Raw genomic sequence first — 63,919 nt, forward strand, 5'->3', positions numbered from 1 at the left:
TTGCCTTAATAAATGATGTCCACTTTAGTAATTTCACTAAATTGCCAGTCCTGTTCAGACTGCTTAGGCAGTAGTATGGGACTCCAATTTCCAGGTTCCTTTAGCAAACAATCGTTACTTGAATTTTTACTGGAACTCATTCCAGAACAATCCACTTTTGTTAATCTTGCTCTGCAGAGCTAATAACTGCTAATGAAAAGCAGCCAAATATCCAGAATTCAGCAGCAACAGTATTGAGGTGATCCTGCCAGCCTTCATCCTAAAGTTATGAACTCACAGGAGAACAAAGTGTAGCTGCAAAGACTCTCCTCCTGGCAAGAGGGGAGGGGTTGTGGGCGGGACCCGAAGCCCGCCTCAGGCAGGGGGTGTTAAGCCCCCTGCCACCCACTCACCTGGCTGGCACACCACGCCCACAGGTGAGCGCCCAACCGGGCAGCTCGGAGGGGGTGTGGTTGGCAGCTTAACTTGCTGCTGTGCCAGCCACGTGGCCTCATTGTCCGCCTGCCCGTCGCGAGTCACCCACCCTCCACTCCCTTAAGAGCTCAGGGTCTCAGCTTTCTTTTGGCCTTGCTATGGACCTTAGGTTGGTCGCCCTAGTTGTCCGGGGGGCCTGGTAGGAATTTTTCCATTTGGCATTAGGCTTTGTGGTTTTTTCGCCTACCTCGTACCAACCGTCACAACTTTTGTGGTATTGGTGAGTAGGTGAGGCACTGGAATGTGTTTGTGGTGTGTGGAAGGGCTAGATGTGGCCATCACCTACGCCTTCAATTTTGGGTATTCCGTTAAAGGAATCCGGCGGTCATGGATCCTGTCCGATGCCTGTGTGGCGGGGGGTCATGGCACGACCCTCGGTGACATCAGGGGAGAGCTTATAGTTGGATTAGCATCAACAGGCTCCACCTACTGGTGAATAAACCCCCCTTTTAGGCTCACCCCTCTCCGAGTGGGTGGAGTCAACTGCCGTGATCCAATGCCTAAGCCAATACCTTTTCACTTGCTGTAATCAATAAAGTTGTGCCCTTTCCTTGCCCGTTAACCTTATCTTACGTGTCCTGTGTCTTCATTCCACTAAGTGGGGGTCGGGTCCTCGAACCACAACCAAATCAGTTTTTCCACCTTTTCAAAAAATTCTGTAACCCACTCTGGGACCTTAAGGTGAAGGACGGGGATTTTTTAAAAAGAATATTTCCTCCCAACCCTTGAGAGAGACATCTGAAGAAATAAGCTGCTCGTTTTTTTCACAAATCCCTTTCTAGAAAGAAAAATGGATATGCTGCTCCCGTTGCAGGTGCATGGTGTTCTGCATAAATTTAGACAGCATTGAGTTCAGTATTGTGCACTCTTGCTGAATGACAGCCTACAAATAGACACTTTATTAAATGATATGACACTAGTCTTGGTGTGTATTAAAAGTCATGCCAGGAGCTACCTTGATATATCAACACTGAGGCTCTGCATCTCAGCACAGTTGTGCAGTACGTACTCTTATTCTTTTGATGCCTGCACGGGTGACTTGCTGACAGTCATATAATTCAATTCTTTCTAAGTTGTGGCAATTTTCAAGATGTTCTAGGGTCACGTCTGTGATTAGAAGGCAGTTGTCCAATTCGAGTACTTGGAGTCTTTCATGTCCACATGTGCTGCTGCTCAGATGCAGAATCCCATCATCCGTGATCAGTTCACAGTGGGACAAGCTCTGTAACAAAGATGAGAAATGCAATGTTTCATTAATGCATATTTCTGTAACGGGTCAAATCCATCTCCTCTCATTTAGGAAAAGGAATTTTTTTCTGAGATGGGTGACTCAACTTATTCAGTTGGAGACAGGGCTTACAGAAATGTTTATTTCCCCCAAATTTTGACCTGCTTCAACTGAAGAAAGCAGAATTATCCATGGCTCTTGAGAAACTTTCTGTAGATGAAGTGAAATAGAAAGGCTAAACAAAACAGGATTTTCTACCCTTTTTGCAAGTAAAATGAACAAGTAAATAAAGTGCAAGTAAAATAAACAAGTAAATAAACAGGAACTTACCAATGCTTGCAGTTTAGGGCAATGAATGGAAAGTTGTATCAACGTGTTATCTGTTATCTAGAAAGAAATTATATAGAGAACAGTGTCAAATTCAGGGATAGGCAAAAATACATATCGGGTAGTTTTTGTAGTCCGAAAGTTTTTCTGGACACAGAAGAGCGTCATCTTTTAATGATATTTTTACTAGATCTGATGCAAAGGCCTTGTACAAATAGGTCTCACCAGAACACATTCTTCTAGGTCCATCTTTTCTAGTTCATGGCAATTCTAAAAGTGAGAAAAAAAGCATTCTACCATTAAAAACAAGGCTTAACTGAGAACTTAAGATTTTAGAAACTTCCAGTATGTCGTGTATACTTTATGACATGTCAGGGGCTGACTAGATGAGGAAAAAAGCACAGAGGAACCAGACACACTCCAGAGGGGAAGAGCTGGGAGGTACTAGACTGAGAGTTTGGAGGACAAGGAAAAAGGGGCAACAAGCAGGTGCCCCAGCACAAAGCAAAGACAGTGACTCCTGCCAAGCCACCTCAACAATGTTTCTGCTGCCAGCCTGCCAGCTCCTCCCGATCCCAGAGCACATAACAAAGCAGAGAGCCAAGCAGAGAAATAAGGTACCTTGGGGCTGACACAAGAGAGGGGCAGCATGACACAGAGTGAATGGAGTGAAGTGGGAGGTGCAAGACAGTCTGAGCAACGGCTTGCTATGGGGGAGTACACTGCTGGAGTTTCCGTGTTTTTTTCTGTTCTGATTTCTTAATAAAACAACTAACTGCAAGTTAGCTGGTGTTGCTTTCTCTCTCTCTCTCACTGCTCTGCAAAGCGTGCTATGTGTCAGCTCCCTTGACAATACACGACTCATATGTACTGAATATGAATAACTGGGGTTTGTTTTTCCTCTTATCCAAAACAGGCTAAATACTCAGTGGGTGGAGATACAGTGAAGCAACCCTCCTTAATCTGGAAAATGTATATTAATTTTGCAATCAGTTTTTTTGAGAACTGAAAACAAGGGAACTTGACCCTCATGCATAGCTGGGCAAAAGCAAGGTCACAACCAATTCAAGGGTTACCTAGTCAAACTCCCTGAAACAGACAGATTTCCTCCTTATATCTTTGCACATGCAGATACGTACTTGTGTAAGATACTTTTTTTAAAATGTGTGGTCAATGTGGTACAAGGGCTAGAGGTGTGTCTGGCTGTGTGAAATGGAGTTACAATATCCATCCATTTTTGAAACTTAATCTACCTCAAAGGGTTGTGAGGCTAAAAGTTCTACTATAAGATACTTAGAGGAAGTATGGGATAAAAAGTTAAATAATATTAACCTTACCTACCCGTGCTAGAAGTGCAAAACCAGCATCAGTGAGATGGGAACACCTTGCAGCCTCCAGAATCCTGAAAAATAAACATTTCTGCAGTTGAGAATAATCAGGAAGAAATCCTTGTGATGACACCAGGAACCTAGCATGTGATTCTATGCAATGGAAACAGGAATAAATAATACATCTACTATCCTAGATTATTTTATTATCTCTGTTGGCAATGAGACTACAAATTTCAAGTTCTGCAACATGACTAAAATTCTGTTTCTATGGATGATACATTATAAGAACTGAAAATCTCCTTGATTGAGACCTGAAAACATTTTAGTCGAGTTGGGGGGGGGGGGATGAAGAAGGCTGAAGTCTGTGACAGCTGTCGTGGATGTGGATGGACAGAGGTCATTATTAACATTCTCTCATCATTACCAACATTCGGCCACACCTTCTTGATCACATTCACAGTTTTGATGACCTGGAATTGACTATTTCTTGGAATTCCAAATTGTTGAAGGCCTGAAGCAACCCAGGGCTATAAGCCAGGTGAAGTGTCTCCATCCATTTTTGTTCCTTTCAAGCAACGAACCATCCTTCATGCCATATGTACAGTCATACCTCGTGTTGCGTTAGGTTCATGTTGTGTCTTTTCAGCTTGCGAACACGGCAAACCCGGAAGTGTATACCTCCGGGTTTTGCCGCACACGCAGAAGCATTCTGCGAGCTTTACGCAGGCACAGAAGCTCTCTATCGTGCTCTGCACTTGCGCAGAAGCGCCGCTCCAGTTGCGGACATTTCAGGGTGCGAACGGCACCGCAGAACGGATCGTGTCTGTAACTAGAGGTACCACTGTACTTAGGAGGACCAGATTAGGAGACCCAGTTTCAAATTCCTATTCAGACAAGTAGTTCAGTGGGTGGACCTGGGTCCATCTCTCTTCTCTCTATCTGATCTACCTTAAAGGGTTGTTGAGAGAATAAAGGGCAGGTGAACCCTGAGCTCCTTGGGAAAAGGGTAGGATACAGATCTAAAAATACAGCTTGGGTGTACACAATTACTTTCTGACAGGCTGCCTCCTGATAGTGTTTGCTGTCCGACAGCACATCACAATAATGCTATACCCGTTCGCATCCTGTGTAGAATACGACTGCGCGGGTCGCGATTCGCTGCTTCTGTGCAAGCGCATGATGTCATTTTGAGCGTCTGTGCGAGCGGCGAAAACCGAAAGTAACGCATTCCATTACTTCTGGGTCGCCGTGGAGCGTAACCTGGAAATGCTCAACCTGAAGCATATTTAACCCGAGGTATGACTGTACTACATTGTAGTGTGCCATTTGTACTAACCTTGTGCTAGCTTTTTGGATGCAACCAATTCAGACCATCTAAGTTTGTGATATATTAACTAGCATTGGAAGAATACTGATGGGATGCAATGAATATTATGTAGTTTAAGCTTGCTGCTTTTTAATTTAGGTAGTCAGCAAACAGAATTATCTTTTTCTCTCCCTAAATGGGAAATAGGCTGCTCATTCACTTTCCATCTCACATATACCAACTGTTCTGTTTCTGAATCAGCATCATTCAAAACTATATACACATCACTGATCTCTTATGCTATTGCTAAAGGTTCTATTGTTACAAGAATAGCTTGGTTCCAGTTTATAGAAAGGCTAGAATACATCTAGGGTAACTTCAAGGAATCCCAAATAGCCTGGAAGAAGTTGTTCATTGTGGTGGCGGCAATGTTTCCTAGTGATTAGTCTGTTTTTATAACAGAACAACCCTCTTTACCTTGTTATGGATGTGTTTTGGAACTCGATTTTACACTGATGATGTGCTGAAGAAAGAGGGTTTAGAAAAGGAACTTTGGCTTTCACCCAGCATGTTACGTTTGTTGATCCATCCCTTGAAGTAGTTTAAAATTAACAATTTTAAAAACTGAAAAAAGCAGCAGGAAAAGAAGAAAAGTGCAGCCATAACCATCAGGAAATAAAAATTGCAAAACAAAATATAAAATGCACCAACCTTTCTATATTCACCTTAAGGGAAATAATGCAGAAATACATTGCAAAGAAAAATTCACCTCCACAAACAGACCCTAAGAAGAAGTGGGAGGGGAACAATATCAGGAAGAGGGAGATGCACAATAAACAGAATTGCCAATAAGTATCATTTTTATTTTAAGACTAGCAAGTATCTGAAATTATGTGGGCAGGAGGGAGAGAGAAGGGCCTCCAAATGGAGTGGGGTCAGCAGCGGAGCATATACCTGTGCTGTCCAGGGAGGGCGTGCTCCCGAGGAGGGCATGGCACAGAGGGTGCCCTCCCAGGTGTGGGATAGCTGCTTGGGTGCCCGGAGTGGCGCACGCGCCCTCCCGCCGGGAGCGGAGCGAGCCGCCCATGGGGGCAGAGCAAACCACCCATGGCGACCATTCAGTGCGCCGCCCACACACGACTCCCAAGCCTCCCCCAAGCTGTCAAAGCGAAGGGGGAAGTGGGGAATGCTGCCGGCAAAGCTCCCCCCTTACCCCAATGGCTCAGGGTGAGCTCGGGAGTTGTGGGTGGGTGGCGTGCCGAATGTCACCCCCCCCCCAGTGAGGGCACCCAGGGTGGTCCACCACCCCCTTCCTACACCCGAGTGGGGTGGGAAATGCATCTGTGTGTGCACCCTGCAGTCTCATTTAATGCAGAGACTCCTATTCTCTGCCAGGAATGGGAAGTAGGCTTTACCTGCAAGTATACCCATACTGATTAATGTATGACATTCTTTTTTTGAGGGTGGGGGCGGGGTTAGATGCCTGCACCAACAGACACTGCTGGACTCATGAGCATAACCAACACCACTGCTACTCATCTTATTTTCTGTTCCCGATTTTGGAAGGTGTGTTATTTTTCCAACTTTTTAAAAATTATTAGCTTATCCTATAAGATTAAGTGGAATCTATCTTCCCATGCTATAATTCTAGGAGAAAAGCTGTTCCTCCAACCATGCAGCTTGGTTCTCTTTCCACCTTGTCCCTAGTGATGTATAAACAAGGTTTTGCTTGCCCATCCTCCTATTTGTATGAATGTCTGGGGGAAATGCACAATTACACATTCCAGGCAAAATATACAAAGAAAGCAGAGAAAGATGAGGGAAGGGTTAAAGATAAACCGCTACTTGCATATTGTGGTCTAATCAGCAATTCCACACTTTTTTCAAATGGGTGGCTCTGTTAGTCTATTGCAGCAAAACAACAAAGTTTTGTGGCACCTTCAAGGCCAGCAGATTTATTGTAGCATGAGCTTTTGCAGACTACAGTCTACCTTTGGCACATTTAAGTTAACACTGAAAAGTATTATATCTAATCAGGTCTCAGAAATTTATCTGTAATCCAGGATTACATTTTCAGTTAGTTTTCAGGAATATGCAAATTTCAATATATATGACTTTAAAAATACTAAAATCACACAGGGGAGGATCCTAGCCATACTTACTTGGAAATAAGTCCTGTGGAACTTACTTAGGAACATAGACAGTTGCCTTCCATTGGGTCAGGTCCACCTAGCTCACTGACTCGCAGAACTTCTCCAAGGTTTCAGACAGGAGTTTTTCGCAGCACCACCTGGAGATGGCAGGGGTTGAATCTGGGCCCTTCCCCATTTTCCTGTTTTGCTTTTCGATAAATACGCATTGGACTGCATCATAGTTGTCACTGAAAACTATTAGGCACCTGCTAGTCTGATGACGATGAATGCAACTTCAAAGCAGAGGGAGACAACCACCACTCAGTAATGTGTGAACTGAATAGTACTCACTTCAGTCTTGGACAGTTCAGACCAAGTGCTACGAGGGAAGCATCTGTAAGGTTTGTACAACCAGAAACACAAAGCGACTGGAGTTGGTGACATCCTCTACAGATACCTGCTATGCCTTCATCCGATATTTGCTGTAACAAAGAACAGTGGAAAGTTCTGTCATCTGAAGTTAGGCAATTTCTCTTAAGGTGTATCAAGTTTACACAATTAAATAACAAATGTTAACAATAACAATTCTCATGCAATTTGTTCCATACTGTTTATTTTCACTACAAGGGCATGCTAGTCAACATTTTTATAGATTCCGCTCTATGGTCATCTGGAAAGGAGTTTCCTCAAACACAGTGCTTTATCTTGCAGTTTGGTGCACTATTTCAAAGACTGATTTCCTTTCAACCTTGATAATGTGCATTTTGCTGAAGGAAGCAAGTATACTAGCAGCCAAAAAGAAAAGAAAGAGAAACTTGCATGCAAACATGCCGAACGATAATTATGTCAAGAAATCACTATTACAGTCAAACCTCGGTTCTTGAACGGGTCCGTTTTCAAACGTTTCGGCTCCCAAACGCCAAAAACCTGGAAGTAACTGCTCCGGTTTTCAAACGATTTTTGGAAGCCGAAGGTGCTGCACGGCTTCCATTTTGAATTTCCCTATTGCATTGAGGCTTCCGCTTTCAGTTTTCGGTTGTCGAACATTTAAGTCTAACAGTCTTCTGGAATGGATTACGTTTGACAGCCGAGGTTTGACTATAGTTCATGATTTTAGAAAAGCAAGAAAAAGGCTGGGAAACAATGGGAGGCCACTGATGAGACTTTTTTGTGAGCTACTATAGAGAAGGGGAAATGTGAATCACCTGGCCCCCACTCCACATCTCCTCATTTTTTAAATCCATCAGCAATCATGCTGGGTGATTGATTGATTGATTGATTGATTGATTCATTGATTCATTGATTGATTGAGATCCAGCACTGAGGGCCTTCTGGCGATTCCCTCATTGCGAGAAGTGAGGTCACAGGGAACCAGACAGAGGGCCTTCTCGGTAGTGGCACCCACCCTGTGGAACACCCTCCCTTCAGATATGAAGGAAATAAGCAGCTATCCTATCTTTAAAAGACATCTGAAGACAGCCCTGTTTAGGGAAGTTTTTAATATTTAATGCTGTCTTGTTTTTAACACTTGATTCGGAGCCGCCCAGAGTGGCTGGGGAGACTCAGCCAGATGGGCGGGGTATAGATAAAAAATTATTATTATTATTAATTATTATTATTGATCCCTTTCTTTCCTGCTAGCTGGGAACTGCTGTGGAGCTCCTAGCAATGGCGTGGCACAAGTTGTTAGGCGTTATCACTGCTTTGGTGGGAGACTGAAGGTTAATTGTTATGATGTGCCCTTTTGTGTGTGTTGGCTATAATGGATCCATGACTGAGTTGTTTGGCTGAGCACCTGCTACCATCTTCATCTAGGTGTCTAGGGAAAAGAAATCTTGCAGGAACCATGGTAGGACAGCCTCTCTCGGTGATAGAGCTGAGAGACAGGCATAGCTGGAAGAGGGAACACCAAGATTACAGGTACTTGAGGACTGTGTCCCTCGCCAAATTCAAATAATTATTGACTACTGATTGTGCTGGCTCGAGTTCATGGTTCATCATCCAAACGGCCACAAGTTCCCTACCTTTGGCATGTCATGTGCACCAAATTCCTGACCTTGGAATTGATTATTTGCCCCTTCTTTGATATGCCCTAATAACTTTAGGCTCCTATTTTTGATATCTTCTTTTATAAAGTGGCACTTTATAAAAGAAAATGGAACAACCAGGACAAACTGAACATTAGCTGTATGACAATATTTTCAAAATTCTGAATGCATGGCAGAAGCTTGTTTGGTACATGCGTATTCTCAATATTAAACTGTGAAGCCTAGCATTAAATTTTCTCAAAACAGATCCCAGAACGGATTAAGTTCGAGAACCAAGGTACCACTGTAGTTTTCATTCAAGGAGAATGACCTTTTCCATCTAATCACAGAAGCTACAAAGTGCAAAGAGAAGTACTTACCATGCATGACTGCAAGTTTAAGATAACCAGTTCATGGCAATGAGTCTCAATGTGGTGAAGCGCCTCATCTACCAGCTGAATTAATGGAGAGAAAATAAATTGGCAGAAGAAGTGGACATAAGCAGTATGGCATGGCAAAATATCAAGTCAATAAATGAATACTGCTTTATTATTTAAAACAAAAACAAAAAATTTGTCAGATACCCCAATATAAAACTAACTCTTATGGGTTCAACTTGGTACCTTAGCAGGTTTGTACCTGTGTGCATCCTCTAAGAAATAGTGCTTTTAGTCCGTTGCACCCTTTCACCAGTGCTTCAATGCCATCTTTTGTAATCTGATCACACCAGGAAAGATTCAAGAGTTCCAGATTTTGGCATCCCTCACTGCAACAAGAAAGAAAACAAAGCACTGTGTTTGAGTAGTTATTATAGCAGCAGAGCCAAATTAAATTCTTCTTAACAAATATTAAAGGTAACTGCCAGCCACCACAGCACAAAACCTTGAGGGAAAGGCCACACACAGTCATAAAGATTTAAACACCAGAAATACTAGTAATAGGCAGCACCAGTCGATTTCCAGATATGAAATTAAATCATTTCAATGTAAGTTGAATAATAAAAAGCTTTACCTTAAACTTCTCAAAGAGTTGTTTGTGATGGAAATACAAGATGTCAGATCCAGATGTTTTAGCCTGGGGCAAAATTTGCTAAGGCTAAAGCAAGTGCTGCAAAGGAAGAGAGGCACTAAAAATGAATTGAACTCATTTTTTAAAAAAATAAAATCAGTTTTCCCATCCGACACCATTGGCTTACCTATCAGTAATTTTTGTGCATCCGTTAAGGTTCAAATGTTCAATGTTTCTACAGTTCTGTGCAAATGTTCTGCAAAAGCAATAAAATTAAAAAGCCCAAATAAGTAGAGCACATTTTTATGTACTAATGCACTCTCCCATCAGGCACTTAACATTTACAATACATCAAAAACACAGTTGGCTGTGTTTGAGATAATATTCAGGTTCTGTCAGAGCTTTCAGACTAAAAAACTATTTGCAACTTATTAATCTCATATCCATTCCTTTAATTATTATGCCATCATGTGAAGGAGGAAGTGTCTCTGCACAGCTGTTCTGGAATTCCCCAAACAATTAAAGTAAAATGTTAATTACGGTAAGAATTTCTGAATTATTTTAAATGACTTACAGTTTGATCCTATGATGACTGGAGAGAAAGGGACTTAAAATGCACATGACCAGGTTTTTAACATCCCATTCACAACCTTGTTGCCAGACAGTTCTAATAGCAGTGTTAGAAACTGAGATATGAAAGCTAGGAGCTAAATTGCACCTTCAACCTAGGTTATGGGTGCAACAACGGAATGTCTTTTTTTTTATAACAAGAGTACAAAACTGTAAATAAATGAACTGCAGCTAAATTATGATGTTCATTTTTCACATGTTCTAGTTTCCCCTGCCTACCCCCCTAATATTCTTAAGAGGGTTTCTTCTCCAGTCTTCAGAGAGTAGCTGAAAGTGGGAAGGGAGAAAATAGTCTTTTCCTTCCACTCTGCAGTTTTAATCTGAACTCTTAGGTGCAGTATTGCGCCCAGAAGCTCAGAAACTGCTAATGAAATTCCTTGTCACAAAAGGCACCTAGAACATTGGGAGTTTCCAACACTGTCTTAACAGGTGCTGCACTGATGGGGTCTGGCAGGCCCTACACCACTGAGACACTGGCATTCAAAAGTTGTACAACCCTACATTCTTTCCAGTGATGGTACCGCAGGTGAGGAAAATGAGTTTTGATAGCTTCTAGCCAGGAACTACAGGTTTATGGTACCTTTTGTCACTGTCACAAAACCAGCTAGCCAGGAAATGTGAGTAACAGGTCAGTGGCTGCAAGATGTAATGCTTGTGACAGAATAGCTACTTATAGGGATACTGTAGGCAATGCACCTCTCACTGTCTAGATTGTTCCAGTCAGCAATGGCAGACTCCCTTCCCCCTTTGACTAACCAATTCTGGGTTCAGAGCTCAGCTGCACTGGCATTTTCATCAGTATCGTTGTACTCATGATCCAGAGTTGGTCAATGTGGTACTGTGTATTCTACTCAAACACTTGTTGCAGCCTCCACCTTTCCATCATGGTTGATACTGAAAACTGTAATGCAATTTAAAAAGAGCAACTTTTAAAATATTACTTACTTTAAAGAAGTATCTCCAACCCCAAGACAGCCTCTCAGACTCAGTTGTCTCAGGAACCCACCACATCTTTTGGAAATATTTTCTAAGACCCGGCCCTTAAACAGATGAAACAAATATCAACTTCATATCTAACCAGATGCCTTTCAAGAGGAGCTCCATGCCAGGAAGAATAATGTCTAAAACAGACAAAAACAAAACAAAAAAATGTTTTTATTGCTGAAGACCTCAAGCCAACTGTATTTAAATGAACTGCCAGGGATACTGGAAAGAGCCATATGTGGACATGGCAAAATGATCACTTTTAGCATACACAGATTTCTTCAAAAATGAATATAAATAAATAAAACTTACATGGTGGTAGAAATCTCACACCACATAAGTATCTAGGCTCCAGTATTGGAAATGCTTAACTAAAGTATAAAGAACCTGCTAAATCAGGGCCAATTTAAACCACAACCTTTCCTCTTTGCCAGGACGGAAATGCCCCATTCTAGATTTCTATAGGTCTGAAGTTTAGTTCTTTGTTAACCTAACTGAAACATAACAACCTGGAATCAGGACAGTACGTGCAGGATTGAGATCAATGTTAGGAAGTGCTTTCTGTTGCAACAATTGAGATACCACACAAAAACATTTAAAACTCAGTGTATAATAATGATCCAATATGTCCATCTATCTCCCATAACAGCAGAGTGCATCATGATGCAGGTCATGAATTCAAGCAGTACCCAACTTCAAGCCAGAGGGTGCTAAAGAATTTAAAGATCTTAAAAAGGGTTGGCCTCTCTAAGAATCTAATGTTATCCACAATGGGATGGAGCCTAAGAGAGGTAGTATGAGGGCAGAGGCTATAGAAAGGCTCAATATGGGCTCAACATTTGTCAGAGCAAGCCACTCATGCAGAGCTATCTGTGGTCCTGCTAGTTCTGATCTGCCTTGCCCTGGGGGATCCAGCCCCAGACCAGAACAGGACATTGTTAGGCTTCGTGTCTCTCTCTCTCTCTCTCTCTCTCTCTCTCTCTCTCTCTGACTGGTGCAAAGAGGAAAAAGATGAACTATAGCAACAATGATGGTGGCAGTCCTAGGCTTCAGTGGTATATGGAAAAACATTTCTTACAAAAAGTTTCATTGATTTCTGTTAAGAAAATACAACAGAAAAGTTTGCAATATTTGTTTTAAGAAAATAATAATAATAATAATAATAATAATAATAATAATAATAATAATAATTGAATGCCTTAAAAGAATTATGAAGAGGAGACAGTGAAAGCTCAAGGCATTGTGTAATCCCCTCACCTGGTAAAACCTGTAAATTATTTTTCAACCTTTTGAGAAAGCTGCCTGGCCACCATTTGTTTTATGTATAGAAAAGCAGTATTTCATTATTATCCCTTACTTTATTTGCAATGTAACAAAGTAAGAAAATGAAACCAGACACAGTGCAATCAGTGGGCAAGAGGTCAGATGAGGTTTTAGTTGCTTGTTGCTCTAAAAAAAAAGATAATTAAAAGCAATTAACTACTTTCAAATCAAAGTTCAACCAATAATGCTAGATAAAAATGTAAAATTAAATCAAATCTGTACTTCAAAGTTTCAGTTTTACATTGTTTTTATGATAGTGAAAAACGTTAAGTGTTACGAACCTCGACATCTGTCTGAAAGTTAAAAAGGTCTATCCTTTGCCAGTTACTCCCATCCAGGGCCAACACATTCCAAGACTGAAATAAACAAAGAACACATATATGCTTGCTATATATGCGCAACATAATAACCAATGTCTTTTCAAAACATCACTCACAAAACATATTATGAAAGCATGAAGAATTCAGAACTAGGATTTTTCCATGTTTAAAATGGTCCTTAGTTGAGGGAAACTACTTTTTAAGCAATATTTTAAGGCCCAGTTTCTTGAGAGATAAATATCCTGTAAGAGTGCAAGAATATTACCTAAATGCAAAGTTAGATGAAATAATACTTACTTGGTATGATAAAGTAGCTAGGAGTGCAACTTGTGAACCAATTTATAATTTCACCTCAGTTATGAACTCACTAGGAAGCCTTAAACAAACCTCTATTCTGTTTAGCTTAAACTACAATATGGAGCTAATACACACAAGCCATTTTGCAGGGCTGTTAAACAATGTGACCCTATACACTGTATCAGCTGCAGTGTGGAAGTGTGTCACATCAAGCTGATTGCCATTTTTTTTTTTACCTTAGGAGAATTAGTATTCTCCCTCTGTTGAAGAGACTGAAGCCTCTCAAGCAGCAAAGTGGCACACCCTGAAAATCAGCAACAAATCCTCTCTCTTTTTTGCAATTATTTACTCATCTTTCCTCCAAATGCACCAGCCTCCCCCAACAATACTCCTAGGAAATCCCAAAGCCATTTTTCTCTTTCTCCCCAGGGCAGCTAGAACAGAATAGGAAGGTGTGTCTAGTATTGAAATGGTAATGGAGCAGTCTCTAGGTTTAACCCTCACCAGGTGGCAGGAGAGGGGAAAAACAAGGACAACTTATTTCCAGGTTTGTAGCAAGTAAAACAAAAACAAAACCACCACTCTGTGCTTTCTCCTTCCAGCACAAAAGCAGGCACCAAGGCTGCAACCAAGTTGCAAGGCTGTGCATGGTTATGACTTTCTCCTGCTGCCCTCCTCAGGTCCAAGTGTTGCAGGCTGCTCAGGGAGGTCATGGCAACCATGAGCCATTCGATCAGGATGCATGTCTGTCGTGTCCCTACACCATCCTCCCGGAGCGGCCTTGCAAAGCTCAGATCCAGGGATGGTGGCACAAGGAGGTGGCTGCAGGGTGGGGGCTGGGCACACACACACCCGTCCCGGGAGGCTTGCATACACGCTCCACTTCTGGAGAGCATCTCTAGTTTGCTAGTAAAACTGAATTGCCGTGTTGCAAAATAATGCATGTCTAAAAAGTGTGTCACCAACATGAAAAGCTTGGAAAGCACTGCTATCCATGTGCACTCAGAAATAACCCCAAGTTCAATGGGGCTTAGTCCCAGGCAAGTGGATACAGGATTGCAGCTTTCATAAATGCTTATTATTATTATTATTATTATTATTATTATTATTATTCTACCACCACATCAATTGTTTCCCCATCTATACATGTTAGAACTAAGCTGAAATGTAAGGAATATGGTTCATAAACTATGGTTTGGTGTTACAGTGGTACCTCGGGTTACATACACTTCAGGTTACAGACTCCGCTAACCCAGAAATAGTGCTTCAGGTTAAGAACTCTGCTTCAGGATGAGAACAGAAATCATGCTCCGGCGGCGCAGCAGCAGGAGGAGGCCCCATTAGCTAAAGTGGTACTTCAGGTTAAGAACAGTTTCATTTAAGTAAGGACCTCCGGAACAAATTAAATACTTAACCCAAGGTACCACTGTACTGAATAAGCCTCAGGCTCATCACCTCCCCTTGCTCCTCCACTGATGCAAGGAGGCGGCTAGAAAACTTTGCTTCCATTTTCAGTTAATTACAGTTTAGCATTATGTTTTAAATAAACGGCTGTGGATATTTACTACAGTTTACCAAAGCAAACAAACTTCATATTGTGGCTTTTAAAGTTTGTTTGCTTCAATAAACCATTGCCATCACTAACCACAGTTCAGGATTCAGGCATCACACTAAAAAATGGTTAACTGAAAAAGGATCCAAACTCCCCCTCATGGTAAAAGAGGAAGAAGGACCATTCAAGCTTTGCAAGCACACTCTTTTTTCTGCTATACAGTGAAAACAGTGAGATTCCAAAGACAATTAATGTAAGTGTACATTATACATTCATTTTTTTACTTGGAGAAGAAATGAAATTACAAAGCAAATACCTAGCAGTACCTTAGAAACTTGTGCGCATCGACACAAGGTAATTACATCCAAGAAGGAAAATATTCTATAAGAAAGTAAAAAAGAAAGAAGTAAAACTGTTCTTCAACAATCCATTCTAACTTACTCCTGTAAACATATTAACTCAAGTTAAAAACATATAGATCAGTCAGATCAGGGTAGTATTTGAAAGCTGCCAACCAAAGATGTTTCAAAGGCAGTTATAAGAACTTTTCTCACATATAGTCTAAGCGCATACAATTTCACAGCTTGAAGAATGTTACAGCAAGGTGTAACACAGGGGTAGTCAACCTTTTTATACCTACCTCCCACTAATGCATCTTTCTTGATAGTAAAATTTCCTTACCACCCACCAGTGCTTGATGGAGGGATTCAGCTTGTGCCGTAGAACCCCCTACCACCCACCTAGAATCCTGAAATGCCCACTAGCGACCAGGTAGGGACCAGGTTGACAACCCCTGGTGTATCATATACCTGCAATATATATATTTATTCCATACAATTCTAGATAAGTTACTAGATAAACTCTCTTTGAGACCTTTCTGTTCCCATCAATCTAAGGGTAAGAAAACTATAATTAGGAAATAGCCTACTACTGTTATGTAACTCAGGACCCTTCTGCCTAACTATGCTGTTCTGTGTGATTAAGAAGAAAATCAAAGTCTCAGCTGCCACACCCAGTGCACAAAGTTAAGCCACACAGAAGAGTCTAGAAGTCCCATTTGATTGTATCAAGCAAAGGAGAGGAACAGAACTTTTTTATTGTCACTGCTACCTGTAAATGCAAACCAAAAAGCAATTTAGCTCAGGAGAGGTTTATGGTGGATAGTTGATTTTAACTTTGGAAAGAGTTAAGAGAACATTATATCTGCAGCAGCTCATACACTCAACATGAAACTCATATTTCATGCCTATATTTTATCTGCTACAGGGGTAATAGCAGAACAATGGTGTATGGAGGATGAAAGAAGCCCCTTCTTCCACTGCTCTCATCAAAATTGCAACTTTCCCCCCTCTCCACTGATGCTTTAAAATTTAAAAGGGCAAAGTATGGGGGAAGTGAGCAAAGAGATAATGGAAATCCAGCATCAACTCCAAGTGGACACGAGTAGTCAATTCTCTGTTAGTTTTTATGCAAATTCCCTCCCATTCCCATGCCATAATAAAAAAATATCCTGTATTTACCAACGTTTCTAAAGCTTGATTTTTTCACAGAAAATTCCAAATTGACAACAATGAAAAAGCTATTGTTTCCTAGCTGCATTGGTAACGCGCTTTTAAAAAGCTATCCTCAAACTACATACTGAAACATTTTTGCAACAAATGAAGTTAAAACTAGGCATGTATAAGTTTTTATAAAACTTAGATTTGAAACAAATGAAATCCATTTTATAAGCAATAATCAGATTAAAACTATAAACTTCTAATGTAGAATTACCTTAAAAGGAGTTCTTTTGGTAACTTTCTGTTAATAAGAGCTTCATCATCATTTGAGAGTGCCTAAAAAGAAAGAGAAAGAAACCACAGTATTTTGAATGACTGTTCCTTTAGATCAGTGGTTTCCAACCTTTTTTTGGCCATGCCCCACCTAAGCATCTCTAAAATCCTGATGCCCCTCCTGTGATATGTAATTCTTATTCAAAAAGTGAACTATTCACATGGAGGAAGCCTAAAAGGCCATTAAAAGGTAAAGGTCCAGTCGTGACTGACTCTGGGGTTGCGGCGCTCATCTCGCTTTATTGGCCGAGAGAGCCGGCACACAGCTTCCGGATCATGCGGCCAGCATGACTAAGCCACTTCTGGTAAACCAGAGCAGCACACGCAAACGCCGTTTACCTTCCCGCCAGAGCGGTACCTATTTATCTACTTGCACTTTGACGTGCTTTCGAGCTGCTAGGTTGGCAGGAGCAGGGACTGAGCAACGGGAGCTCACCCTGTCGCGGGGATTCAAACCGCCGACCTTCTGATCGGCAAGTCCTAGGCTCTGTGGTTTAACCCACAGCGCCACCCGTGTCCCTTAAAAGGCCATTAACTTGGTCTAACTCATTCTTGCCCCCCCAATCAAATCGCCCCCCTGTGGGGTGTGTGCCCCATGTTGGGAACCACGGCTTTAGATCATGATGCCCTACAGATTCAGTTGTACTCTAATTTTCATTAATCCAATGGCTGATTGTCAGAGATGACAGAAGCTGTATGCCAACAATATCTGAAAGGCACCACACTGGCTATTTCTGCTTTAGGCGAGCCATGTATTTTTTTTCCTAATGGGAAATCAACAAGACCATTTCAAGCAGAGTTGAAATGAATAACTTTGAGATCAAGAAAAAAATAGATATAAATATGGAACAAACATATGTTAGTCAGTTCGTAAGTTTATTGTTTTAGCCAAAGGCTGTGACAAACTTGTAGAAATAATAATAAAACAATACAGAACATCCATAATATATAATCCAACATATATGATATAAAAGAGAGAAGATACCAGAGACACCACCAAGTCTAAATCTAGCTTAATTTCAGATTAAACCTCCGAGTCACCAAAACAATTTATAGTGATTTTATCTGACTCATTTTTCCTGATCTTTTTTGTATCCAGTGCATAAATGGCCGCTCTCTGTGTTACGAAGCTTTTATTGCCATTCAAAAGAATTGAAACATTTCTGCTGGCGAACACCTGCTTGCTTCTGAGAATGAAGGTTTCAAAAAAGGGTTTTCTTGGGTCTCTATATAAAGGATAGGCTAACAGATAATGAGTGATGTCTTCCACCTAAGGCTGACCACAAATACAAAGCCAATCTGCATATGGAACCTGTGGTGGCCATCACTTGGAAACACAGCTCAATAAGGATATTTTCAAGGAAACTGGTGAGAGTTTGGTCAAATAACTAGCTCTAAAATGCTGTTCTCAGGTGTGGGGGGAAATTTGGTGTTCCTAATTAGTTGCAGGTCCCTTCTGGATTCTAACCAGAAGAGCCAATCCCTAAATTGACACTTATTCAATGTCAATGCAGAGCTCAGTTCTGGAAAATAGTAATAGTCTAAAACAAATTGACAAGCAGCTTTTTATATTTAATTGGGAAGCAGCTATCAGGTTCAGAAGGCCACCTCCATATTACCTGGGTTGCCACCACCAAAGTCCACATTGGGTTCCTTTGTAATCTTTGTGCTGATAAAATAAAGTATCAACTTTTAAGTTTCATAGCTAAATTTAAATGTGTTCTCCCTTTTGCAGCAGTGGAAGCATGAACACTGCTATAAAATATAAATATCGTAGCACAAGCATTTGTGAAATTATGCTATTAGCCAATTCCACCCCCACCCCCACCCCCACCCCCTGGATACAATTCCCTATTATACACAATGCATTTAATCCTCTTAAAGTAGTAATGTTTAGGGTCTGTTTGTTTTTAAAGGATTCCACATATTTATTCCCCCCCCCCCCGCCCCAATGGCAGTTTTTGAGAGGGTGTCAACTGGGAAAAGTCTAGAAATTCCCTAACTTTAAAATATTCATTTTAACAAACTAATGGAGGTCTATATATGTGAAAGCTTGAAAATCACATCAATTGCACTGATTGCTTTGATTCAAAATTGCTGAGTAATTCAACAGCTTCATTACTGTGAATATACTCCAGAAGGTTGGTTGTGCTACTCTACTATAGCAAACAAAGATTAACAAATGTATCGTGACAAACATTTCTGGGCTAGAGATAGTCAAAGTCATTTATGCCATGTCCCTGAAAGATTATGCTGCAACAAATTTGAATTTTTAGTGTTTTATGGTTTCTGGTATTAGCACAATTTCCTCCAAAAATTACCCAAGCTACATAATTTATTTTAAAATTTAAGACAGGGTTAAATGGCACTGAAAAACGCTTCTTAAATTACTTATAATTACTTCAAGTTATGAAGACAGGAGTGTTCTATGATATGAATTCCCTGGCATTTTTAAGTCAATTTTTTAAAAGCTGAGGGCTACAGTACAAAACCTGGATCTGTGTCCATTTCACAAGCAGAGAAAGAAAATTGACAAAACATCTGCAGCAAGGCTTCTCCTCTCTCCACTTTCCCAAGGGGGACTGGCTATAACACTGTGTTGGCTTACAGGAAGATCACAGACTTGAGAGTGGTTGGAAAGGATTGCAGAATACTGCTTTACATATCGAACAGCTTACAGCTAGAATAATAGAAAGAAAAGAGCAATTCTAACCAATGTTGCCTGGAAAACTGTTCAGAGGGTAACTATTAGAAGAAAACAAGCCTAGTTTCCCAAATGATTAACCTCAGCATAAAGATGATCTAACCCCTGAATTTTTTTAAGATAACCTGCTGTATAATAGAGATTTTTCTTCCAGTTACACTATTCCTTTCTAGTTTTATATCATCAGTGATATTCATATGGAGAAGGGCAGATAGTTTAACACCAAAGGGGGTGTACAAGTGAGGGGAGTGAAATCTCCTTCCCACTTTGCTTCCCCATATGCCATTGCTTCCTCTTCTCTTCTCAGGCTCTCAATATTTTCAGCAAAGCAGCACGACTGGAGTTAAAAATGCCCTAGTTCATAGACTATTCATTTTTCCCACTTAGCACTGAAGTGATCACACATGTCTGATTCATTTGTGTAAAAAGTGAGTAGCTATGGTTTAAATTTATCAAAACGGTTATGTGGGTAAGGCAAGCTGAAGCCCCAAATCCATTATCTCAGCAACTTTATATAATGTCCCTGTATATTCCCAAAATAAAACCTTCCACATATTAACCATTAAGGACTATTTGGTCAGCTTTAAAGGGGCCAAGTAGGATTTTTACCTTTTTTTTTTACTTGTCAGATTGACTGTTGGTCAGGGTCCATGATCTACTTCAGTCTATCTGGGCTTTGTGGAGTGGGGTGGGGGTAAAGTTAGTTCTGGTCAGGGAATGAACTAGACTAAGCACACCAAGACATCACTGTGGCCAAGGACTGCCCCAAATCATTCTCTCAAAGCTTACCAGCATGAGGGAAAGTGAAAAGAGTATTAACAGTCTTATTGCTCTCAAAGGCTTAACACCTTAAATGCCACAATGCTCCAGGAGCCTCTTCAACATCCACAAAGGTGTTGGCAGACAAGATAATGGATCAGGCTGCTAGGAGCATTTTCTAGGAGCCATTGTGAGGACAAACAAGCAAAGATGCCAACAGACAATACACTTGACTGTTCAGGGCTACATAGTTGTTGCAGGTATGCTAAAAAAAAGTCCCAGTTTCACTCCATATCTGCCTCATGTCTTCAATCCAGTTTGGGGTTGGAGTCAAACAAGACTCCTACAAACAAACAAAAATACAGATCACTCCAAGCTGTTTTTTGCCCTCAGTTGAATATATGTAAAGTGGTACCTCTGGTTGCAGACCGGGATCCGTTCGAGAGGTCCAGCTGGATCCCAAGGTTTTCGCAACTGGAGACTGCTTCTGCGCACACGCACTCAGCGATAGAGTGAGTCTGCGCATGCGTGCATGGCAAAAACCCAGAAATATACTTCTGGGTTTGCCGCTTACGTATCCCGAAGTTTACATAACCAGAGGGATATGTAAGCAGAAGTACGACTGTATATATATATATATACCTGCATTTTTCCTACACAGGGTAAAATAGCAGCTTGCCAGTTGTGAGATGTAGACGGGAAAATGTGGGTGGAAAGAATCTTATCTATCCCCTACAGCAGGGGTCTTCAAACTAAGGTCCGCAGGCCAGATCTGGCCCAATAGGGTCATGAATCTAGGCCGGCCGGCCAGGACAAAGCCTGCTCAGTCTCCTCCTCCTCCCCCATCTCAGCGAGAGGCTGGGTCTCCCTCGCTCCCTCCCCACCTAGGGAAGCCTAGTTTATGTTGACTAAAATCGTTCTTCATTTTAAATATTGTATTTTTTCCCCTGTTTTTTGTGCACTACTAATAAAATATGTGCAGTGTGCATGGGACAGTGAATCGGCTCCCTGTTTAAAAAAGTTTGAGGACCCCTGCCCTACAGGCTACACAGAAAAAGCATTTTGGTTCCTGAAATTCATTCCAATTGTGCAGATGAAACATAATTAATATAATTCTACAAGGTGTAGTATTAGTGTGAGAAAGCAGTCATGATCCAATGATCCCCAAGCACGAACCTCCAGATGGTGATGTTAGGCACCACCCTGGCCCCCAGGAATCTTTACTTGGTCTCAAGTGGCCGATAGTCAGGTCAGGTGCAAAATTTCAAACACTGCACACAACATTAATTTAATATGCTTATAGTAACTGACAGGTACTTTAGTTATACCGCAGCCAGTTTTGATCAGTGAAGAAATTTGGTAGAATATTGTCAGCATTATCTTTTCTCTTTATACGTTAAACTTTTTTTTCAACAACAAAAAAAAGTAAGGAGCCTGGAATACCCTACAGTCTATACAGTGGTACCTCGGGTTAAGTACTTAATTCATTCCGGAGGTCCGTTCTTAACCTGAAACTGTTCTTAACCTGAAACACCACTTTAGCTAATGGGGCCTCCTGCTGCTGCCGCACCGCCGGAGCACAATTTCTGTTCTTATCCTGAAGCAAAGTTCTTAACCTGAAGCACTATTTCTGGGTTAGTGGAGTGTGTAACCTGAAGCGTATGTAACCTGAAGCGTATGTAACCCGGGGTACCACTGTATCTACTCTCCTGTCCCCGCCTCCCACTTCAACAGCACAACTGCATCTTTTCAAGCATTTTATTGCTCTGGTTCAGTTAGCTTTCAGGGCTTAGGATGCATTCAAGATGCAACAAGGCAAGACAGCAGTTCCATATAAAACAAGAATAACAGTAACCCTCATGTGTTTCTCCACATAAAATTGCTTTTTCATATTTTTCTCCTCATGGGAGAAGTTTACTATGTTAAAATGGCAGGTTTTAAAAAATATTTAAGGGTGAAGTGCAGAGGCATCTGCTCCCTTCTCCCACGCACTGCACTTAAAAACTTTTCCATCCCACTTCCTTATGGGGATTTGACAGTATGCATGATTCTGCACATGGATCTGCTGCTGACACGAGTTTGCTTAAATGTGGGTAATGCTTAATCAAAGATATAAATAGGCAACTATGCTAAAAAAGGAGCAAGAGCTGATTCTAGCTTCCTAATGAGTGTGCCTGTATGAGGTTTTGTAAGTTTATATTCAATGTAAAAAACAAACAAACCAGGTTGATTTAAAGATGACAAAAACCAATAACAATAAACAACCAACCAAGAATGCCTGCACAAAAATAATTTTGGGGGGAAATAGATCTTGCCAGATAGCAAAAAAGACAAGAGAGTAAGTATCAAGTGAACCTCTTTGGGGAGAAGGTTCTTCATGGGCTAATAGCCGTAAATAAATAAAATAAATTGTGAAGGTTCTAAAGGGAAGGGGATCACATCCTAGAAGGTCACTGCCATCTGCCTCACTTTGGATGAAAGGCACTCAAAGATTTCCAAATATTTTCAGTGTACAGGCAGGCTCCTGTTGGAGCAAGTGCTCCCTTAAGTTTCCAAATACCAAACCCTGTATCACTAGAAGCAAGCACCAGCATTTTGAATTGTACTCAGAAGCAGGCCAGGAGCAGGGAAGGCTGCTAAAGAACTGGAGATATGTGTTCGCACTGACTGCTCCCAGCCTAGCAGCAAATACCCAATACCCATGCTATCCATTAACCAGCCTTTTTATTGGCATCTCATAAAATGATTACTCAAGAAACAGGTGACTTAAATAGGGAGGCTCTCTCTCTTTTACTAATCTCATTTATAAAGTCCACAGCCTCTGGACCATTCTTTGAAAATTGAAAGATTACTGAAGTCAGAGTTCAGGAAATGTTTATCTTTTCTTCCAATGTTGGAAAAGACCATTTATAACTGCAGTAACATCTGCATTTTATTTAAATGCATGAACTTGAGGCAATATCAGAATGAAGTTTCCAGTGAACTGCTTCATCGCAAGTAAATAACAACGGGAATGTTGCATGCTTTATCAGACATGGGGTGACAATACTTGCAGCAGACCAAAAATGAGTGAAGAAAGCCAGCAGCTACAAACATTCAAACCGCTTCTCCACATAATACAAACTGTTTTGATTTCCAGCTGTACTTCAGATACAGTATCTATTCTGAACAAGAACAAAAAGTTTTATTTGATGCTGCTGTCTGCTGCGCAATAAACGTCCACACATGCACACAAGGTTTGTGGAAAACATACAGAAAGGTGCAGGAAACTACTCTCCTGAAGTGCCAAACTCAAAAAAACAAGGTTGGTTAGTCAACGAAAGCCATCTTACAATTTCCTTTGCAGATGCATCTACCACACTCCACCCAGGAGCGGAAAAAAGGAGGGGGGTTCATCTCTTGTCCCCCGAGATCTTCCATTTCCTTTCCCCCAACTCCTCCCTACAGAAAACAGGCGCCAACTCCTAGGGGCAGAGGCTCTTTCGTGCCCCCTCCCTCCCTATAAAATATTTGATCCCCCCCTCCCCAATTGGGCATTGCCATTCAAATGGTGCGGGTGCACCTCGTCATGCGATCGATAATGCAGGGCGGGGCTTCCTCGAATATTGTATTCCAGTTGGCACCCCTGCTACCAAGCCTGAGACACAGGGTGCCGGGCGGTGCCTGCCACCCCGCCCTCTCCCAGCTGCCCGTTCACACGTGCGTGCACGCGCCGCCGCCGCCACACAGCGACGCTGCCCCGAAGCTCGCGTTTCGCCTCTGCGCCTCCACAAGCACCATTTTTCCTGCCGGGTCCCTGCGGACGTCCCCACCCGTCCCCCTCCATCTTAACGCGCATCGTGCGGAGCCGTTGCCGCCCTGCAACGCTTGTGCCGTGAGGAGGGGAGGACGACGCCCGGTCCTCTCCCCCTGCAGGAATCCCAGCCGCCCTCCCCCGTCACGGACACCGTCTCCACAATGCCGCTTTCGAGCCCTTCGCAGCCCCGCGACCCCAAAGAGGAGCCGCCCTGCCGCGCCCCTCCCTCACCGCCGCCTTCCCCGCAGCCTCAGACCCCACCCTACCTATAGCCATAGCTGTGTATCTCTACCTATCTCCGCCCATATCGAATCTCCACATAACGGCCCGCCTGCTTTCCCGCGCGCGAGGGGCAGGCGGCGGTTAAACGGCCCGTCCGACGGGAGTGGGGGGGGGGAAGAGAGGTGAGGAGAGACTAAAACGACCCACCATTGTGAGGCAATAGCGGGCCGCCGGTTGTCCCGGTGACGAAGGAGCCGCTCGAGAGGCCGGCCGACCGACCAACCAGCTGAAGCGGCGGCGGGACCTGCGCTCTGCTCTCGCGCGCCGCCCAGCGAGCGAGCGAGCGAGGCGGGGAGGGAAGCCGAGTGAGAGGCGGCGGCCGCCCTGAGGCGCGCGAGAGCGAGGAGCAGGAGGGGCCTTCGCGGATTGGGGGAGCCGGCGGCACGTGACTCTCCGCCGGCGCGAGCCGCTCGAAGTGGGCGGGGCTTGCATGAGCTGCAGGGCAGCGGGGGTTGGGGAGCAGAAAGCGGCGCTTCGCTTAGCTACCTGTTCCCGGATGTTGAGCCCTAAGGGGCGCTTGGTACCGTTAACGGAATGCGAATCCAGAACTTTCCTGGAACGCTACACTTCGGAACGCGGGGGGGGGGGAGCCGGTGACATGTCCGAATGTTCCCTGTAAAGACGACGCGCGGGGAGGGGGAAATTATGCGGACCAGCATTCTGCCCCTCATGCGCTGTTTTCCTTAGGGAAGCGTAGGGGGGGAAAGCCCTCCCTCGGTCTTGCCGTCCGTTGCAATGGGGCCGGCCCCACCCGCGAAGCAAAGTGAGGCGGCCCCCTCTCAGGCAGGAGAGGCAGCAGGCCTGGCCTCCAAGGAATGCCTTGGCCGCTTCTGAAGGAGCAGCTGCAGAGCGCTCCTTGGAGGCTGGATCTGTCGTCGCCCCAACAGCTCCGCCCCAGTCAGGCCGCCTCTTGTTCTTTACGTAGACCGTTCACCCATTATTATCATCATCATCATCACAATTCTTGTTTATTATTATCATCATTCTTTATTTTTATTATTACCATTATCACTATGATTACTACTACTACTACTACTACTACTACTACTACTATTATTATTATTACATTTATTTATATTAAATTTGTATACCACCTTTCATCCCAGGACACTTCACAACAGAATCATGCAAAACGAGAAGACAAAGTACCATGCAAAACCTATCACTCTCACCCACCAAAACACATTTAAATAGCCTTAGAATGTGAATCAGCCCAAGCCAGACTTACCTGGTTATTCCCGTTGTAGATCTGGAAGGTTTTCCATGAGGAGATGCACAAGGAGATCCTCACTCTTGCCCTAAAACGGGTCGGCAAGGTTTAGCTTGCCTGGGCCAGTTCACTCCAGCGGAGATCCCTCCATGGGCCAGATTGTGCGTGCGCGCAATTTCGGGCGTCTGCGCATTTGCAGACAACGATTTTTGGCACCATGGAAGCGAGTCCCCGCGCCGCACTGCACTGGTTTAGCACAGCTCATGGGGACTTACTGAGCAGACGGCTTGGTTCGGGGGCAGCTTGTGGGCCAGTTAAACGACCCCCATGGGTTGCTTGTGGCCCATGGGCCTTAGGTTGCCTACCCCTGCCCTAAAAGGACATATCTTTTCTGCCTCAAAGCGGTGTTTGGAGAGTGCCATTTGAAGCAAAGACATGTCTGAGGTGCTCAGCCTTTCCAATTGTTGCTTCTTCTTTTTAACTGCAGCATCAAACCACACAGCCTGTTTTATTCCTACAGAGTCCTCGAGTTCCGAAACAACTCCAGATGTTTTGCAGCATGCCTGCTGGGGCAAATCTCAACACGGTATTGAATTATCCCAACCCTCACACCCCTGCCTGTACTTCATCATGTTGCAGTTCCAAATCCAGAACAAGAAATTTTAATGGTCATGTCATTCATTCTTAACAATAATGCCACACAGAACCCCCCTTTGTGTTGAGCCAGAATAAAGGTAAGTAACAGAGGGCACCCTCCCCTCTCTCAGTGGTTCATGCATATGTATGGGTGTCTGCATGCATGTGCACGGTTGCAAGGGGTGTGGTTTTATTGTGTGTGCATGTAGCATATTCATCTCTGTACCTTTGGTTGTGGGTGTTTGTGCGGTTGCAGGGATGGGTGTGCGGTTGTAGGACGGGTGGTCAACACAACAATTTCTCAGGTTTCCAAATGCACTCACATTCTCCAAAGTATGGCAATCCCTGGTTTCATCACTGTAGAGTACTGTCATATTCCACAACTAAAGGAATAAGCATTGTACATTTGTTGTTGTTTAGTCGTGTCCAACTCTTCTTGAATCCATGGACCAGAGCACGCCAGGCACTCCTGTCTTCCACTGCCTCCTGCAGTTTGGTCAAACTCATGCTGGTAGCTTCGAGAACACTGTCCAACCATCTCGTACTCTGTCGTCCCCTTCTCCTTGTGCCCCCCATCTTTCCCAACATCAGGGTCTTTTCCAGCGAGTCTTCTCTTCTCATGAGGTGGCCAAAGTATTGCAGCCTCAGCTTCAGGATCTGTCTTTCCAGTGAGCACTCAGGGCTGATTTCCTTCAGAATGGATAGGTTTGATCTTCTTGCAGTCCATGGGACTCTCAAGAGTCTCCTCCAGTAACATAATTTAAAAGCATAAATTCTTTGGTGATCAGCCTTCTTTATGGTCCACCTCTCACTTCCATACATCACTACTGGGAAAACCATAGCTTTAACTATACGGACCTTTGTCAGCAAGGTGATGTCTCTGCTTTTTAAGATGCTGTCTAGGTTTGTCATTGCTTTTCTCCCAAGAAGCAGGCGTCTTTTAATTTTGTGACTGCTGTCATCATCTGCAGTGATCATGGAGCCCAAGAAAGTAAAATCTCTCACTGCCTCCATTTCTTCCCCTTCATGGATCACTGCCTTGTCGTGGCGAAGGGGCTTGAATAACTCAGAGAAGCTATGAGCTATGCTGTGCAGGGCCACCCGAGACGGACAGGTCATAGTGGAGAGTTTTGACCAAATGTGATCCACCTGGAGCAGGAACTGACAAGCCACTCCCGTATCCCTGCCAAGAAAACTCCATGGACAAAAACGACATATAAAAGCATTGTACATAGCAACCACTAGATGGCTTCCTCTGCAAACGTCGACATACTGGCAAAATTCTACTTTCAAAATTTAAACTGCATGCATAGCTTATGATTATGCTTAATTTTACTGAAGTTTTGACAAGCAACTGCATTTAGCAGATAACTGTTTATTGTGGGCCTAGTTCCCCTCATGTATGTGTTTTTACAGCATCCACACAACAGTTGTTAGCATCAAAATATCAGCCCTTATTTTCTTCCCACTTAATCCAGATTCACTCTTTACTCAGATAATTTTTTCATCACATTGCCATACATCTGGGTTTTCTCTGACATTTTGCCATTTCGGCAAAATACCCCCAACACCATTTTTACACCCCAAAACCAGGACATGTCAGGAATTTTCCTGACATATGGCAAACCTAGTTTTGACTATACTCAATTTTGCTTTATGAGCTATTCCCAGAATGTCAGTTGAGAGTCACCTGTGCAGCAAATCTAAACAATAATCAAAACACAAAAACTGAAAGACAGGAACTGAAAGGTAGCAAGAATTTAAAATCCAGGAAAAAACAATCACCAGGATTGTGCTTGTTGCTAAAAATGTCTGAGGAAATAGATAGATCTTTGCCTGGAACTGAAAGGACAACAATATAGATATCAGCAGGATCTCCCTTGGGGAAATAACTGTATTCTGATGTTGGGGCCCCACCACTGAAAAGGCTCTCTCCTTTATCTTTTTCTATCTTTTACAAAGGAATGCTTTTTAGCACACTAGCAAGAAACCATTACCTGGCTGTGATTTGTCCTACTTCACTTTCCTACTTACCAGCATAGAGCTGTAAAGCTAGCTGTTATGTAGGATCCACAATATTATGTCACAGTGTATTTTCAGCCCTAACAGAAGTGTTCCTATTCCTATTTCAGCCAACCTGAAAAAGGAATCTAAAACTTACAGAGGGGGAAAGTTTCAGAAGAGGGAAAAAGAAAAATTACACTTTCCCCCCTTGCAACCCCCTGAAACCTTCCCCCACTGTGCTATAAATTCAAATTCTGTATTTCTTTCCTCTGTCCTCCATTTGTCCAATTTCCCTCAATTGACTATTTTTGTTATAATGAGTGGAAACCTGCATTTTTATGTTGATATAAATGTCTGGTTGTTAGTTCAAAAGGGGAAATTAGTTCTCCTTCATTTACACATAGTTGTTGTTTCCTAGAAGTCTGTCTTTTTTTGGCTACTAGGAAAAAGCAGAAAGAAATATTCAAAAAGTGAAATAAACTAGATTTTTATTTAATATTTTACTCCTGCCTTTCTGTCAGCTGCAATAACACAGAGAGAAGCAACCAGTAAGTCACATGGGTAAAACCAGACAGAAACAACTGCTGTACCTATTACTGCTGTGTGTGAGAGAGGCTGGAAAGACTTCAACATGTCCAAAAATTATTATAATAACAAAAGAACAAGCTATGAAACCAGAACTGTAGTTTTAAAAACTCTACCTTCCTTGTACAAAGGATTATTTTTCATCAGAATACATGTTGTGTAATTTATACCTTCATTAATTGCAACAATAAAGTCAAAACCTCAACTTCTTGATTAAAAAAAAATTCAGTAGTCCCATAATAATTCAATGGACAGTTTTTCACTGTGATGCAGTAACAACTGCCACTCCATTCCGCTGAATGGTTTGTCTAGAAATTGCTCAATTTTACATAACTATTCTCCTTTTAAAAGTGCATATGTGAAATAAATTATACTAGGGAATGCAGCTGTCAAATATTTATTTAGCATTTTAGTTCTTGAAAATCTCTTGCCAATCAGATAAAATTCATTTTCAATTCTTTTCCCCTGACATCATACTCCTAGTGTGCAAATTCTAGACACAGAAGTAACAACTATGTTGATGTTGGCTTGTTGTGAAAATACGCAGGAATTTTAATATACATTTTAATGTATTCCAAAAGTCAGATTAACCACGGCTTAGTTTTGCCCTTAACAGAAAGTACTCGGTGTATTATGCTATTTATAATTCAAGCTAAGTCTGAATGTTGGCTAATCTCAAGAGCTTTGAATAATAATAGGGGCAGGGAATGAGATCCAGCAAGTGGGCCAATATTTATTTTGAATGAATGAAATACTGTAGATCATTTATAAAAAATCTCTCACGAGGTGTTATGTAATGAAGATCTGCCATTCTACAGAACAGCCCTGTCTTCAGAGAAAGAAAAACCTCCCTGAGATGCCAGCCATAGTTTGCTGGTGGTCCCAAATTGTCCCAGTATGACCAAAACCAAGACCATCTTTTACCTGCCCGAATTGACAGGTACAGCGATCAGTGGCTTTTGGTATCAGCCTAATAAAAATCCGTTTCCAAAGATCTTTCTACACCTCAAAGTCAGCAGTTGTGTTCTGTCTCAGACCTGGATGTTTATTCTTACATTAAGCAGTGTATAAATTTTATAAATCAATAACCCCCCCCCCCCGCAGCTGGAAATGTAATCCTTTGGGAGGGGATCTGATAGTCCAGCACTTGTGCGTTTCAGACTTGATCCACAGTTCCCAGCCTCAGATACAGGTCCAGAGAAAGACCAGTTCACACTGCCCTTTGCATTACTCTCAGTATACACAAGTACAGTGGTACCTCGGGTTAAGTACTTAATTCGTTCCGGAGGTCCGTTCTTAACCTGAAACTGTTCTTAACCTGAAGCACCACTTTAGCTAATGGGGCCTCCTGCTGCCACTGCACCACCGGAGCACGATTTCTGTTCTCATCCTGAAACAAAGTTCTTAACCCGAGGTAATATTTCTGGATTAGCGGAGTCTGTAACCTGAAGTGTATGTAACCTGAAGCGTATGTAACCCGAAGTACCACTGTAGGACCTTTGTCTCTAAGAAACGCTGCAGGAACACCCTGAACAGAAGATTATGAACACAACTGCTTCACATCACTGTGTTATTGGACCAGAACTGTCAGTTTCAAGACCAGCCACTTTACAGGCTAATGGCTGAGCTATTAAGTGCTCAAGTACACCATGCTGTGTCAATATACCTGGGAGTGAGAGCCACCAAATACAACTGGGATTACTTCCAATGAAAACTACATAGGATTGAGATGCAAGTCTGCAGTCTTGGAGTAAGAACAATTGTGCTGTTAATGTCCACGTTGCTATGCCATCATTTCCTCTATTTCACATCTGGTTGGGACTTGTTCTAAATGGGTTTGCGTTTGAGCTTTACAAACCCGAAGCACATGCGATAAGACAAAAGTTAGAATGAATACAACATTATATATGTATATGCGTAAATGAAATAAACGGAGTGAGCTTTCTGATAACATGCTGTGGTACACAGGGCAAACAAAATGGAAGTGGCAAACAATATATAGGAGCAATTAGAAACTTGTTTAAATATGAAAACTAATGTTCATATTATTCCATTGGCTGCAATCCTATACATGGGGCAAATCCCATTGAACTCAATGGAACATATTTGTGGGTAGACATAGTTCATTAGTTTCACGGTGGAATACTATCCGGCAGGAAAAGTTTCATACTAGGATGAAGCAGATCCAAAATGTAATCTTTTATTAGGATATACAGGTATTTTTTACAGCATATAAAAGAAAATAAACGTCAAGGAGCTGGTTTCATAGTAAATTAAAAGTCTTTGGTGTTGGCAATATTGAAAAGTATTCTTCAAAGCTCACACACACTTTACATTTTCTTTAAAAAAAAACATTTTAAATATGTCTAGCTTTTGGTGAGGCGTTCCAGACAGTCTTTGCTTTATTTTCTTGGGGCTAGCCAGTGGTCTTTCATTGAAGTGTGACTTTTTACTGATGACATTGCATTGCTGTGATTTATATGAGGTCATGATCTGTCCCATGATGCGCTTGACCTTACATAACAGTTATCAGAAAGCCATCCTGCCCCGGCATCGATAGGACCACAACACAACCACCAATGTTTGCCATGCCACCCACAAACAGCACATATGCCCTTTTTTATTATGCCTTTTTTTAAAAAAAGCCAGTTCCCCAGATTTTCTGGTAGCTCTGCATGTTATGGCTTTTCATTTAATTGGGTGAAAACACTGCATAAATAAAATAAAAAGTTCCCTGCAGCTACCAGACTGTTCTGACTGCCAGACGTTTTAAAAAAGCTTGCCTGCATCCCCTTGCTATAGGTTCATAATTCAGATCCGATAAACAAAGACACCTTTCATTCCCCCCCCCCAACTCTGTCCTCTAACTTCAGAGGCAGGGGGGATGTGGAGGGGAAGATTAGAAGCTTCGGTAGAGCTGCAAACAATTTCATATCCCAGTGTACGGTAGGTGCATAATAAATTCGTACAATAAATGTACAGTGTTAGGAGAGTTTTCACCTGGACTCCATATTCCTTAGGACTGGGGTAAGGTGACTTCACTCTTAAGTGGTCTCTTTCCACCCACCCTCCTTGAACCCTTGATGTATTTTAAATTAATAAAGTAAGAGAGCATACTTAACACTTCTTAAAAGTTAAGACATAACTAAAATTTGTCAGAGGATCCAGAGCGTGCATTCTTGCTTAAGAACTGAAGAAGTGCCTTGATGGATGAAGTCAAGGTTGACCCGCTCCTGTAATCTGTGCAAATTTCCCAGAAAACAGCAGGAAAGCCAACAAGTTGTTGCAGTAAAGGTAAAGGTACCCCTGACCATTAGGTCCAATCGCGGATGACTCTGGGGTTGTGGCACTCATCTCACTTTACTGGCCGAGGGAGCCGGCGTTTGTCCGCAGACAGCTTCCGGGTCATGTGGCCAGCATGACTAAGCCGCTTCTGGCAAACCAGAGCAGCGCACAGAAACGCCATTTACCTTCCCGCCAGAGTGGTACCTATTTATCTACTTGCATTTTGACATGCTTTCAAACTGCTAGGAGGGCAGGAGCAGGGACCGAACAACAGGAGCTCACCCCGTCGCGGGGATTTGAACCGCCAACCTTCTCATCAGCAAGCCCTAGGCTCTGTGGTTTAGACCACAGCGCCACCCATGCCCCAAGATGTTGCAGGGCTCTAGGTAAATGTTTCACTGTCTTTGGCTATTGCAATTCCATTTACATTAGATTTACTGATCAGAAATACAACCACTTGCTCACCAAGACCAGTAGCCGACTTCTGTGAAAGTGGATCTAGATATCATTTTTCCCCCCTGAATACCAGAGCAGGGAAACACCCCTAAAATGTAATAATTGCAGTGCAGTTGTGTATTGTGGTCAATCACACATATTTTGCTTGATACTTCTATGCACATAACCCCAAAATATTTGGCAAAGTATTTTATTTCAAGTTGTGTTTGGTGCATGTTGGTTGAGCAATGTGGGGATGCTGTCAGTGTAAACTGTTAATCAAGCATTCTGAAATGATCAGTCAGAAACTATGAATAAGTGTCTCAATTTGCAATCAGTATGTGTCCAATATGTATTTTATACATAGTAAGGACGCTGAAATCCACCTGTTCTTAATTCTAAGCCACTTGGAGCAGGCTGTAGTTCAGCACTAAAGGAACAACAGTCTGTACATGCTCAGAAGTACCTTTATCTAACCTTACTTCACATCTGTCCTATAATATATGATCATTTACTGATGTGAGATCAATGAGGACGTGAAACAATCCATTTCTGTGCTACATTACTGAATGCCTTTTCCAAGGAGATCCATCAAGAGACATTCCTCTGTGAAAAGATGAAAGCTAATATTTTCTTTGGGGCTGCTTTTCCCTTAAGAGATCATTTTGGGTTCAGATATAACATCGCTGGGGGGGAAATGCAACCCAAAGAGGTGAACCTCCCAAGATGCTGAAAAGTAGGTTTGTGATCATCATTAGAGAGCAAACTCTGGTTTGTACAAACCATAGTTTGCTGGGATTAGACAAAAAAATGGTTTGTTGCAGCTGGTCTGTGGGAAAAGCCATCAATATATAGTATTTTCTAGGAAACTACAGGATAAATACTCTTGTGCACCACACTGATGGCCTGAGACGTGCAAGATTTCAGAGGTTCCGTGATTTGGATTCCTCGGAATGAGGGACAGCAATGACTGTGGTGTCTTTATGATATATGGCTTATTTGCACATATATCATACCTGATGATGGAGGGGCTCACAAGCACTAACATCCCCAGAAGGTCTTCTTCTCCCTTAGCTATATATATCCTTGGATTCAAGCAGAAATCAAGCATGTCTCTCCCTCTCAAGCTTCTGCCTTCAGCCTGCTTCTGGCTCCGCTCTCCCACACAACTCTGCTCTAGCTGTTGTCCTTCTAACTACTAGCTAGTTGGGGCGGGGGGAGTTGTCATCTGGCACAGAGCCACTTCCTTTGTTACCTTAACAGCCCATACTTAGGGGCCATTAATTCACCAAGAAGCTATTCCAACAATTGAATCCTTGCTGGATCCAAGAATTAGAAGGCATACGGCCTAACCCACAACCCCCCAAAACTCACAACAATACAGACGTTGGCTAACCAGCTGCGGAAGAGCGCTATATGCAGAATAAATGGGACTGTGTACACAGCCTTAAAGCCAAGGATGCTGAACTTTCTCCATATTTGGGTGTCTATCAAAAGAATCAACACTTGAATAGTCTGGGATTTGGGAGGAGGCGCTCTCTATATGAAGTCAGCTCCTGCTTTTGGTTGTTATTCCTTTCCTTGCCCTCTCAGATTTTCTCGAAGGCTCACGCATTCCTTGCCAACCTCACATTTCTCAGAGGGGGAAGAAAACTCTAAAGAAGCCGTGGCAAGGACGGAGGGGAATATGAAAAACACTATTTCCGAGCTCTGCTGAGTTCCAACAGAAACAGCCATTTATTTGGTCCGCGTGTTTTAACCAAAAGGATTCTGGCAGAAGTCAAGATAGGTTTCCTTTTCGTGAGGGGGGTTTTCCTTTGGGCAAAAGGCAGACAGTGCAGGGAAGCAAAAAAGACAAATCTCGGAGAATGAAGATATAGAAAAGAGACTACTAGAACTAGCAATTGCTTCTCCTGGTCACACACCAAGTCTGGCCTGTGGGCAAATTTGTGCCCCCACCTCAACAAAACCCCTTCCCGTGGCCAGGTGTGAGAGCCATTGTGGCATAATGGTTAGAGTGTTAGACTAGGAGCTGGGAGACCAGGGTTCAAATCCCCACTCAAGAAAAAGGTGGTATTTAAAGGTAAGAAATGAATAAATAAATAAATAAGGCTGTATATGGGACGTAGGTGGCGCTGTGGGTAAAACCTCAGCGCCTAGGACTTGCCGATCGCATGGCCGACGGTTTGAATCCCCGCGGTGGGGTGCGCTCCCGTCGTTCGGTCCCAGCGCCTGCCAACCTAGCAGTTCGAAAGCACCCCCGGGTGCAAGTAGATAAATAGGGACCGCTTACCAGCGGTAAAGGTAAACGGTGTTCCGTGTGCTGCGCTGGCTCACCAGATGCAGCTTGTCACGCTGGCCACGTGACCCGGAAGTGTCTGCAGACAGCGCTGGCCCCCAGCCTATAGAGTGAGATGAGCGCACAACCCTAGAGTCTGTCAAGACTGGCCCGTACGGGCAGGGGCACCTTTACCTTTATTGGTTATAGTGTCATACCAGGACCAGGGTTCGAATCCCCACTTAAGTCACGAACTGGTCACTTCCACTCAGCTCAACCTACCTCACAGGGATGTTGTTGTGCGGATTAAATGAGGGCGAGAGCCTTGAAGAAGGAGGAGGGAAATAACTACAGTGGTACCTCAGGTTACATACGCTTCAGGTTACATACACTTCAGGTTACAGACTCCGCTAACCCAGAAATAGTGCTTCAGGTTAAGAACTTTGCTTCAGGATGAGAACAGAAATCGTGTTCTGGCGGCGCGGCGGCAGCGGGAGGCCCCATCAGCTAAAGTGGTGCTTCAGGTTAAGAACAGTTTCAGGTTAAGAACGGACGAATTAAGCACTTAACCTGAGGTACCACTGTAAATAAATAAGTAGGTTGGGGTATGTTGTAACACAGAAAGAGGCCGTGGCCATGGCTGGACGTTTTTTCCAGCAGCTGCAACGATGGAAAGGTCAGCTGGGGTCCCCATGTAAAGTAAATTTGCCCCCCTTTGATACGAATATTTCAATTCACACGTGTGAACTGCTCTTTTCGGATTAAGGCTGGGACTTTTCTCCAGCTGCTCCCTTCGTCACCCCTTTCCACCCTCCCTCTCTTTTCCCTTCTATGCGTTTGATTATTATTTTTAAAATTCTTTTTTTTTTTTAAATAATAATTCACCTCTGATGTATGCAACATTTACTGACAGGGCAACGTGACTTTTCACACCGGTTCTCCATGGGCTGGAGAAAAGCTCTCTCCAAAAAAAACAAAACCTCAGCGGGCAGAGCAACCCGCGCGCTCTCCCTTTCTTGCCCGGGGCAGCCTTAGGGAGATCTCCTCCTTCTGTCGCTCCATCCCCAAGGCGCCAGGATCTGGCAGTTTGAATCCCTCCACCTCCGGATCCTTCCAGCTCAGAGGGACTTCTTTGCGGGCGACCTTCCCTCCTCTCCTTGCCATGGCTCCAGCTCCTACCAGATCGCCTGCCACTTTTGCCCAGGCTGTGGGATCCGCGCTCCTCTTCCTTCTCCTCCAAGTCGCCTCTGTCGAAGCGGATGGTGAGTCCTGCTCAGCCCTCGCTTGTCGCTCTCCTGCCATTCCCAGAGAGCTTAAGGGTTTGTGGATCACTGCCGGGGGGAAGGGGGGGGAATCGGGAGAAGGGATCTGCGAGATTCAAATATCTCGCAGTCAACGTTGCACATCGCCAAAAGCAAAAGTCTTTCAAAGGCTAAGATCATGCAGAAGAGGTTTTTTTTAATGCACTGTGGGAAAAGTCAATCAAAACTTTATAATGCAATTCTGCAGCAGGATTGATGCTAGATTTGGAAATGTTTCCCTACAGCTTTGGCTTTTGCATATTGATTTGCAAAAAGCATTTGGGTTGCTGGTTTTCTTTTCTTTTTTTGTTTTGAGGGGGGGTTATTGCAGGGAAAGGGGGTGGAGACACAAATCAGTGTGTGGTACTGTTTACGCGCATTGCTTTTTGGAATAAAGAGAAGGGGTCGCATAGAAAAGCATTTACTGGATATTGAGATGCATGTATGAAAGTTTTTTTTAAAAAAAAACCAAAGTCCAAATATTAGCAGCTATTCCTCTTTAGGCTTTCTCCTGCCAGTTTGTGATAAGACTGAATGGAAGGACCCACAATGTGATGGTGTTGGAGCCATTCTGATGGACCGGCATAATTTTCCCTCTCTCTCACTCCCCAACCCCTGTTAACGGTCTAGGCATATATATAAATTTTCATATTCAAACTGCCTAACGGATTTATTTACCGGTTGCTGTGTGAGGTGAAGGGAGGGGAGGATCCCACAGGGAAATAACAAGAGTTTTTTGGCCAGAGCATTTCCCTGGGAAGGTGTGTGAATTTGAGGTTTGCTTAGGCTGAGTCCCTCAGACAGAAATGCAAATTCTTTTTCCTCAATTCTCCTTTTAATTTGACGGAACTGCGCAGGGAAATTAGAATTAGTGGCAAGGTATGTCATGTTCACGTTTGGGAATTTCATTCTGCCACTCAAAATTGTGTGTGGGGGGGTCTGAACTTTTGATGCCAAAGTCATCATGTCTTTCGCCCCAACTCAACCGTTTACCAATTTTTAAAATCTATTTTAAAATCTGTTTCTATCTATTTTTTATTTGTGGGTGTGGGTGTGTGACTATATAGATATAGATATAACTAAGTAATTAGAAAAAAAAATATCATGGTGGTGTAGATTAAAATCACCAAATTATAAAATATGGAACAACTGACCAACGCTGAATCAAATTAATGATCTAAAAATGCTTGTTTTCCGTTGTTTAGTAGATACTGGTAGCTACTGATTAGCCCCAACTGACTTAAGGTCTTTCCAAACTTACCATTTATAGCAGAATAGTTCCTGCTTTTCTTGAATTTTGGGGTATGTTACTATACAAAGGCAGCATAATTCAGCTAGTATTCCAGAGTGATGTGCTCAAAAACTTTCTTTTTAGTCTACTGACTTTTGTGAACGATCTAGAATGGATCCTCAGAATTCTCCTTTGTGTACAAGCATCCACCTCCTTTGAGGTGCGGTTGCAGGGTGGTTTGAGGAGTTTGGATTTGATATCCCGCTTTATCACTACCCTAAGGAGTCTCAAAGCGGCTAACATTCTCCTTTCCCTTCCTCCCCCAGAACAAACACTCTGTGAAGTGAGTGGGGCTGAGAGACTTCAGAGAAGTGTGACTAGCCCAAGGTCACCCAGCAGCTGCATGTGGAGGACCGGGGAAGCGAACCCGGTTCACCAGATTACGAGTCCACCACTCTTAACCACTACACCACACTGGCTCTCGGATTCAAAGACACTGGCTCAGTTGTCTTTGAGAGACAACTGATTCATGCCACTGTCAGCGAGGTGTCAGTTTATGAGCCCAGTTCAGAGGAGACATGTGACAGATAGATACGGTACTGCAGACAAAATGTCATCACAGTAACCAGGCTTGCCATAGCTCAGGCAGACATCTAGTTCCTCTTCTAATCTCCTGTATCTCCACAAATTCAATAATGTAGAGCACTAGGCAGTAATTAATTTAAGAAGTCATAAAAGGACTATGTTCGTGCGCATGCTCATAACTCCAATAAATCAGCTGAGGGAGCATGAGGGTGCATTAGGGGTGTCGCTACAGCCTTTTCTCAGTTTGGTCACAGACCACCATTGGTGCAGAAAGGGGCTTGGACTAGATGACCCTGGGTGTCCCTTTCAAATCTACAATCCTATGAGTCACTCTCTCATAATGGGAACATTAGGTGCAGACACTCCGTGACAAATTCACTCTTAAAAATGTCAGATCAAACAGCAACTATAAATTGTAATTGTGGGAAAGACCCTGAGTTTAATGTCCGAGTATACCGTCATCCAAGTTTTACAGAACTCTTGTCGGATGGGGCAACTATAAGTTTTGAAGGGGGCAATTATAAACAGGAAAATAGCATGGTCTGGGTGTTCATCCCTCCTCCCAGTATAAACTGGGATTCCCCACAACTTTTGCTAACATAAAAATAAATAAATGGTAGGTTATTTTCTTAATGGCTCTTCCTCATCCTGTCTGGTTTGGCCTTAGAGACAAACAGGAGTGCAAATTGCTACAAGTCACTATATCTCTAGCCCTTTCTGACTGCTTAGTAATTTGCATTTCTGATGTTTAATACATTTTCTGCATGCTATGCCCAATACATGGAAGTAAATTCCCATAGAATCTGCCAGATAGATATGCTAAGAAACAGGACCAGTTGCAATCTATTGATTTTAGTGGGGCTTTCTTGCATGTAAGCATGTTTTGGATTGCGACTTCTGGCTGCTGTCCTTATCGCATTTACCAGGGAGTAATTTTCATTGTATGCAATGAAACACACTTAGGGGTTATCTGTTATGCAAGCACTAAATAAAAGCTTCTATCTAGTTAGAATATATGTCCTTTAGGGTGCAGATTTATTTAATTCACAAAGAATGAATGGAAAAGGTGAAAGTACATTTCTAGATTCATAAAACTTTTTGCTTTAATATGTCCTTTTCTGATGAAGTTACAGCATGAATTCTTCTGTTACATCTGCAATCTATAAGGCTGTATGCAAGAGACCAAGGACATCCTCTAAACTGAAAGGTTTTTATAAGCATAATGTGAAGTTGTTAATGGTATCTGTACAAGGATGAGAGAGATGAGTTCTCTCTTATTTCTTCTTTCTTATTTCTTCTTTCACTTACCGTGCTATAAAGTTTTATGGTAAGCCTTGGCTGACTCGCGGGAGGTTACTACAGAGTTGTTGGGGTATTTTTTTAAAAAAAGAGTGTGAAATAAAATTGTAAGACTGTAAATTCTGTTCTCTTAGGACATTTGTAGTGAAATGCCAGACTTTTGAATTTTTATGAATGGGCTTCATAGTCTTACTTCTGTGCAGGGGGATTTGTTTATGTACCCAAGACAATAAACGCATGTTAAGTCTTTTGAAGGTCATAAATAGTTATTCCAATTATGTCATGACAGTCATAATTGTTCTGAGTCGTATAAATTGCATATACTGTTCTGCCGGGGCAAATGGAATAATGAAACAAATGGAAATAGAACCCGACTTTGAGAATCTAGGTGTAGTAGGTGGTTGTTGTAACTGTGCCAATACCAGAGAGAAAAACATGCATATCAGTTCATGCATATCACTGTGCACAAACACACATTGACTCTGACAATCCATGAGGGTGTGTGAAGACATCTCTCACTGGGCTTGCCCCGTTGCCAGCCACACCCTAAGTCTAGAAAAGGCATGCCGCTAGAGATCCAGCAACTACACTGCAGTTTTAGGCACCTGAGTAGAAAAAAGGTTGTGGCTTCTTGTTTTCTCCAGTCTCCTTTCAGCTCCCTTCCAACACCTCAGAGTGGTTGGGCGGTTGAAGCAGTAATCCCTGGTGAAATGAGGTTGCATTTTAATGTTTTCATGTCGTATTTTAATCTTGTTTTCAAGTTGTATTTCAGTCAATTGTTTTTATACCTGGTGTCAGCCGCCCTGAGCCCGGTCTTGGCTGGAGAGGGCAGGGTATAAATAAAATTTTATATTATTATTATTATTAGAAGTAGTAAGTGCTATACTTCAGACCATCAGTCGCCTTGGGCAACTGCCTTCCCTGGCTGCAGCCTATTGTAATGTTACCAGATTTTTTTCAATGAATCCAGGGACACGTTAGTTAGTTACTACACGTTCAGGAAATTGATGCTGCAGTGATGGTGGTGGCAGAGGGGCGGCTGCCACCTTGACCTCAACCACCCGAGGCTTCTATCTCCTTTCTCCATGAGCCTGGCCAGCCCCTGAGTTGTTGGTTGTTCAGCGGTGGTGGTGGTGGTGGGGAAGTGGTGTGCCGTGGGTCAGGCATGGAAGGCGGAGGGCCAAGAGCGGCAGCGGCAAGGCTTGGGCAGCGCAATGCCTCCCTTCCCATCGGAGCAGCCCCAATCCCATTCCTACTTGTGTGCAAGCAGGAGGGGGCAGGGATCCCTCAGCTGGGAAGGGAGGCTTCCCGTTGCCTAACTGAGAGATCCCTGACCCCTCCTGCCTGCACTCAAGTAGGAGTTGGGAGGCTCCAGTGTGGTGTAGTGGTTAAGAGCGGTAGTCTCGTAATCTGGGGAACCGGGTTCGCGTCTCCGCTCCTCCATAGCTGCTGGGTGACCTTGGGCCAGTCACACTTCTTTGAAGTCTCTCAGCCCCACTCACCTCACAGAGTGTTTGTTGTGGGGGAGGAAGGGAAAGGAGAATGTTAGCCACTTTGAGACTCCTTAAAGGGAGTGAAAGGCGGGGTATCAAATCCAAACTCTTCTTCTTCTGCTCTGATAGGCAGTATGAAGCCTCCCTTCACAGCTTAGTTGCTGGGGTCAGGGAAGGTGGAGGCGCCCGGAAGCTGCATCCTAGAGCCCCTGCACCACCATGATATGGGGACTTCTGAGCAGCTCCTGAAGCCAGCCAGAGCCAACTGCTCTGGGCTGCTGAAACTGACGCTGCTGTGTTTCCCGGGGACATTAGATGAAATCCGGGGACATTCCGGGGATGGAATTTGTCCGGGGACTTATTCGCAAATCCCCGGGAAACAGGAACGTCTGGTAACCCTAGCCTATTGGCGCTGGCCAGATCCTCTGAAAAGGAGTAATCTGGAGTTGTTTGGGGCCCCACCCTCATCTTTTAACATTACATTTCAATGCACCTACCCAGACCAGCTCCATGGACTCTTATTTTTTAAAAAACAAAATTTATCTACTGCATTCTACTACATTCTGATGATATGCACTGTCCAGACTTTATATTTTGAAAAACAACAACTTTCCTTTCATAAACATATAACTTGGAAGAACATATTTGCAATCTCGTGCACAAGTTTCTCTCTATTAATGTTCAGGGATCTCCTCTGTCTGTTTCACTTCAGACAGATCACGCAAACCCACACTGTTTTCAGCGTATCCTGAGAAGTCTCTATCGGCAGCCATTCTCCACACACACACAGAAGCAGAAAATGCAGTTAGACCAAGTCATCTCATGACATCACATGCTGCGCTGTGTCTTTTGAATTTCAGGAAAATTGTTTGCCCTTGGTCCCAGGAACGGCTCCCAGAGTCTGGACTTAGCAATGGCTCACGAATCATGCGCTGCGGTAGGAGCTCGATTAGCCAGCAGAGAAGAACTAAGGAGAGCCATAAGAGATTGTTCCTTTGCTGTGTGTACCAGGGGCTGGCTGGCGGATGGCACGGTCGGGTAAGGAGCATTAAAATAAATAATAATAAATATTTTTTTTATTTATACCCCACCCTTCCTGGTTCAGAAAACTGGGCTCAGGGCAGCTAACAACAAATTTAAAACACTTAATTGATGCAACAAAAAACAGCATAAAATACAGTATAAAACATGAATAACAATAAATTCAGAATTCAAAAATCAATTTAGGGGGGAAATCCATCCAATAAACATTAGATGATCACCAGGGCTAGATGGCTAAGTTAGTCCTATTTGGTTCAGCGAGGAGACCAGGGGAGAATTAGCTGTGGGATCCCAGAGTGGGTAATCTTCGTAAAAAGAGGAGGGGGAAGAAAGGAAGGAAGGGGAATAAAAGATCAGGCTAAGTTCAGATTGAAAGCCAGGTGGAATAGCTCTTTCTTACAGGCCCGGCAGAAGGAAGTTAAATCTTGCAGGGCCCTGGTCTCATGGGACAGAGCATTCCACCAGGTTGGAGCCATCACTGAAAAGGCCCTGGCCCTGGTGGAGGATAGTCTGACTTCCTTAGGGCCCGGGACCTCTAAACTATGATTATTCATGGACCTTAATATCCTCTGCAGGGCATACCAGGAAAGGCGGTGAAACTGTGAAATCTCCTCTGACCAACACACATGACTTATCTCCAAATACATGGTTGGGCTACTTTGTCAGTGGCAGACTTTGGCCTTTCAAATTTCAGTGGTGCCCTGTGTGAGGCCAGAATTCGACATGCCCCCACCTCCGGCTGTCTCTCACCTTTCGTTCAGCTCAATTCACTACATCATTGTTGTAGGCTTGGCACCCAGCACAGTCACACAGCCCTAAATCCGCCTTTGATTTTGTAATAGTAGAACTAAGAAACACTGATTTTCAAGAGAGCATTTTGCCACTCTAGGTACCTGCTGCTGCTGCCCTCCTCCAGCCCAGATTTGTCTGAAAGTTCAACCTTGCAAATTATGTTTAATATGGCCTATAAGCCCTATTTGCTTCCATTAGCCAGGTGCTTTATGAATTTGACCGTCAGATGTTAAAAACGAAAGGTGTTTGAAGTGCAACTGTACTTCAAAAGAAGGTATGTTGCTTCAAATCGGGGAAAATCTTTCCAACAGTACCCTGAGAGTTTTCACTTGCTTGACATATCTCCCCTACCGCACTGAAAAAGCAAAACACTTTAGGCTACCACACTCTTCACTGAATGATATATTTCCACTTACGCATTCCAACAGAGTCCTTGCAGATGCATTTATTTTTTGCTGTTATGTCCAAAGTGTCACCTCTCTGGCAAAATTCGACCGTGCTCGAAATTTAATAACCAGGGCAAAGATGGAGCTAAGCGGTATGACGCAGGATAAGACTCCCAGTAAAGGAACTGGGAAAAATAATGATTTCATTATCTACCACATTAAATTGTGCTTCGATACCGCCATGTGTTGATGAACCTGCAGTCTTAGGGAAGTTTCGTAAAGGCTGACCAAATCATGGGAGATTCAGCACACGAGAGAGAGAGAGAGAGAGAGAGAGAGAGAGAGAGAGAGAGAGAGAGAATGACTTTTAAATGGGTGTTTCCCTGGATGTCCGGATACAAAAGCGTAAGAGGGCATAAGCACCTTTAATAGTTGCCATTGTTAAAGGTGTGGGAGTCCTTTCCACTTTTGCATCTGGTCATCCTAATAATGTCTCCTGCTCAGATGTAGAGAGAAAGACAGCCTGAAACATGATGGAATGTGTTTCTTGCAATTCAGAAGGAGCACAAAAACCCCACAGAATGTGGTGTTATGCACAAAGGCCAGCTGCTTGCGAATCTCAGCTTTTATTTATTTGTTTTTAAAAACCCAAAGAACACTTAGCTTCTAGCTCAGTGTTGTGACCTGCCCTGAGATCTACAGGTATAGGGTGGTATACAAATTAATAAATAATAATAAAATAATAATAGCTCCAATCTAACACTTGAAAGTATGCAAACAATGGGAACTGAAGAATCAGAAGCTGGAGGGATCACTGAATAATGCTTCCATCGGCTGCATCCGAGGGCTTTAGTGCCCCAGCAGAGCTCCTTGGCCTTCCTCATGCCTAGAACAAATTGTGCATTATTATTATTATTATTATTATTATTATTATTATTATTAAGTCATGCATATTGGTTTATTTGCATCATTTATACAGATCTTAGAACTTTTAGTGCAGAATTTAGGTTACCTTGCTGCAGAATATATTTCTTTTTTTAAAAAAGGTGTAGAGTACGTTGCTCAAGCTTGAGGATTTCTCAGTCAGACAGGTGCTAACATACTCAATAATTCTTCCTAGATGCTATCAAGGGAGAGAATTCAGAGAGCCCCACTGATGCTTTGACAATGAACAATTTTGAACAATTCAACATAAGAAAAGTTTTAGTAGAGACTTGCATGTTACATCAGCTTCACTTTTCACATGAGCCAGCCATGCCTTGGCTATTGGTAGCTCAGTATGATATGTGATGGCAGTCAAACCAGAGTCATCCCAGTTTAAATTCATGGCAATCGTCTGCCCACCTGTCAGGTGTGGTCTATGGAGAACTGAACACAATTCAGAGCCTTACTAGCCTAGCTGCTGAACATCTTTTTGTCTCCTTCCTCTGTTTTAGGACAACTGTGTGCAACAGGACAGGCAGCAAGCCACAGAGCGTGAAGATTATTGATGTCCAGATTGAAATGGATCCCTCTCCAAGTGGCAGATACGATGCTCTTTGTGTGAAAGTTGAAGGTCAGCATTGGTGGACCACAGAAATAATCACTACGGCAAGCCAAATCAAATATTTTTTCTTGTTCTTTCTGAAATGTCCATTAACAATTAGGAAGGAATAATTTGCCATGGGCATGAAATAGTATGGAAACAAATTGCCTCTTCTCAGCTGAGTGCAGGCTCTTGCTAGAATATTTGTTGTGTTCATAAAAAAAGAAAAGGAAATATAATCTAGAAGCAGAGAGGAGGATCCAGCCCTACAACCCAGCAGTCGCTCACAGGCCAACCTGTGTTCCAGATCACATTGTGGCACTAAGCAGAGAACAAGTGTGTTGTAGCAAAGGATTTATAGAACAAAAACCCCTGATTTTGTATCTGCATCTACTAAAAAAACAAAACAAAACAATGCTCCAGAATAACATGAATTGCACATCATGCAGAGTGAGAATTGACATCATGCAAATCTATTCATTTTGCATAATTGATTAAGCAAAGAAATACACAGGGTGTTGAATCTGAACCCCAGATGCTTGCAAATCCAACTCAGATGCCCCTTTCTCAACTTTTGAACTTCCATCAGGGATTGCCTGCATATCTTTAAGCAGCAAGAAACAGAAACTTTTAACATGAAAGGTGATATTTTGTCTGACCTGAATCCTGTGTTCATTACAGCCATTTCTGTGGCTTGCAAATGCTCCCTTGTCTGGTTGCCTGGAGGCAATTTCACAGGTAAATTGCATTATTGGTTGAAGACAATCTACAGATTTTGCTAAACTCTTACTTTTGGAAGATGAAAGGCCTAATTTCTGAAAACATCACCAATCAGTAACGTATGTTTGGGTGTCTAGACAGGCATAGTGTAAGTGTTCTCTCAGCATAAATACAGGGTACGCCTATGTGCTTATTTAAGTTTTATGTTTCCGGGATATGGAACTCCCTGCCACAATATCTCTGAGTTTCTTGAGTCATTTTATTCTGTTCAACAAGTTTATAAACCACTTCACAGCATAAAGCCATAGAAATGGTGTACAGGGTAAAAACGGAATAAAGCACAGAAACTCTAAAAGCAATAAAATCAATCCAGCAAACTCTAAAAGCTCTGTGAGTTCATCAACACAAACTTTTCCCCACTGCTACTATTCCCTTAGAACACTTTTAAAGACTTCCTGTCACTGCTTGGTACAATAGACTTAGTATTGAGATGGACACCAGCACAGAAGAAAGGTTGAAGTAATATTGATTATTATAGGGATATTATGTACAAAAGGAAATACAGTGGTACCTCTGGTTGCGAACAGAATCCGTTCCGGAGCCCCGTTCCCAATCTGAGAGGAATGCATGTGCGGGTCGTGATTTGCTGCTTCTGCGCATGCGCGTGGTGTCATTTTGAGCGTCTGTGCATGCGTGAGCGGCAAAACCCAGAAGTAACCCGTTCTGTTACTTCTGGGTCACTGCGGGACGCAACCTGAAAAGATTTAACCTAAAGCGTCTTTAACCCGAGGTATGACTGTACTAACATTTACATTTGGGTTTTAAATGTGCTTGATGACAGTTTATGAAGTCCCAAGAGTTTCTGATTATCCCAAAACTCTCTCTCACAGGACAGCTAAGTCCCAACGTCTAACTTTCTAACGTCTAACTGTCTAAGTGACAGTTAACTGCCCTTCTTCCCCAACTAGAACCTCCAAGCCACCCGAGTCTGCTGTTTCCCAGACCAAACTAAATCCAGACTCCATCTATAAATCTTAAAAGTGGTTGTCTCTCCCCTTTCAGAACTTGCTGTAGGTCTGCTAGCACCGAAGCAGAAAGCCAGGAGTGGGCATTTAGACTGAAGATACATTGTCCCCTGCTTTTCCCCTCTGTTATTGTTCTTAGAAAGAAACTTTGGAAAGACTTGTTGCACCGATCGCCTGAACTTTCCCTATTCCCTCCATGTTTGAGTGATTCATTTGGCTGCAAGACAAACAAGTCTCTATTCCACAAGTTGACTGCAACTTGTTACCATTGCAGAAAATGCAGTGGTTTAGCCCAGGAATGGAAATTCGGATTTTGCCAGGTGAACGTCTGGCACAAATTCCTCATCGAAAAATGACGGATTATGTAACCTGGCCTTCTCTTAGCAACAAAAGAGGCAGGGGGAGAATCACCAGGGGCTTTTAAATACAAACATAAACCACATGAATTTAGCCTAAAATAGCAAACAGAACCGAGTTTGTTCTGTACAATGTTAGACTGTTCGTAAGGCTTTCCCATGACAGCTTTCGTTTCTGCAATTTTTATTTTCTCCCGCCCATTTTGAGCATTGAGTTTAGCGAACAGTGAATTTCCAATTATCTAGTGACATCAAGTAAAGTAATAAATTAAGTTATTCCAGCTAGCCCTAGATTGATTTTGTCATCAGTATAAGATGAGCTTTATTGGCTTTATTTACTTGCACTTTGGAGTTTATCTCCCAATATGTTATCACCTACAAAAATCTGTGAAACCCCACTTCTCCCATGTTTCATTTCCTATTTAAAAAAATAAGATGAAAATGTACTGTAGAGTATACAAATGGGACCTGAAACAAAAGATTGCAGCACCGAGTCCGCTGAGTCAGGCATTTTAGACATTCTCCCGCCCCCCTTTTACATTCCCCAAGCCCTTCAGCTAACCAGATACTTAAATGTGTTTGCTTCCTGCTTGTTTATCTCCTTAGGCAAACCATGTGGAGATCCACCTTCCTTTCCTCACACAGTTCTCCACGGCCACACCGGGTTTGAAATGGGTGACGAGCTGCACTATGTCTGTGCTCAGGGATATGTCATGACTAACAAAGATGCTGCTTTTACTCTGCTCTGTCACACCTGTGGGGAATGGTTTGGTCAAGTCCAAGCTTGTGTCAAAGGTGAGTTCTATCGATTCAGGATATCATATCTTAATTTTTTTTTATTGTCCTTCAATGTCCTAATGCAAACTTGCAGTGGATCTCCACATACAGTGTTATCAATCTGGAGCTGATGACAATGTACATAGTCCATATACAATTTTCTATTATTATTATTATTATTATTATTATTATTATTATTATTCCCCTGCCCATCTGGCTGAGTTTCCCCAGCAACTCTGGGCAGCTTAAAAAACATAATAAAAACATCAAGCATTAAAAACGTCCCAATACTGGGCTGCCGTCGATGTCTTCTAAAAGTTGTGCAATTCTTTATCTCCTTGACATCTGAAGGGAGGGCATTCCACAGGGAGGGTGATCACTGTTGAAGAAATAAAGACATGAAATAAAACTAAAGCAGAAAAACCATAGGTATGTTGAATACAGTGGTACCTTGGTTTTTGAACCTAATCTGTTCCGGAAGACCGTTCAAGTTCTGAAACATTTGAAAACTGAAAACTCAATAACCAACAGCTAGGCCTCAGGATCTTGCACTCAGGGGAAGCTACATGGCATGTTTGACTTTTGAGGCGTGTTCGAAAACCAAAGCATTTACGGCGTTTGAAAACTGAAATGTTCGTCAATGGAGACATTTGAAAACCGAGGTACCACTGTATATGGAAGGTAGAGACTAAAATTGTATATACCATAGACATAATGTCTCCTGATGTTGTTAAACTACAAATGCCCATTGTCCCTGACCATTGGTCACCCTGGCTGGGGCTGGTGGGATTCTAAATACAACAACATCTAGAGGGTTACATGTTTCTACATCCCTGCTATACATGCTGGGGGTCCTGTCCTCTGTCCTCTCTAAGGGCTGGGCAAATGATCCAGAAACCTAGTGTTCAAGGCTGCAACCCATGTTAGAAACCATACGCTGAGGGAAGAAGACAGCCTATTCTAGACACCGCAGAGGGCTTCCCCTGTGTTGTGATGGTCAACTAGTCTCAGTACTTATTTACACCATGGCTCAAGCTTTCTCTTTTAACAAGTGATCTTTAGGACAGTCTAATCACGTAGCATCCAAGTAACTGAAAAGGGGCAACGTGAAGAGGACTCTAGTATGTTGTCTCACGCAGAAAGGTGAGTCCCTGTTAGCATTTGTGAGAAACAATGACACTTGCAAGTGAAATAACAGATCTTGGCATGAGATATGCTCTTCACAGTGTGCTCAAAAGCATGATCATGCAAAACACAGCTGAGCTGGCCCATCCTTAAGCAGCTGAAAGCCCTAGTGTGGAGAAGGTTTCCTGTCTCTTGAGAGATGGTATCTGATGTTTCCAGGGATCAGTGATGTCCCGGGTACTTAGCTCACTGACACACTGCTGTGTAGTGAAGCCTCTCTAACTGGTTGGGCAGTGTGTTATTTCCGGAACGCAGTCCCTAGGCTCAAGCCAAATGCCTCATGCGTCCCAAGTTGCAAAGCACGAATACAGGTTCTTGGAGCAGTTTCCTTGACAAACAACAGTTAGAGGGTATGCAGAACATTTCTATATTAGGTAGCAGAGGAACACGGCTCTGGGAAGGAGGAAATAAAAAAGGGAGCAGAAAAAGTTCAGAGAAGAGATTGTATAATTGATCCTGAATATAAAATATATAGTGCACAAGGGAAAAATTTGAGGACAAGGCATGAATGAATAAGGGGAAAGTTATTGTTTAGGATCTGCCATGTTGTCCTCATATAGGTGTCAGGATGCAGGGCCAACTTACCCATAGGTGCTAGGGGTGTGGGGCACCCAGGCGCCAGGCTCTCAGGGGCACCAGGCCGAGAGTCTGGGGCCCGAGAGTTGAGTCTGGGGAAGAGTCCGCCCATCGGTTGGAGCACGCTCTTCTGCTGTGGGTGGCTCTGTGCTGTGAGTTTGGGGACGACTGAGCCAGCGAGACGCTGAGATTTCTGCTGAGGATTCTGCTGCCAAAATAGCTCCTCCTTCATGGCCTGGGTAGGCCACCGGCCTGGGCAGGCCGGGTCTTCCTGTTATATACCTGCTGGGATTGACAAGGGATATGCCCCTCACCTGAATCTCATTTAACTCTTTAGGGGGGAATTAGCATCAGGTGTCATGTGCATGGAAGTTGCCAAATCAATTAACCAACTAGGGTTACTGTTAATAGCACCAGTTTTCCTATAACTTGATATTGCTGGATAGTTCTGATAAACTGCAAATGCATTTTTAGTTTGCTTTCTGTTGCCACCCTGGAACTTTTATTTATTAGTGCCACTTTGTTTTGTACGATTCCTTGCCAATGAAGGAAAACAACTTTTCTCCTTGTATATGTTGATAATATGTTTTTGGTTACTGAGAACAAACAAGAGTGTACAGAAACAAAATTGGGTGCAGGCCTGGCCAGGACATAGGCATGACGCACCTGTGACAAAGGTGACCTGTGTGCTTGCTTGCTTGACTAACAGCTGTTGGGAACTTCAAGGTCCCTGCTCTCCCTTCTTATGGTCTTTATATTGGACCTGGAGACTCCAATAGAGAGCATTCCATGTCAAGAAGGAGGGCAAGTAGCACCCTATCAAATGACAAGGCAGGAGCTACATGGAGCAGGGCCTTTTCACTGGTGGTGCCCATTGTATGGCTCGCTCTTTCCAGACCTGCTCCCTTTTGGCTTGTATTTTGGAGCTTTACAATCTAGGCAGACTTTGGAATAACAGTTTGACAAGTCTTATCAGTCACTGACGTATGAGCGGATTTTATTTGCTGCTATTCTGGGTTCCTGGTGCACCAGGGTTTACACCAGCATAATAGAGTTGGCCAGGACGAAAGAAGGGATACAATTTATGAGCTTTCTCCATTATCTGCACAGCAGGGGGTGTTCAGTCAACAGTGCAAAGGCTGAACTGAAGCGTTTCCTGCTGGTTACCTGCTTTCAGCAATAGCGGTCGCTGTTTGGTAGTACCCAGTTGGTTAGCTGTCAGATTCTAGAGCTCCCTCTTTCTAAAAAAAACCACACGATCTGCTTTTTGCCCCTGGGCAATTTGGCTCCAGGGACCACACATTCGCTCCATAAGACGCACAGACATTCCCCCTTACCTTTTAGGAGGAAAAAAGTGCATCTTATGGAGCGAAAAATACGGTACCTTACCCTTGATGGACTGAGTTGATTATGTTTTATTGTTAGTGTACTGACGAAGCTAACTGTTGGGGTGGGAGTATTGCTCTGAATTATAAAAACACTCATGTTTTATATGGCTAATCTTTTTCCTAATCTTTATGGTAATTTTTTTAATGCAAATTGCGCCGATACCTTCTGAGGTAACCAATGGCTAAATCAGAATCAGAATCAACATCACAACAGCAACAATTTCCACCTGTTGCTGCCATCCCCAACATTTCCAATATTAAGTAAAGTATTTGTTACATTCAGAGTAAAGAAAGGATGAGTCCCTGGCAACTACTTGAGTTACAGCCTGGAGTGAAATCTGGCTGGCATCGTTTCACATTGCTTTTATATAATACCTCAGTGAGATTTTAATAGGGGTGAATATGTGGAGGTTATTCAGAACTGTCTCTGAACTCTGACATTCTCCCTAGCACCTCAAAGCAGGCAATACTTGTTAAGAAGGGCTGAGTTAGTCATTCCACTTAGCAGTCTAATAGGCCTTTAAATTAGATTTATGTAATTATGAAAGCAATTTTTAGTCCTGTTTCCTGTCTTTTGCTCTGGAAGTCTGTGGCTTCAAAAATAGTAGGCCAAATCAGTGTAGGTTTTGGCCTCAGCAGAACCAAATCAACATATGCCAGCTAAGAAATGACCTTATAAAGCCACATCCTGATACCAGCATTTATTTCTAAGAAACATAAAAATAACTTAATCCAAATGGTACAGTGACTAGACTTGCAGACACAATAACTTTCATAAGAGTTCCTTTGCTTTCCTCTCTATTTCTGTTACAGTGCACAATGCTGTTCAATCACTAAGTCTAGGATTGAAAGAGTATATTTTAGAATTTCCTTGTCAACATCACAGTATTTTTTTCTAAAGTATCAGACCTCTAAAAAGTTATTTCTGGCAGAACTTTCTGTCTTCTTCAGGGAAAAAAATTATGGTAGCCATGATACAACCAAGTCAAGTAAAACAGAACAAGCCTTACAGTTTGGAAAGGAATGAAAGTGTGCATTTGTGAGAATGGTTGCTTCAGGATATAAGACGCTTGGAGAGTTTATTGGACTAGAATGTTTCAGGTTAACAGAAAAAAAAGAGAGAGGGACCACAATAAAAATCCTATTTTTGGTTATTCCAGGGTTAAACCACAACTGCAAAGCTCATTATTAATTCTGTTCTGTATGAATTCTACTCCCCAGATATGAAATTCAGCAACCAAACTATGGGTTGTATCCAATTAAGTTATATTCAAAGTAGAGCCATTGAAATTAATGGACTAAATTAGTTATGTCTGTTATTTTCTGTGGATCTACTAGGTCTAACATTAAATCCTCTGAATTTATGTTTTATTCACATCTATATACTTTTATATTGCTATTCTGGTTTTAGGTTGTATTTTTGCTTTAAGGTTTCCATTGTATTATGTTTGTTTTTTGGACTATACCATGTCAAAAGCACTGTACAATTGTGGGTTTTGTTTTTCAAACGTCTGGCAAATAAGAACTCGTCCTGGAAAGATTGGGGAAATGGTGTTGTGGGATGAAAATAAAGGACAGCTCAGGGTCTGGTTACAAGGACACAGAAACAATTACTTATTACTTCAGATATTTTGATCATGAAGCAGTTACTGAGTGTTAGCCTGCCTGGTTTCTATCACCCAGGCTAGGTTTCTTTCAGACACTAGCTCTTCCTCTCACAGCCGTCAAATTCCGTGATCATTTCTGTGATCACAAAATGGTAGAGCCTCTATGAAAGATCATGGCAGACCAGAGATGTAATATGAATAAGGGACCTCCTCCAGCTGACCTGTTTATTGAGCATTCATCCAGATATATGCAAAACTTGCTGTTTTGTGAACTGCAATGAAATGGGAGAGTTATCCCATTAGGAAGAACTTCCTGACAGTAAGAGCTGTTCGACAGTGGAATTTGCTGCCAAGGAGTGTGGTAGAGTCTCCTTCTTTGGAGGTCTTTAAGCAGAGGCTTGACAACCATATGTCAGGAGTGCTCTGATGGTGTTTCCTGCTTGGCAGGGGGGTTGGACTCGATGGCCCTTGTGGTCTCTTCCAACTCTATGATTCTATGATTCTATGATTGCTGGTGCTTTTTTCTGGGGGGTACGCAGGGGTACACATACCCCTAAACATTTTGTGAATCTAATGGGAGAAGAAACATAAAATTTTTAGTTTCTTCTCTGGCACAATGAAACGTCAGTTCTGTTGCTACCACCGATGGCAGCCTTATTTCCTTTCCCAGTGTTTCCTGAGTCTCAGACGGAAGCGAGCGTTTAATGTGTGAAGCAGTGTGGAATGTGGATGTGTGGTGTTTTACTGATGACCGCTTGGCCTCATTGAGGGGCAGTATTTCAATATGAGTAGGAAAATTACTAACTATTTTTCATCACCATGAGGTAATGCATGTTCCTTGTACTTTCGTCCATTTACTGTATTTATTTCACCCGATTTGAACTATAAAATGGTGATTTCCTTGAGTCAAAATGAGAGTACCCCTAAACATTTTTTTAAAGAAAAAAAGCACTGGTTATTGCCAATTCAGACTGGAGGTCTCATCTAGATGTCTCTGGGATGCACATCACTTTATCCACAACAATTTACAAGCAAAGCGCATCACACTCAGTATTTCACTGATATTTACTACTAAACGCAAAAATGTCTGGAGTAAATGAAGTGCAACCATCCTAGTACAAATCCTACCCACATTTTTTCCTTGTAAGACAAGGCAGGAGCCAGAAAAACCCCACAGTGCCAGAGTGGTATATCCCTAGCATAAAAAGGTAAAGGTAAAGGACCCCTGACAGTTAAGTCCAGTCGTGAACAACTCTGGGGTTGCGGCGCTCATCTCGCTTTACTAGCCAAGGGAGCCAACGTTTGTCCGCAGACAGTTTTTCCGGGTCACATGGCCAGCATGACTAAGCTGCTTCTGGCGAAACCAGAGCAGCGCACGGAAACATCGTTTACCTTCCCGCAGGAGCGGTATCTATTTATCTACTTGCACTTTGACATGCTTTCGAACTGCTAGGTTGGCAGGAGCAGGGACAGAGCAATGGGAGCTCACCCCATCGCGGGGATTTGAACTGCCAACCTTCTGATCGGCAAGCCCTAGGCTCAGTGGTTTAGACCACAGTGCCACCCGCATCCCTCACATCCCTAGCATAAAAGGATACTAATTCCCCTTCCTCTCCTGTCATCTCTCTGGGATGGTGAAGAGCAGAACCCTCTGGGCAGGAGCACATAAATGCCAGCTGGAAAACTGTAAGCAAAGATGTTTAATACTCTCTGCACATGTTTTCTGTTTGACCTTTTTCGACAAATCCGGATCAATAGATGAAAAAGAACAAGCGAGATGAAAAAGAATAAGTTAGAAGTTATATGGTAATTATTAAGACGAGTTGTAATATTAATTAGGAGGGAAACAGATTGGATAAGGAAACACTTGTGGGGAAAAGAAGGGATTGAAAGCATACCATCCCTGCTGCCTAAATAAGTTACATAACTCCTACAGGCTTTTGGTTTGGTGCTTGTTCATTTTAGTTCGGAGACCTGATTGTACAGTTGGGTTGTGGGGATAATTTGGCACTTGGAATAACATTTAGAAAGTAGGATTTGGAGACAAAGGACAACCTGGAAATAGCAGCAGGGAATGGACACTTTCCACTATCTTCCTCCCAGAGCATTCATCTGCCCCCACATCATCCATCATTCCATCCCCCCCCCACATCATTCCATCATCAGGAAAAGTCAGGAGATGCGAACAGTCCAGTTGTACATGTGAGGAGATGTCCCATCGTCCCTGGGCCTAAGCCAACTAGCACTACCTGGCCCTGGGTGTTTTATGAACACCAGAAACTGCATTACCATAAGCTTCTTTTGCTTACCTAAAAGTGACTATTCAAGCATCCTACCATACTCACTAATGCAGACCCAGAATCATAGAATTGTGGAGGTGAAAGGGACCCCAAGGGTCTTCAAGCTTTTAATGTTTGATGTATTGCAGTATTTTAGTATTATTTTTTTTGAAGCCGCCCAGAGTGGCTGGGGAAGTCCAGCCAGATGGGCAGGGTATAAATAAATTATTATTATTATTATTATTATTATTATTATTATTATTATTATTATTATAGTCCAATCCCCTGCGATGCAAGAATCTCAACAAGATCATACACGACATATAGCCATCCAACCTCAGCTTAAAAACCTCTGAGGAAGGAGAGTCCACCACCTTCTGAGGGAGTCCGTTGAACTGTTGAATAGCTCTGACTATCAGAAAGTTCTTCCTGATGTTTAGTCTCCTTTCTTGTAACTTGGATCCGTTGGTTTGGGTCCTAGTCTCTGAAGCAGAAGCACCTCAGTTGTGATTCAGTCCTACTTCTGGTTTCACCTCCTGTGCCATATAAGGCATTGCCTGTCTATTGAGGACCACATTTCATAGCACTGGGTTGCTAGGTAGCACACATGCTGGGGGAGGGGCTGGGGCATTGTTCCCTATGGAACCTTCCAAGAGCAGCAGTTGAAACAGACACATCAGTAGGCATATGTGAGACCTGGAGAAAGGACACTTCACATCATTTTCTACCCACAGCCTTCATAAGCCTTCAAAAATAAATTTATTCTGTTATGATGTGAGCTGGTGAAAGAGCTTTGTGATCATCTGGTGCCAGAAACTCCACCCCCTTAAATTGTTATTTTGCCTTTTCAGATGAAACTGAGGGACATATCGATTATGAAGACAATTTCCCCGATGACCGATCTATTTCTACCGAAGAACATGAACACAATGCCAAAGAGGCAGAGGAGAAGGGAAATGAGCAAGAGAAAGCCACCCATGATGAGAAGAAGACCCAGTTTGCCGACGACGACAACCACATTGGCGTGAAAACTGCATATAACAAGAAAGGCACCAAAATGATATATGAAGGTGAGGACTTCCCCATTGGACCTGTCATTGTGAACAATGATACAAAAGCAACAAAAAGTACAGATTCTCATACAGATGAGTCCTGGCTAGATGGTTACCCAGTTACTCAAGAAGCTGTAGAAGAAGTTGACGAGGAGGAAGGGGATAAAATTGATGGATCTATGGGAATGGAATATGACATTACCACTGACCAACTGAACCATGCTGATGTCAGGAAGACAGGCAGCAGCCCAGAAAAGGATTTTGTGCAGGCTGTGACAGTCCCATCACTGACACACTCTGGTGGGAGCAAAAGAATACTAGGGACTCTAACACCAACCATTGTTCCAGAGAACGTCAGTGTAAGCAAAGATGACAACACCAGGTATGTCTCAACGACACCTATGGGACTCATCACACAAGAGTTGTCATCCGTAACCACAGCCACGAGCTTGAATTTGGCCACACTGGAGACTTCTACAGTTTTCCATCTCATTGACCCTATTCCCTTGCCAGAGGAAGTAGATCTGATGACTTTCTCCATGCAAGTAGTTACTACTATACCTTCTCAAAATAGCTTTACTGATACACCAGATGTTGTTGAGGGAGAAGCTTTGACCTATGGACTTGGTGGGAAGCCTTTGAGCACTTTTGAACCATGTGTGGGAGCAAGTTGTTCCAGTTCTGATAAAGATCCCATGATAGCCATTGGGGTGACTGTTGTATGCCTAATTGTGCTTGCGTTGATCTTGGCAGTGTGGTGTTTCAAGAAACGGCAACAGAAGACCTCTGTTTATAAGTTGAATGGGAAAGATCATGCTAGGCACCAGCTGCAACAGATTGAAATGCAGAAAGTCTAATCTAGCTGTATACATTATTATTGGAAAGAAATACATGGAGGAGAGACATGGAAACTGACCGAACAAATGGATACTATGTCCACTAGTTCAAAAAGAAGACCTGTGTATGGAACAGCAGGACCTGCACTAACTGAAATCACAACTTATTGTGGTATTGGGATTAATTTGGATATCTATAGTTTTTAACCACCTTGAGGATTGCCAGGGCTGAATCACAGAAGCATATTTTATCTCTTGATGACTGTACATATAAGGCAGTGACTTGGTTTTCTGAAATCGGTAGTCTGTGACAGACATAATGGACAGAGTTTTCTTATGGGTGTGTAGTGCCTATTCTAGATGCAAGCTAGTCAAATGGCAAGACCATCATCTGACAACTGACACATCAAATCCCTTAAGATGGCAGGATGGACTTAGAGTACCTGCTTCTTGCATTAAAAATGTCAATGCAATTATTCTCTCTGCTGTGTTAAAACGGGTCACACAGCCCAATGACACATTTGAAAGAAGTTCTATAGAACAGGGAGATAATCTGTGTGCAACGTGGGGGGGATTTTTTTTAAACTATTTGCCATTTTTAAGGTAAGGATAAATTAACACATAGACAGTTGTTACTTGTCATGTTCTATGGATTTACAGATAGAATTTTTCTATCTGCATTGTTCGACCACTGCTCCAGTTTATTTCAGTGGATTTGTACTATAGCAGCTCTACCCTTCAGTGGATTAACTGTGTGTAGGGGGCTGATCACAATGGACTGTTAGATAGAAACATGGCATTATTGAACTGTTTGGATTTTATTAGTTGTTTTAATATCTAGAAAAAAAAGAGTCCTTTTTCTATCTGTAGGAGAGTGTAGAAAGAGATAGGATCATGTTTGAATGGACTTTAATCAATGATATACAACTAGACATCATTAATGTTTAAAAATAAACCAACATTGTCAATATTCCACCCAGGCCTCTTAGACTCTATAAAAGCGCTCTCTTAAGAAGTAGACAGAAGATCTCACACCACTTTGCCTGCAAACTATCAAAGACTATTTAGGGTTTTCTTTCCCCCCTAGGGCAATGCTATTTTTGCAATGAAATTGGGTGTCTAATTAATAAATTAATTATGCAGCTAACAGCGCATGGTCTTTGGGAGTGCACTTGCCTTCTTATTCCATAGAAAGTGAAAACTTCCATTCTTTAGTTCAATCTGGGTTGGTTTAGAGTGGGCGAAGTTCTGATGTAGACAACATACCATACATATCTGTTGCTAAAGATGCCTTACCATGACAGACTAAAGATGGGTTCAAAAGTTACACCATGGCTAAGGCAGCAATCCGAATTCCATTTACCGGGGACGGGTGGCGCTGTGGGTTAAACCACAGAGCCTAGGGCTTGCCGACCAGAAGGTTGGCAGTTCGAATCCCCGCGACGGGGTGAGCTCCCGTTGCTCGGTCCCTGCTCCTGCCAACCTAGCAGTTCGAAAGCACGTCAAAGTGCATGTAGATAAATAGGTACCACTCCGGTGGGAAGGTAAACGGTGTTTCCGTGCGCTGCTCTGGTTTGCCAGAAGCGGCTTAGTTATGCTGGCCACATGACCCAGAAGCTGTACGCTGGCTCCCTCAGCCAATAAAGTGAGATGAGCGCCGCAACCCCAGAGTCGGCCACGACTGGACCTAATGGTCAAGGGTCCCTTTACCCTTTACTTTACCTTAAGCCCTGCTGAATTCAGTAGGACTTACATCTGAGTAGACATGGTTAGGCTCATGCTGCAAGTCATTATTTCCCCTAATATATTGATGCCTATTATAAGGCACCAACAAAATGCCCAAGAAAATTAAGCTGAACCCCCTTCTGAAAGCATATATTAGTGCCCATTATTAATATGCAGTTACCCGCAGCTGCAAATGCAGCAACACATAAATGGTTCTATGCATGTTATGTGTGAATGCACATAAAGAACAAAACTATCTTTGCTATGGTGACTGAATGGCCCATTCTACCATTTAATCCAGCAGAAGACATTTTGGGGGGCAGGGAGGCTGGGAGTTTCTACTACTAATTTGGGAATGTTTTCAGCATGATATTCAAATAAAAAATAGTAATATACTCTTATGTTTCTTAAATGTCTGTCATTGTAAATTATTCTATTGTCCTGCACTGGCTTCGCAAAAAAACCCATTTTGTTTGTAACTGATCTAAACAGTTTTACTCCACCTTGCTGTGAAGGAATGAAACAAACCTGAGCCTATTGCAAATTTTTATTTACGGTAATTAGATAGATGAAATATTGTGACTGACTGTGAAGAGTGTTCCAAAGTGAGGAAGTGTTGGGGAGAGTCTCTCACTTTAGTTCTTGGCCTGCCGTTCAATTTCAATATTGTTCCAAGTATTTCTGAAGCAATGCCATGCAATGAACATCAAGACCTCTAAAATGTATATGCTTGCTACAATCTTGGGAGATTTTCAGGCTGCAGTCTGCAGAATGAAAAAAACACTGCAGCTTTAAATAGGTCAACTTGGAAGTAAGACCCACTGAGTTAAAGGAAAGTGCGTATGTTAGAACCTAAGTCTCATATACTTGGAGAACTCCATATGACACAGATGACAATGGAAGACATATACTTGGGGAAGAAGGCTTTTGATTGTGGTCAACATACGAAGCTGGTATGAAACCATACTGCTTAAATTGATTTAAACTTGTTCTGTGATTTAACAGGAAATGCTCTGGGCTTTAAATTAAGATACCCAACTCTGCATCATGTTCTTAAATGAAATAATGCTCACTAAAACTCGTTAATATTATGCTCCCGCAATGAGAATGTCAAAAATAAATGAAAAGATATTTTGTGCAAATTGTACAGTATTCTTGGGCAAAATTCTTTGTATTACTCACAAAAAGGCCAAAGAGATGCATTAACAGGAAGCTTATGAAGAAAATGTAAATAAATGAGCAAGAAAGGGAAATGGTCATGTTTATATGCATATGCTGTGTTATTTCAACAAAACCAAAACAAAATGTTTGTGGAAATAACAATCTTTCCTTCAAATCTGTTGTTCAGAAAGAAATGAAGGAGCATTATTATGATTAGATGGATTAGCTGGTTCCATTTATAATATTTTTGCATCTGTTTATATCTTGTACCCAGAATGTTGTTTGTTTATCTGTGTAATTACTTATTAGAAAGGGACGCGGGTGGCGCTGTGGGTAAAACCTCAGCGCCTAGGACTTGCCGATCGCATGGTCGGCGGTTCAAATCCCCGCGGCGGGGTGAGCTCCCGCCGTTCGGTCCCAGCTCCTGCCCACCTAGCAGTTCGAAAGCACCCTTAAGTGCAAGTAGATAAATAGGTACCGCTTTATAGCGGGAAGGTAAACGGCGTTTCCGTGTGCTGCTCTGGTGCCGGTTCGCTAGAGCAGCTTCGTCACACTGGCCACGTGACCCGGAAGTGTTTGCGGACAGCGCTGGCTCCCGGCCTCTAGAGTGAGATGAGCGCACAACCCTAGAGTCTGTCAAGACTGGCCCGTACGGGCAGGGGTACCTTTACCTTTACCTTTTAACAAAAAGATAGCCATGTAAAAAATGACTTAAAATAATTTTAGTAAGATGACTGCATTCAGCCCATCAGCTACCTTGACATTTAACAGATTTTACCAAGCTGAGGTAAGGGGTAAGAGAAGGAATACATATCTCTGAGGTTAGGAAAAACCAGAAGGAAATGAGGAGTTACTTACAGCAGTGGTTTTCAAATTGTATTCCATGGAATCTTTGATTTCTTGGAAGCTTCAGCGATTCAATGGCATAGTTCATATGAATGTTAAGCTACAAGTTGTGCCACAGACAATCAAACTATCATTGATGGCTTTCTTGTTTTGTTTTCCAGCTGCTCTTGCCTTGTACTTTTATGGTCTAGCAGGTATCTGAGGTGGGGTGGCCAAACAAACCAAGGTTAAGGAAAGGTGCTGGATTTGTACCCTACGCCAAACCATAGTTACAAGAAACCAAGGTCCATAAACCATGGTTTAATAAACTACAGCTTAGCATTATGGGTTAACTAGGTCAATTATAGTGGATAAATTGACCTAAAAGAACATGTTACAATGTACCCTGGGCATGGAAGTCTTAATTCACACAGACATGCATGTTGCTTTGCATTTGTATACTTATTACATAATAAGCAGCTGAATGTATGAACTGACTTCACTGAAAAGCCTAGGAAAAGTCAGATCACATCCAGCAACCCCCTACATACCTCTACTCAGAAACTGTTCCCTGTGCATTGTTTAGAAATATACTGAAGGTTTCCACAGAATGCTCACAAAAAGGAGATGTCGAAGTGAAAATTGTGCCATTTCTCACGAGTTTTCAAAAACGCATGTACTTGATACTCTCACAAATTCCACGCCACAAGCACAACAGCAATTTAAAATGCTATTTGCGGAAATTGTAAAATATTCCCAGATACAATATATTGCTCTTGTTTCCTGACATCTGGATCATCATCCGTTTTTATTACTGTTAATTGGTTGATTTGTACCAATCACGCTCATTCTGCAGGGCCAGAGGTGATTGTCACTGCATGTTCCATAATATTATTCTCACTTTTTAAGTTTTGACGACGACTGCTATGCTGCATCAGTATTTCAGTGGTCTGCTCTTCCAAATTTTCTGGTATGCAATCTTCCACCATTTGTGGTTTTCTTGAGCACTTACTAATAGTGGTATATGATTAAATTTATTACATTGTGGAATGTCATGATCAGTATGTGTGCTTCTTCCATGGGAAGCCACAAAGAAAGAAACTGGCTAAGTTTAAAAGGCAAATTAAATACTGTGTTCAAACATGCATGTTTTTAAAATATAAACTGTAATTTCATTGCTCTGTAAAAAAGAAGCAGTGCTAAATACACTGTATTAACCATTTGATGTGTTGGTGTACCTAAAAGCTGCATCAAAGTGAATGTGGGGAGTATAGTTGTGGGGCAAGGGAAGTAAATTAAGGCTTAAACATAATCATATACGCATCCTAATCTAACAAATAGATTTATGCTTAAATGTCAGAAAATACACATTTGGTTTCTGTACACTTGAACTGACTCCAGAACAGAGAAGTGAAAGGTATTAAAACCTCTCTAGGTTGGGGTAAGGTAATTAAAATTTTTAAAAAACCCACCTCCTTACTTAAAAGCTGCTTATTTATTTTAATCCTTTGACTGAAGGCACTGAAGACAGTTGATACAGAATGCCAGTTTGCTGGGATGTGAGCTGTGATTTACAAAACTCCTTAGATGATTTCTTGACTTGGCTTTTCTTTAGCATGTAGCTTAAAATTCCCCACACTAGGTCATTCAGCCCTCAAGCCACCAGAAAAATGAAGTTGCTGTTTAAAGGATGGCAGGCAACCAAGAGTTCATACAGTTGCTATGAAGGATTAGTTGTGGGTTTTTCTCGCTACCCTGCTACAAATGGCATCACAGCTCTATGTTCAAACATTATTAAATGAGAATGTTTTCTCTGGCACAATCTGCTTCTCCCTACAGTTTATGCATTGAGATATATATATATATAGAGAGAGAGAGAGAGCGCAACTTTACTTATAGCATACATTAAAACTTAAAATACATTTCCATCATACATTGCACTTCAGCTGTTTCGTCTCTTATTTTTATTCCTTTAAGTAGTAACGTACACAAAATGGTGGGGATGAATCCCTGCAGCATGAGGGGTGTGTTTAATTTTTCAACTTCCAAAAATGAGGGGTGCAAAAAAGTTGTAACATGACTTGGGAACTCAGAATATATTTCGGTTAAATTAATATAATTTAGTCTGCTTGGTAAGTAAAACGTTTGCAAAATTCTGCAGAAATAATTTAAAATCATTGCCAAATACTTGTGGTTATATTACATTATATTTTAATATTTATATATTGTTATGTTTTAGCGTTACCCGGCAGTTTCAGAAGGTAAAATTTAAATTCTTTGTTTTTCTGAAAGTGGTTTATGCACTTCTTCATCAAATGTAGACTGGCCAAGCTAAATGTTGTCCAATCACAAAATTAAGAGCAGATTTGAATTCCTCACCCCGTCGCGTGGATTCGAACCGCCGACCTTCCAATCAGCAAGCTCAAGAGGCTCAGTGGTTTAGACCACAGCACCACCCGCATCCCTACACCCAAAAACATATTTTAAGAGCCCTCACTGAAGGAATCTGCAAAAATTAAGTTTCACCCCCTAAAATGACACAGCCTACCAGCATCCCCAATCTCTGATGGAGCCCAGTGTATAATATGAAGGAATTCACCGTCCACTACAACACCACAAACAGACACTGCTGTAAGAATGCAGGATTCGGGTGGCAATGGGTTCAAGTTTCCAGCATCATGTTTTTAAGTTTCTTCGGCAACCATTGTGACACGCAGGACTCAGCTATACAGCTGCAAATAAAACACTTTAAGTGTGTTTTAAGTGCAATATACAATGTGACACTAGATGGCGATGGTTTATGGAAAATTCAACGTATTTTTTAAAAACGCTTTAAAAGAAAAAAAGCATTTTCAGAAGTTTTTATATGTGTGTAGATTCCACCCCAGTCTGCTTTACATATTGTACTGCTATCATCTTAGGCTTGATTGAAAGGCTAATCTAGCTGTATGCACAGAAGCACAGAGGTAAAGCACCAGCTAAATGGGGAATGCAATTCAGGGTGGATAAAAATCAATGATTTTTTAAAATCAGATTTTTAAGATAAAATGCTTTTGGAGAAAAAATCTTTCTAAAAATAGTTTTCTATTTAAGTTACATGATAGTCCAAAGGCTATTCATCAGGAATAGGGATTTGTTTTAAGTTTTTCATGTGTGCTAAAACGCAGTCTATGGTTTTGTTTTTTAAATCGTTTAACCACATCAGTTAACAAACATGGATACATATGCTATAATGTTATTGTTTTAGTTAAATAACTTGTTTAAATTGGTATTAAGGAAATGATTATTTTTTCTCCTTCCAATAAAGTACAGCAGAAAAATTGTCCAAATATAGTTCACTTATTAAACCTCACAATAATTTCATAATTATCTGTCAATGTATTTCTAATAGTGTAACCAAATCAGTAATTTTTGATATAACTGTAAAAGCTACTCTGAAAATTTATTATTCCAAAAATGAAACCTTCATCTGCTTGTAAATATTAAGATTATACCAGCAAGAATGAGTCTTTCTGTAAAAAAAATGATTTAAATCAAGTCTTACTGACTAGTGATTTAAATCAAGTCTTACTGACTAGTGATTTAAGTCAATTTGATTTAAATTGATTTGATTTAAATCAAATCCACCCTGATGCAAATTCGTCTTGTGCATGTGGTTCCTCTCAGAACTGACAACTGGGAGAGGCCCTGTTCAGTTGGTAGTCTTTAAATTAGAGATTCCAGGGGTTGAAACCGTAACTTTCTGCATGCAGATCCTATGCTAACGCCCTACCGTAGGTGCAACCTGTCTAAAAGGGGGATTTGCCTGCAGCTCTGGCTTCTTGGTTTGTGTTCTGTTAGATCAGGGGTTGGCAAGGTTTACCTTGCTTGGGCTGGTTCACTCCAGCCGAGGTCCCTCTGTGGGCCAATCGTGCATGCGCGTTTTCCGGTGTATGTGAATACGTGATTTTCGGCGCTGCGAAAGCGAATCCCCAGGCTGCGCTGGTTTAGTGCAGCGCACGGGGACTCA

The 63,919-nt window shown here is 42.3% G+C and overlaps 2 protein-coding genes and 2 long non-coding RNA genes across 11 annotated transcripts in view; 1 reads left to right on the forward strand and 3 right to left on the reverse strand.

Moving 5' to 3' along the window:
* Positions 1-24,649, reverse strand: part of FBXL2 (F-box and leucine rich repeat protein 2) — a 29,680-nt gene extending 5,031 nt beyond the window's left edge. For 2 of the 4 annotated variants that reach the window (XM_083578157.1, XM_083578156.1), the window contains exons 1-14: positions 18,391-18,686; positions 16,713-16,774; positions 15,266-15,320; positions 13,052-13,126; positions 11,409-11,503; positions 10,021-10,089; positions 9,837-9,932; positions 9,465-9,591; positions 9,206-9,280; positions 7,150-7,280; positions 3,371-3,431; positions 2,255-2,299; positions 2,033-2,089; positions 1,484-1,696 (exon numbers count right to left, since the gene is read on the reverse strand). In XM_083578157.1, coding sequence (XP_083434283.1) covers positions 1,484-1,696; positions 2,033-2,089; positions 2,255-2,299; positions 3,371-3,431; positions 7,150-7,280; positions 9,206-9,280; positions 9,465-9,591; positions 9,837-9,932; positions 10,021-10,089; positions 11,409-11,503; positions 13,052-13,126; positions 15,266-15,320; positions 16,713-16,774; positions 18,391-18,417 — 1,188 coding nt within the window. In that variant the 5' untranslated portion in view covers positions 18,418-18,686. Of the gene's footprint in view, positions 1-1,429; positions 1,697-2,032; positions 2,090-2,254; positions 2,300-3,370; positions 3,432-7,149; positions 7,281-9,205; positions 9,281-9,464; positions 9,592-9,836; positions 9,933-10,020; positions 10,090-11,408; positions 11,504-13,051; positions 13,127-15,265; positions 15,321-16,712; positions 16,775-18,390; positions 18,691-24,459 lie in introns of those variants that run through there. The other 2 variants (XM_083578158.1, XM_083578159.1) reach the window with 2 other exon arrangements.
* A 10,378-nt stretch (positions 24,650-35,027) lies between these two features.
* LOC310745587 lies at positions 35,028-37,434 on the reverse strand. Of its 2 annotated transcripts, XR_014540187.1 has the most exons (3): positions 37,308-37,434; positions 35,925-36,076; positions 35,028-35,069 (listed from the first exon to the last, which is right to left on the reverse strand). It is a non-coding gene; the product is annotated as an uncharacterized lncRNA (long non-coding RNA). The 2 variants fall into 2 exon arrangements; XR_014540188.1 differs by lacking the exon at positions 35,028-35,069 and having other exon boundaries at positions 35,634-36,076.
* SUSD5 (sushi domain containing 5) lies at positions 35,336-57,174 on the forward strand. 4 transcript variants are annotated; one of them, XM_083578098.1, is made up of 5 exons: positions 35,336-36,007; positions 41,515-41,692; positions 44,310-44,428; positions 47,106-47,294; positions 55,163-57,174. In XM_083578098.1, the coding sequence occupies exons 1-5, from the start codon at positions 35,908-35,910 to the stop codon at positions 56,218-56,220; spliced, it is 1,644 nt and encodes a 547-aa protein (XP_083434224.1). In that variant the 5' UTR covers positions 35,336-35,907; the 3' UTR covers positions 56,221-57,174. The 4 variants fall into 4 exon arrangements, with proteins under 4 accessions (XP_083434224.1, XP_083434225.1, XP_083434226.1 ...); XM_083578099.1 differs by lacking the exon at positions 35,336-36,007 and adding an exon at positions 36,600-36,925; XM_083578100.1 differs by lacking the exon at positions 35,336-36,007 and adding an exon at positions 36,600-36,807.
* Positions 42,768-60,221, reverse strand: LOC310745594. The gene is made up of 3 exons (XR_014540200.1): positions 59,944-60,221; positions 43,886-47,655; positions 42,768-43,058 (listed from the first exon to the last, which is right to left on the reverse strand). It is a non-coding gene; the product is annotated as an uncharacterized lncRNA (long non-coding RNA).
* Between the last annotated feature and the right edge of the window lie 3,698 nt (positions 60,222-63,919).

This window comes from Podarcis filfolensis (genome assembly GCF_964270895.1).
Source record: "Podarcis filfolensis genome assembly, chromosome: 12".
Lineage (NCBI taxonomy): Eukaryota > Metazoa > Chordata > Lepidosauria > Squamata > Lacertidae > Podarcis > Podarcis filfolensis.

Excerpts from the sequence above, each read along its gene's own strand:
- SUSD5 (XM_083578098.1), top strand. The coding sequence starts at position 35,908 with ATGGCTCCAGCTCCTACCAGATCGCCTGCCACTTTTGCCCAGGCTGTG. Across the intron at positions 41,693-44,309 it reads CTGGCGGATGGCACGGTCGG|GACAACTGTGTGCAACAGGA; the intron begins GTAAGGAGCATT and ends CCTCTGTTTTAG. Across the intron at positions 47,295-55,162 it reads AGTCCAAGCTTGTGTCAAAG|ATGAAACTGAGGGACATATC; the intron begins GTGAGTTCTATC and ends TTGCCTTTTCAG.